The sequence below is a fragment of the Gossypium arboreum genome, chromosome 8 (assembly GCF_025698485.1).
Source record: "Gossypium arboreum isolate Shixiya-1 chromosome 8, ASM2569848v2, whole genome shotgun sequence".
NCBI classification, from domain to species: Eukaryota; Viridiplantae; Streptophyta; class Magnoliopsida; order Malvales; family Malvaceae; genus Gossypium; species Gossypium arboreum.
In genome coordinates, this window is record NC_069077.1 from 105248056 (window position 1) to 105320144 (window position 72089).

At 37.4% G+C, this 72089-nt stretch overlaps 3 protein-coding genes across 5 annotated transcripts in view; all 3 read right to left on the minus strand.

Moving 5' to 3' along the window:
- Positions 1-25698: 25698 nt before the first annotated feature.
- Positions 25699-27059, minus strand: LOC108464809 (uncharacterized). The gene is made up of 2 exons (XM_017765081.1): positions 26280-27059; positions 25699-25752 (listed from the first exon to the last, which is right to left on the minus strand). The coding sequence occupies exons 1-2, from the start codon at positions 27057-27059 to the stop codon at positions 25699-25701; spliced, it is 834 nt and encodes a 277-aa protein (XP_017620570.1).
- Positions 27060-27079: 20 nt separating this feature from the next.
- Positions 27080-31522, minus strand: LOC108464810 (uncharacterized). Its single transcript, XM_017765083.2, has 3 exons — positions 30889-31522; positions 30683-30804; positions 27080-27487 (listed from the first exon to the last, which is right to left on the minus strand). The coding sequence occupies exons 1-3, from the start codon at positions 31520-31522 to the stop codon at positions 27080-27082; spliced, it is 1164 nt and encodes a 387-aa protein (XP_017620572.2).
- A 39263-nt stretch (positions 31523-70785) lies between these two features.
- LOC108464816 (lipid droplet phospholipase 1-like) overlaps positions 70786-72089 on the minus strand; it is a 17952-nt gene continuing 16648 nt past the window's right edge. For 2 of the 3 annotated variants that reach the window (XM_017765089.2, XM_017765092.2), the window contains exons 9-10: positions 71905-72002; positions 70786-71138 (exon numbers count right to left, since the gene is read on the minus strand). In XM_017765089.2, the coding sequence (XP_017620578.1) occupies positions 71067-71138; positions 71905-72002 (170 nt within the window). In that variant the 3' untranslated portion in view covers positions 70786-71066. The remainder of the gene's footprint in view (positions 71139-71904; positions 72003-72089) is intronic. The other variant, XR_008287048.1, reaches the window with a different exon arrangement.

Consider the following 72089-nt stretch of genomic DNA (forward strand, 5'->3'; position numbering starts at 1 on the left):
ATCTTAAGTGTAAATCAATATTCATAAGGTTATCGATATTTCTCAAGCGTAACTTACTCGAATACATTCTTATCGAATGTTCATCACACACCGAGCTCTTTACTCATGAGTTGTTGTTTATACCTGTACCATCTCGTAACATATTTATACCTTTTTTATCTCATCATTGATGTACTCATTGAAGCACTCGGAATACTAAAGGATACTTAGAAATTCTTGTTCATATGTACCTCATATGTAATGAAAGCTACCTCATATCTCATAACACATGAAGGCTCATTCTCGAGCTACTCACGGATCTGCTCACATAAGCTGTCGGTTAGCACGTAACTACCCAGGCTGCTCACACAAGCTGTTAGGTATCCGCAACACATGCTGGACTACCCAGCCACCAATAGGACGTACAAGACTAGCACCCAAAACCACATAAACATATATCACATATATCATGAGCTCATAAATCACAGGGTTCCTAGTGACAGGTCACTCATATCCTATTCTATTCCTAAAGTTTAAACGAGATTTTTCACACTTATCGGAACTTGTCAATTGCATCCATAGAATTAATGATTCATTCCATACATTAACAAAGCATTTAAAATATTTAAAATACAAACATAATAATGCATAATTCACATATGAACTTACCTCAATACCAAAATGGCAAAAAGGGACCTACTCGTCAATTTCTCATTTTTCCCCCATTCTAGGTCCAAACCTCATTTTCTTTGATCTATAATATCATATTTAGTCTATTTATTAGTCCCATTATTCAATGTGATCCAAAAATCACATTATGAAAAAATTATGTTTTTACCGCTAAAGTTTCACATATTTACATTTTAGTCCCTAGGATCGTAAAATGAAATGTGTTCAATTTCTTTACTACCCATGCATAGCTGAATCATTTTCATGCTTATAGTAGCCCCAATTTTTCATTAAATCAGATTTTTAACACATATTTCATAACTTTTACAAATAGGTCATTTTATGCATTTTCACTGAAAATCTCTTGGTAAAAGTTGTTTCTCTAGCCATAAACATGCATTTTCTACCATTAAACATCAAAATACACATATATTCATCATGGGTCAAAACCCTAGAATTTAACCATATCTCAAATTATAGAAATAGATAGATCTTGTTACGAGGATTTTAAAAACCTAAAAATCATTAAAAACAGGGCTAGAACGGACTTACAATCGAGCTTGGAAGCTTGAAAAACCCTAGCCATGGTTTCTCCATGAAATTTTTGGCCAAGGGTTTGAAGATGGACAAAAATTGGCTTTTAATTTTGTTTTTAATTCATTTTAATAACTAAATCACCAAAATGCCCTTAATGAAAAACTTTGGAAACATGCCTAACCATGTCCATTTTTGTCCACCAACTTAAACAATGGTCTAACTACCATATAAGGACCTCCAATGTAAAATTTTAAAACAATTGGACACCTCTAACATGTAGAACTCAACCTTTGCACTTTTTATAATTTAGTCCTTTTGACTAATTTGAGTGCCCAAACGTCAAAGTTTTTGAACGAAATTTTCACGAAATCATTCCGTGAAATTGTAGACCATTAAAATATAATAAAAATAAAGTTTTCCTCGTCTGGTTTGTGGTCCCGAAACCATTATTCCAACTAGGCCCAAAATCGGGCTGTTACAATCCTTCAGCTCGTTTTGGTATAAAAAATAAATTTTATTTTGATTATAATGGCATGTATAGATAAATTAGCCAAGTTGGCACACTAATGTTTTGGTTCTAACCAGCCATTGGAATGGCTAGTATTTGGTACATTTTGATGTAATTATATAAGGTATTAACATGTTTGATATGTGTATTATAATGGATTAATGATGGGCATTATACAAGTATGTTTAAGAATGCATGATTTGGTCAAATATATATATGTTAATATGGCCAAATAAGTAAATTGGATAAATGCATTTAAGAAGTGATATATTGTGCATAAGATTGAATTTGGGCTAGGTTATAATGTCTTAGATTGGTTGGTAAAAATGTTTAAAGATTGTTGTAGGTTGAAGGCAAAATTAGGTGAGAAAAGCGACCTTGAAATTGGCCTATTTTCGTCCACACAGGTAGACACACGGGCGTGTGTCTCAACCGTGTATGACACACGGCCATGCGCATAGACGTGTTGTTTGGCTGTATGTCCTCTGCATCCTAAAAATTTAGAAATAGAATGCTTCGAATTGTTCGCACGGGTAGAGATATGGGTGTGTGTCTCAACCGTGTGTGACACATGGTCTAGCATAGAGGCGTGTGTCTTGGCCGTGTGAATCCTGCACCTAGTTTTTGAAAATTAAATTGTCCACATAACCTGGCACACGGGTGTGTGGTTGGCCGTGTGACACAAGTCAGAGAGTTACATGGGTATGAACATGGGCTGACACACGACCGTATGCCTCAAACTAAATGCCCACATGGCCTGAGACATGGACGTGTCACTTGGCCGTGTCAACCACATGGCCTACCCACACGAGCGTATACCCCTGCACCTAGGAAAATTTTTGAAATTTTACGAACAATTCTCTAATTTTTCAGTTTAGTCCTGACTTGTTTCTAATGTATAAATAGGACTTTGAGGGTCCATTTAAGGGACAACATGATTGAGATTTGTTTTGAATATAAATAGTAAAAGACATGAATTAATTGTAATTCATCTTTAAAAATTGGTAATGCTCTGTAACCCTATTTCGGTGACGGATACGAGTTAGGGGTGTTATAGAACCTATTTCAGAGATGAAGGTAAGGGAGTCAATAGCAAGCCACAACTTTAGATGGGAAAGTAGTATAGTTAAGTAAGCTTTTGTTTGACCCTGTCATATGTCCATTTGCACCGGAATCAATAATCCAAGAGTCAGAAATAGATGGAGTAGTTAAAACAGTACCTGAGTTTTCATGATTAGACTTGGCAATCGAGCTAAAGTCTAATTGAGACAAGAAGCGTCGAAGATGTTGAATCTTGTTCGAGGTAAAACTTCAAACAGAAGTGGACCTATTCTTTATTGTCACAAAATCTGACAAATTTGCCTGAGGCCGAGAATTACCCTTCGTTTTCCATGATGATCACAAGTGGAACGACCATGCAACTTCTAACATGAATCTTTAGTGTGTCGAGGCTTACCACAATATTTACACGTCAAGTGATCCTTGGTAGACTTACCACCCGATAGACCATCCTGGTTAGTAATGAGGCCAGCTTTCTCTAAAGGTGGATTATAGAACATAACACCATGATGACTCTCCTCCTGTTGTACATAAGAGTATTCCATATGAAGAAAAAGGAACAGAACCTTGCCAAGAACTTGAACCCTAATCTAATCATACCCAATATTCAACCCAGTCAAGAAAACAAACAAACGCTTCTTTTTCACCATCTTCTGAAATTTTTCTGCATCCTTGGCACAATTCGCTTGAAAATCTTGATAGTAATTAGATTCCTACCACAACCCACTTAATTTAACGAAATATTAAGAAATCGTTAACTCCCCTTATTTTTTACCATAGACTTATTATGAATCTCAAAAATTTGCGCATCATTCTCAACATGTGAGTAGGTGAGAGCAGTAGCATTCCAAATCTTTTTCGTAGTATCAAATAGCAAATAGGTTTTGGAAATATGGGGTTGCATAGTGTTGATAAGTCATGCCATAATAAGAAAGTTCGTTGAAACCACTAACTAAAGGTTGAACCAATGAGTTCAGATTTTGACGATTTACCGATGGGGTACCCTACAAGCCACGAACCTTGATAAACAACAAATAGGACCTTGACCAAGTAAGGTAATTATGTCCATCAAGCTTCACAGGGCTAATTTGCAACAATAGATCATTGGTTGGAAGCAAAGCTTTGTAACACCCCGTTCCCGATACCGTCGCCGGAGTCGGACACGAGGGGTTCTCAGACCAACTCTCATGTGTCACACAGACTATTTTTAACATTTCCAGACAAGCTGGCAAACTGCATCACTGTCACCTTAAAAATCATATCTCGAGTTCCAGAACTCGAAAACCCGTTCTGTAAATTTTCCCTGAATTTAAACTCATATATCCATCCGTGGATTTATTTCTAGAATTTTTGGTTGGGTCAATTGGTACAGTTTATTAGTTAAAGTCACCCCTGTTTCAGGGTTCGACTACACTGACCTTTTCGCATTACGACCTGGATATCTTCTCGTACAGAGCTTCAATGCTCATGTCGTTTGTTTCTAATGAAACTAGACTCAAAGGGGAATCTATACATATAATGCATGACTTCTAATTGTTTCTGGATAATTTATGGTAAATTTTCAAAGTCGGAAAAGGGAGTCCAGAAACCGTTCTGGCCCAGTTTCACGAATACCTAAATATCTCTTATGATACAACTCATTTGACCGTTTCGTTTCTTCCATATGAAAGTAGATTCATCGAGGCTCATTTACATAATTTATTCACTATTTAATTGCATTCCTGATATTTTTAGTGATTTTTCACATCCACACCACTGCTGCTGTCAGCACCTGTTACTAAAACAAACTATGCCTATTTTATGACTTTTCCTTGATTTAACTAATAATTCATCATGCATGTCCCAAATTATAACCATGACTTGTGTCCAAACATCACAAAACCAATTCCAACCGAACATTTACGCCATTTTCGCATGGCTAAAAGTTTACATACCAATTTCAACAAAGCATAATAGCCTATACATGCCGAAATGTACTCCTAGACCAACTACGAAGAAAATACCAAAAGTTGTTAGCCGGTGTGATGACTTTGATGACGGTCCCGAATACGCAAAAAGTCGAGTCCAAGAAACCTAAAATAGGTGACAAGGAAACACCGAATGAGTATATAACTCAGTAAGTCATAAGCAATGCACTACCAACCATTAATAACATTATCACAAGAGGAAACAAAATGGAACAAGGCTAATTACTCCATTCAAACCGAACTATACCATAGTTCCTTAGACCTTTCGATTCAATCTCATACCAAGTTACACATTCACATTCCATATACAAATCAATAGGATATTTGAGGCATTTTTATACACCATTTTGTTTTCGTTACAATCATACATCTACATGACCTTTCACTTATTCCACGATAATTCTCATGTACGTGACTTCAATTTGAAATGTCACATAGGTTCAAAACTTACCAAGCTCAACTCCCAATATAAACATAGCGCCTATTAGCCATGAACTCAAGGTACTTACCCGATCCGCTGTCCGTGATCAACTCAATAATGTCGCACACTCAGTGTCAATAGTGATTCAAAAGCATATAGTGAATCCGCACACTTAGTGCTATATAATCAACTCGCACAATTAGTGCTATATAATCAAACTCGCACACTTAGTGCTGTACAAATTTTAAACCCGCACACTTAGTGCTAATCTCATGATCATAAATGTTTATACCCGCACACTTAGTGCCGAAATCAACAACTCAATACATCTCACCTCTTTTCTTTTCGTTCACTACTTTCATCACCACATACATACATGTATATAAATTTATCATTCCATTCGGCATAATTACATAGACATCATGTCTATTTAAATCGATACAAAATATACGCTTAGTGACTTACCTTGTGTGGTGTAAAATAATTCCAAGTCGGCTACTCGATGACCTTCGATTTCCCCTTGTTGGACGCCTCTCCTTTAGGATCTTGAGCTTAAACAAATAAATTAACTCATTCAACCGCTTTGCTACACATATTGATATTCACATTTTAATGATTTTATGACATACGGAACGGCATGGTAAAATTTTTATCTTGCTACCTCATGCTCTTAGCTATTCGGCTCATAACCATATGCTATAGCCCTACTATCAATAATCCAATCACACATGCATATATATATATATATGGCCGAATGTACAAAGCATAGACTCATCATCACCTATGCTCTTACTTTGATGGCCGAATATGCATACATGAATATACACTATTAATCAATCACTAACATTGCACTCCACCTTAATAGCTAGCTTAGCAAATCTCGATTTAACACATAGTTGTTCATAACACAACTTAAGCATACTCTCCATTCCATCAATTCCAAAACTTAATGTCTTACTCAAAAATGCTAAAAAGAAAATCCAAGAGTCATCAATCCACCATCACATGTAACCTTAACAAGCTTCATATTTAACATGCAATGGCATTAACACAAAATCTACCTTGGCGAATATCATCCCCATGATATAGCAAAGTTTTGAACCATGGACTAATTAGAACTCAAGCTAGCAACTAAGAACATGCATGAATCTCATGGCACAACCTCAAACATACCTTAATCTAGATGCAAGTATGGCCAAATCTCCTCCTAATCCTCTTCCAAACCAAACATGAAGCAAAGACTCCTTCTTCCTTCCTTAGAGAATTTCGGCCAAAAGATGTTCAAGGTTGAACACACACATTTCTTTTTCTTCTTTGTATTTTCTTCCTAGTTTTGGCTCAAAGAAAGGATGAACAAATTTTTTTTCTTTCTTTCCCTTCAACTCACGGCAAAGGGGGGGAACACTTACCATCTTCTTTATTTTTTTTTGTTCCCTTTCATTATTAAATTTCCATGCTCATTATTTTATTTTTTTCTTACATACACCATTGTCCCAACATGTTTTTACCCATAATCCCTTGTCATGGCCGGCCACTAGCTATTACGGGGGGAAATTTGACATGCAAGTCCCCCCCTTTTGATTACATGCACTATTAGGTCCTTATAGATTAGCCTATCACATTTCAAAAGTGTCACACAAGTCCTAATAACTGAATTCACATGCAATCGACTAAATCGAAACTTGAAATTTTCACACATTCATAAATACATATTCTAGACAATAAATATTACGTTCAAACATTTCGGTGACTCGGTTTAGCGGTCCCAAAACCACTTCCCGACTAGGGTCAATTTTGGGCTGTCACAAGCTTCTTGCTAGTATACATAATGTTGAAAAAAAAAACTAAACCCCCCAAAAAAAATCTACTTGCACAATTAGAACAAAAATACCCCAAAAAAGAACACCAAACATATCCCAAACAAAAAAAACTTAACCAAAACCACACCCACCACTTAGAGGAGAATGACCAAAAGAGAACAGAGAGCACAAGGATGGCGTCAAAAAACACATGGCGATAACAGGTGGAGTTCACGCGTGGCATGTGAAACGGAGCAGTAGAAACTTCCAATAGCACGTGGGGCCCACACGCAGGTCTTTTGGTCACCAGAGGCTAGGGTTTTGCCGAAGAGTGAATTCCAACTCCAATGGTAGGGGCAGTGAGAAGAAAAAATAAGACTAGGCTAGAAAATATCAAATTTGTGTTTCTAGGCTTGTTGTACAAAAAATTTAAATCGAAAATCGGATCAAAACTATGACACCATGATGAAATTAGAGATGAATACTCTAACGTATTAAGGAAAAATGTTAAAATCGTGAAACCAATATATTTTGAGATATATTGAGTAGTTATTTAGGTAGATAAATCTTAGAATAAATCATTTGAGATATTCTAAAAATATTTTATTTAATCTTTTAGTAGTTTATTAAAATAAGGAAATTATTTTTCCAATTAGGTTATGACTTTTTTCTCTATTTAAATTCAATTCTTCAGTTAATAAAGTATAGAACAATTTTATTAAATATTCTCTTAAAAATTTTTATGGTATTAGAGCTAGGTTATATCTCTATTAACATCATGATTAAAACAACCTTCACTGGAGATAAGAGATCCAACAATCAAACAGAAGTATAAAGTTTTGTCGTTGAAAAAACTACCGAGAGTGTAATGACTCAAGGGGCAGAGGTGTCTTACCTCTCTTTTTAGTTGACATCTCACAAGCTAAATGACAAGAATTATCTCGAATAGTCGCAGTCCGTAAAGTTGGCAATCGATAGGAGCGACAAGCTAGGTCATTTAACTGGAGAAGTCAAGCAACCGACAGGTGGACGATCCAAAGATGAGCAAGTAAAGGTCAAAAAATTCTATGATAATTGCGTGGCTTATTAATTTCATGGAAACATCTATAGGTAAACATTTTCTTTTTCTCTCGACTGTTAAAGATGTTTGGGATGCTATGAAAGACACTTATTCAAATTTAGAAAACGCTTTACAGATCTTTGAGTTAAAAATAAAACTCTGGAAAGCTAGACAAGGGAAAAAGTAAGTTACTTTTTATTATAACGAGATGATGTCTCTTTGAAAAGAACTAGATCAGTGTTATAATGATGAATGGGAGTGTCCTAGAGATGGTGTAAAAGCTATGAAAAAAGAAGAAAATGAACGAGCTTATTTATTTCTGGTTTGGTTTAAATAAAAAATTGATGAAGTGAGATCTCGGATCTTAGAAAAAAAACCACTTCCAAGACTCGTGAGATTTTTTCTAAGGTTAGAAGAGAGATGATGATAATTTAGCTCTTGTAACTATTAAAGATAATGATAATAGTGAAAAAAAAAAAACCTTGGTACGATCACTGCAAAAAATATTGGCACACTCGAGAAACATGTTGGGAGCTCCATAAATAACCATCAAATGGGAAAAAAATAGCAATGGTCGTGGTTCACAATCAGGGGATAGCAGAACTTTCCAAATGACTTGTGACAGCCCAAAATTGACCCTAGTCGGGATGTGGTTTCGGGACCACAAAACCAAGGCATAAAAATAATTTAAAATTTATTTTGATGCCTATGATATGTGTTAATTTGTGTGTGACATTTTTGATGTTTCGATTTAGTGTTATAAATGCGAATTTCACTAGAAAGGACCTAGTAGTGAACTTTGAAAGTATGATGGGGAAATGTGTGATGACTAGTTGCTCATGCATGCAAAAATAAGGGATTTGCATGTCAAATTCCCCCAACATGAAGTGGCCGGCCATGGCAAGAGAGGATGGGCAAAACATGTCATGAAACATGTTTTGTTGGTGCATTAGGGAGAAATAATAAACAAAGGTGTATGGGTAAGAAAAGAATGAAAAAAAATGTGTGTGAGTGTGGTATTCCCCCCATTGCCGTGAGTTGTAGAGAAAGAAAGAAAAATTTGTTCATCCTTTCTTTGAGCCAAAACTAAGGAAGAAGGAGGATTTTTGCTTCATGCTTGGTTTGGAAGAGATCTAGAAGGAGATTTGGCTAAGTTTGCATCAAGATTAAGGTATGTATGAGGTTGTGTTAGGAGTTTCATGCATGTTTTGGTTGCTAACTTGATGTGCATGATAGCCATGGCTCAAATCTTTGTTATGCCATGGAAATGGTATTTGGCCAAAGTTGTTATGGTGATAAAGCCATTGCATGCTAAGTGTGAAGCTTGATGATGATGCATGCAATGATGGATTGTCTACTTTTGAGTAAGATTTTGAGTTTTCTTTTGTTTAATCATGATTGAAGTTGAAAAGGGCATGATTGTCATATTCGGCCATGATGCATTCATGAGCATGGTTCATGCTTCTTGCATGTTAGTTAAAATTTGTGTTTTGGATGGCTATGGACACCTTGAAATTCGCCATGCTCATATATGTATATATATGTTTGCACATGATGTTTTGGTTATGAACTAAGTGATGAATATGGTTGTTTAAAGAAGAAGATGTTGAAGAATGATTGTGAAATTGCAAGCACATTGACCTAGCACACATATGAGTGCTTGATGCTATATTATAAGTTTTGAGCTACAATATGCAAAGCATTAACTAGTAAAATGCATGCTGTTTTTGTGAGGTATTAAGTGCATAATTGGCCTCAACATGTACATGAATATTCGGCCTTGGGTAGCCTATTGAAGGCCTTAGCTTTTCCTTGATGCTCGAATAAATTGTATTGAATTGCTTGATGTAGTATAAAATGTGCATGACCATTGTGTATTCAAGCTAAAGAGTGGCCATATGACCATTTAAACTCCTTGTCATATTCGGCCATAAGCTAGCACAATGAGGTTTTAATAAATTGAATTTGTTTGAATTAGCTCAAGAGCTAAGAGGGCCACAATTGGACAAGGGGAAGGAAAAAGTGATCGAATAGCCGTAAAAGCCGTTCGACAACATCCAAGGTAAGTCCTCAAGAAGTGACCTTACTTGAATTATGTGGAATGAAATATGGATGTATTGATTATTGATTTATGTGTGTATGAGTATTGAATAATACCGGGCTAAGTCCGAAGGCGATTGTGCTAGTGATTAAAATTGTGTTTGAGCCTTAGTAACTGAAAATGAAATATGTATGTCCAATGATTATTGATGTATGTGTGCATGAGAAATTGAATGATATCCGGGCTAAGCCCCGAAGACAATTATGCTGGAAATTATAACCGGGTTAAGACCCGAAGGCAATTGTGCTAGTAGCTATATCCGGGCTAAGACCCGAAGGCATTCGTGCAAGTTGTTAAATCCGGGCTAAGACCCGAAGGCATTTGTGCAAATCGTGATATCCGGGTTAAGTCCGTAGGCCTTGGTGCGGGTTACCATAACCGGGCTATGTCCCAAGGCGATTGAGCAGTAGCGACATCCGGTTAAACTCGAAGGTATGTGATTTGAAAATTATAAGCTTGCTGGAAAATTTCAGCTAATGCACTTGTGAAATTTCCCAATGACAAGGTAAGTGCGGTGTGTGCTTATGCGCTAGGAGTAAGAGCGTATGAATATCCGCTCCTATGATGGAACGAGTTATCGGCCTTAATGAAGCCGTTATTTGTGTATGAACATAAGAGTTGGGATGGTGAAGTAAGTATGATTATGTGAATGTGCATTAATGAAATGATGCATTTGGTTATGTGAATGTATTGCTTTAATTAAAGCTGATTATATTCCTTGAGACTTACTAAGCATAAAAATGCTTACCCCGTTGCTTTGGCTCTCTGTTTTATAGATTTCGCTCGATAGCAATCGGATTCGGGATCAATAAAGTCGAAGTCATCCACACTATCAACGCCTCTATTTTGGTATAAATTTTGGTTGAACTTTGAAATGGCATGTATAGGACTACCCTTGTTGGTTTAAAAATGTGGCGATGTATATGTATACGGCCATGCGAAAATGGCTCGTAAAAGGAAGCATGAACTTAGACTATTTGTGGTTTGAATGTATATATATGGTGTCATGATGTGATTATGGATTGGAAATGGGAGTGTTGGTCACATGATCAGCCATTGGTATGGTTAAAATGATCATATGTGAACCTATGTATGGCAAGACTAGTTGGTTGATGGAGACTACAAAAATAGATAAGACCTACCTTAAAACAGATGCTGCCAGCTGCAGTGACGTGAATGTGAAAAATCACCAAAAATTTTAGGAATGGTATTAAATAGTGAATAAGCTATGTAAATGAACCTTGATGAGTCTATTTTCATATGGAAGAAGCGAAATGGTCATAGGAGTTACATGTTAAGAGATATTGAAGCTATTGTGAAACAGGGCCAGAACGGTTTCTGGGTCCCCTGTCGCAACTTTAAAATTTACTATAAATTATCCAGAAAGAATTAGGAGACATACCTTATATGTACAGATTCCATTTTGAGTCTAGTTTCATTAGAAACAAACGGCACCAGCATTAAAGCCCTGTACAGAGAGATATTCAAGTTATACCGCGCGAAGGTCAGAGCAGTCGATCCCTGTAACATGGGTGACTTTAACTAATAAACTGTACCAATTGGCCCGACCAAAATTCTAGAAATAAATCCATGGATGGATATATGAGTCTAAATTCAGGAAAATTTACGAAACCAGTTTCGAGTTTTGAAACTCGAGATATGATTTTAAGGCGACGGTGACGCAGTCTTCCAGCCTGACTGGAAATGTCAAATTGGTGGGCAAAACATGTGAACTTGGCTTGTTAACCCTCGTGTCCGACACGGCGATGGTCTCGGGTTCGGGTGTTACAATTTTATTGGTATCGAGCCACGGTTTAGTCGATTCTAGGACTACCGTGATGTGTTTGGGGTCTAGCTATACATGCCATTAAATGATGACTCGATAGTGTGGTGATTTACGACAATTTGACTTTGTGTTTGTTTATAGCAATGGATCCCGATCCCAACCGAGCGATAGCTGATGATGTGGAGAGTGTGGCGCTTGCTCGCGCAAGGGACAGCGTGGCGGACTCTCAACCTATGGCCAGCAATCCGAATGACGAGGCTAGGCAAGCCTTTTATAGTGTGATGAGCGAATGGTTTAATCAATACATTCGAACTAACACTACTGTTCCACAACCTCCATTCCCGACAAATGCAACCCCGCACCTACAATACCTCCGTGACTGACCAAATAAGGTCAAGTAAGCCCCATCGATAGGATTGAAAACATGGGGCCACTGAATTTAAGGCTACGGATGATGATGATGCCGAAGCGAGCTGAATTTTGGTTGGATAACACTATCCGGTGCTCGATGAGCTATCCTGTACACCGATGAGTGCTTAAAGTGTACCATCTCCTTGCTACGTGAGTCCGCCTACTATTGGTGGAGTACTCGACTTCGTGGTACCTAGAGAGCGAGTGACTTGGGAATTCTTTCAAACCGAGTTCGAAAAAAGTATATCGATCGAGATTCATCGACCAAAAGCGAAGGAATTCCTTGACCTTAAGCAAGGTTCTATGTCGATTCTGACTACGAATGAAAATTTGTGAGGCTTAGCGATGCGCGAGAATGCATTTCGTCAAAGCCATTATGTGTAAACGCCGAGGATGGGCTGAATGATGATATAAGGATGTTCGTTGGCATTCTCGAGATCGAGAGTTCGTAGTACTTGTTGAGCGAGCTTGTAAAGTCGAAGAGCTTAGAAAGGAGAAACAAAAAGCTGATGTGGGAACTGGAGAATTCGAAAGAGGTCCTCGGAAAGTCTCTTCAACAAGCATCAAAGAGATTTCGAGATGATGCGAGCCGGTCTAGAGCGTTTGGGCTTTTCTAGACGAGGACGCGATCGACCCCTGTGACCACACGAGTCACTTCAATCGCCATGGTGGAAATGATCGCCGAGAGAGGCGGAGTGTCCACATTGTGGCAAATGGCATTTGGGAGCTGTTGGTTTCGTGATCGCTCTCGCTATAAGTGTGGGTCGGCCGACCACTTTATGAAGGATTGCCCGAGGATGCATGAGCAGAATGTAAGTCGAGTGGAAACCGGGTGCTACCACTTTGCTCGAGGTAGGCCACCTAGAAATATGGGCAATGTCGTTGGCGGTCGAGAGGATCTAGAGATGCTACCATCGATCCGAGGCTCGTGCTCTGCTAGGACTTATGCCATACGCGCACGCCGAGGATCTGCCTCTCCGGATGTCATTACGGTACTTTCACTCTTTTCAATACAAATGTGATTGCTTTGATTGACCCTGGTTCTACTCATTCATATATGTGAAACCTTAGCATCCGATAAGACTTTGCCTATTGAGTCTCTTGAGTTTGTAATTCGGTGTCAAACCCTTGGGTCATTACGTGCTTGTCAACAAAGTGTGCAAGAAAAGTCCCCTAGTGTTCGAGGTTCTTGTTTTCGGCGGACTTGATGCTTTTTCCGTTCGATGAGTTCGACGTTATTCTTGGGTTGGATTGGTTGACCATGCACGATGCGGTTGTAAATTGCAAGAGCAAGACTATCGATTTTAGGAGCACGAATAACAAGATAATTCGGGTTGAGTCTACGGACTTAAAGGGTTGCCGGTGTAATATCGCGATGTTGGCCCGAAATATGTAAGAAAAGGGTGCGGCGTACCTTGCGTCGTGCTTTCGATGACAAGGAATCGGAAAAGAAACCCGAATCTGTGCCGTGGTTTGTGAATACCGGATGTTTTCCCGAAGAATTGCGGGTTTACCACTGTTCGGAAATAGAATTTGGCATCGAATTGGTACCGGTACCACTCAATTTCGATAGCTCCGTATCGTATGGCACCAACGGAATTAAAGGAGTTGAAAGCTCGGTTGCAAGAATTGGTGGATAGAGGTTTTGCTCGCCCGAGTTGTTCGCCTTGGGGTGCGCCAGTGTTGTTTGTGAAAAAAAAAAGGATGGAACCATGCGGCTGTGCATCGACTATCGTCAGCTTAATAAAGCGACGATAAAGAACAAATATCCGTTACCACGTATCGATAACTTGTTCGATCAACTGAAGAACCTCGGTGTTCTCGAAAATAGATTTGAGATCGGGCTATTATCAATTGCGAATCCGAGATTCGGACGTACCCAAGACGCCTTGAGAACAAGATATGGTCACTATGAGTTCCTAGTGATGCCGTTTGGGCTCACTAATGCCCTACGGTATTTATGGATTTAATGAATCGGATCTTGGACCATATTTGGATCGATTCGTAGTCATGTTCATTGATGACATCTTGGTCTATTCAAGAAATGAGACCGAACATCTTGAACACTGCGGTTAGTCTTTGCAAATCTTACGGGATAAGCAATTATATGCTAAGTTCAAAGAAGTGTGAGTTCGGTTAAGAGAGGTTAGCTTCTTGGGTCATGTGGTATCTGCGATCGGTATTCGAGTCGACCGAATAAAATTTCAGCCATACTTAATTGGAAGCCTCAGAAATATTCTTGAGGTTCGAGACTTTTTGGGGCTTCGGTTATTACCGACGATTTGTAAAGGCTTCTCAACGATAGCCACGCCGATGATGGCTTACTCCAAAAGGATGTTAAGTTCGAATGGACGGAGAAATGCCAAAAAGTTTCGATCAATGAAAACTTATTTGATGAAGCCCCAATTCTAGTGCAACCCGAGTCGGCAAAGAGTTTGTCATCTATAGCGACGCCTCCCTACTTGGATTAGGTTGTGTATTGATGCAAGAAGGTCGAGTTGTGGCCTATCGTCGAGGCAATTAAAGCCACACGAGAAAAATTATCCGACCCATGATCTTGAATTGGCCGCCATCGTATTCGCCTTAAAGATTTGGCGACATTACTTATTTGGTGAAAGGTGCCATGTGTACTCGGATCACAAAAGTCTCAAATATTTGATGACCCAAAGAGACTTAAATATGCGACAAAGACGTTGGCTCGAGTCATTAAAGGATTATGAGCTGGTCATTGACTATCACCGGGAAAGGCGAATGTGGTTGCGGATGCCTTGAGTCGTAAATCATTATTCGCTTACGAGCGATGAACATGCACTTGTCATTCGATCCGATAGTGTGTTAGTAGCTGAATTGAAAGCCAAACCACTATTGATACATCAAATTCGAGAAGCTCGAGAAAGTCGACGACGAGTTGGTCGCAAAAGGCCGAGTGTGTTCGAACAAGGACTCGAATTTCAAATCGACGATGACGATTGTTTGAGGTTCAAAAGTCGTCTGTGTTCCAAAGAATTGAACTCATTTCGATAATTCGAATGAAGCCCATTGTAGCCGAATGGCAATCCACCCGGAGTACGAAGATGTACAATGATTTGAAACGTCGGTTTTGGTGGCATGGTATGAAGCGAGACATCTCCGACTTTGTTTGAGATGTTTAATATGTCAACAAGTGAAAGCGGAACATCGGTGCCTTGAGATTACTTCACCAATCACGATACCCGAGTGGAAATGGGATCGAGTCACAATGGACTTTGTATCCGGACCGCCATTGTCGACAAGTAAGAAGGATGCGTTTGGGTCGTGGTAGATAGATTGACTAAGTCGGCCCACTTTGTCCCGTCGACGCACGGATTTTTCAATGGACAAATTAGCGAATTATACGTTTCTCAGTTGTGAGATTACACAGGTGCCTATTTCCATCGTGTCGGATAGAGATCCGAGATTTACCTCCGATTTTGGAAAAAGTTGCAAGAAGCTTTGGGTACCAAGTTGCATTTCAAGACCGCCTTTCACCCCAAAGCGATGGTCAATCCGGCGGATAATTCAGATACTTGACGATATGTTAAGATGTTGCGTCCTCGAGTTTAGTGGTTCATGGGAGCGGTATTTGCCGTTGGTTGAATTCGCTTACAACAACGACTTTCAATCAAGTATTAAGATGGCACCCTACGAGGCCTTGTACGGTCGTAAATGCCGTACACCATTGTTTTGGACCGAGCTCGGTGAAAGCAAGATTTTCGGGTGGATTTGATTAGAGATCTGAAGCAGAAAGTGAAAGTAATCCGTGAAAGTCGAAGATAGCCTCCGATCGTCGAAGTCGTCGCGGATCTGAAGCGTAAGGATATCGAGTATCGGTGGGTGATAAAGTGTTTCTCAAGGTATCGCCTTGGAAAAAGATACTCGATTCGGCCGTAAGGGCAAGTGAGCTGAGGTTCATTGGGCCATATGAGATATCCGAGTGAGTCGGTCCAGTGGCATATCGTTTGATTTTGCCCCGAACTCAAAAGGTTCACGATGTCTTTCACGTTTCGATGCTTGACGCTATAGATCCGATCCATCGCATGCGTGATTAGTCCATCGAAATTGAAATTCAAGCTAATATGAGTTATGAGGAAGAACCGATTCGTATCCTATCACGAAGTGAAAGAGTTGCGAAACAAGCGGGTTCCATTGGTGAAAGTGTTATGGCTCAAGCACGGGATAGAAGAAACTACTTGGGAGACCGAGAACTCTATGAAAGAGCGATATCCAAACCTATTTACGGTAAGATTTTTGGGACGAAAATTTCTTAAGTGGGGAGAGTTGTGTGACCCAAAATTGACCCTAGTCGGGATGTGGTTTCGGGACCACAAAACCGAGGCATAAAAATAATTTAAAATTTATTTTGATGCCTATGATATGTGTTAATTTGTGTGTGACATTTTGATGTTTCGATTTAGTGTTATAAATGCGAATTTCACTAGAAAGGACCTAGTAGTGAACTTTGAAAGTATGATGGGAAATGTGTGATGACTAGTTGCTCATGCATGCAAAAATAAGGGATTTGCATGTCAAATTCCCCCCAACATGAAGTGGCGGCCATGGCAAGAGAGGATGGGCAAAACATGTCATGAAACATGTTTTGTTGGTGCATTAGGGAGAAATAATAAACAAAGGTGTATGGGTAAGAAAAGAATGAAAAAAATGTGTGTGAGTGTGGTATTCCCCCCATTGCCGTGAGTTGTAGAGAAAGAAAGAAAAATTTGTTCATCCTTTCTTTGAGCCAAAACTAAGGAAGAAGGAGGAGTTTTGCTTCATGCTTGGTTTGGAAGAGATCTAGAAGGAGATTTGGCTAAGTTTGCATCAAGATTAAGGTATGTATGAGGTTGTGTTAGGAGTTTCATGCATGTTTTGGTTGCTAACTTGATGTGCATGATAGCCATGGCTCAAATCTTTGTTATGCCATGGAAATGGTATTTGGCCAAAGTTGTTATGGTGATAAAGCCATTGCATGCTAAGTGTGAAGCTTGATGATGATGCATGCAATGATGGATTGTCTACTTTTGAGTAAGATTTTGAGTTTTCTTTTGTTTAATCATGATTGAAGTTGAAAAGGGCATGATTGTCATATTCGCCATGATGCATTCATGAGCATGGTTCATGCTTCTTGCATGTTAGTTAAAATTTGTGTTTTGGATGGCTATGGACACCTTGAAATTGGCCATGCTCATATATGTATATATATGTTTGCACATGATGTTTTGGTTATGAACTAAGTGATGAATATGGTTGTTTAAAGAAGAAGATGTTGAAGAATGATTGTGAAATTGCAAGCACATTCGGCCTAGCACACATATGAGTGCTTGATGCTATATTATAAGTTTTGAGCTACAATATGCAAAGCATTAACTAGTAAAATGCATGCTGTTTTGTGAGGTATTAAGTGCATAATTGGCCTCAACATGTACATGAATATTCGCCTTGGGTAGCCTATTGAAGGCCTTAGCTTTTCCTTGATGCTCGAATAAATTGTATTGAATTGCTTGATGTAGTATAAAATGTGCATGACCATTGTGTATTCAAGCTAAAGAGTGGCCATATGACCATTTAAACTCCTTGTCATATTCGACCATAAGCTAGCACAATGAGGTTTTAATAAATTGAATTTGTTTGAATTAGCTCAAGAGCTAAGAGGGCCACAATTGGACAAGGGAAGGAAAAGTGATCGAATAGCCGTAAAAGCCATTCGACAACATCCGAGGTAAGTCCTCAAGAAGTGACCTTACTTGAATTATGTGGAATGAAATATGGATGTATTGATTATTGATTTATGTGTGTATGAGTATTGAATAATACGGGCTAAGTCCAAGGCGATTATGCTAGTGATTAAAATTGTGTTTGAGCCTTAGTAACTGAAAATGAAATATGTATGTCCAATGATTATTGATGTATGTGTGCATGAGAAATTGAATGATATCGGGCTAAGCCCGAAGACAATTATGCTGGAAATTATAACGGGTTAAGACCGAAGGCAATTGTGCTAGTAGCTATATCCGGGCTAAGACCAAGGCATTCGTGCAAGTTGTTAAATCCGGGCTAAGACCGAAGGCATTTGTGCAAATCGTGATATCGGGTTAAGTCCCGTAGGCCTTGGTGCGGGTTACCATAACCGGGCTATATCCGAAGGCGATTGAACGAGTAGCGACATCCGGTTAAACTCGAAGGTATGTGATTTGAAAATTATAAGCTTGCTGGAAAATTTCAGCTAATGCACTTGTGAAATTTCCCAATGACAAGGTAAGTGCGGTGTGTGCTTTTGCGCTAGGAGTAAGAGCGTATGAATATCCGCTCCTATGATGGAACGAGTTATCGGCCTTAATGAAGCCGTTATTTGTGTATGAACATAAGAGTTGGGATGGTGAAGTAAGTATGATTATGTGAATGTGCATTAATGAAATGATGCATTTGGTTATGTGAATGTATTGCTTTAATTAAAGCTGATTATATTCCTTGAGACTTACTAAGCATAAAAATGCTTACCCGTTGCTTTGGCTCTGTTTTATAGATTTCGCTCGATAGCAATCGGATTCGGGATCAATAAAGTCGAAGTCATCCACACTATCAACGCCTCTATTTTGGTATAAATTTTGGTTGAACTTTGAAATGGCATGTATAGGACTACCCTTGTTGGTTTAAAAATGTGGCGATGTATATGTATACTGCCATGAAAATGGCTCGTAAAAGGAAGCATGAACTTAGACTATTTGTGGTTTGAATGTATATATATGGTGTCATGATGTGATTATGGATTGGAAATGGGAGTGTTGGTCACATGATCAGCCATTGGTATGGTTAAAATGATCATATGTGAACCTATGTATGGCAAGACTAGTTGGTTGATGGAGACTACAAAAATAGATAAGACCTACCTTAAAACAGATGCTGCCAGCTGCAGTGATGTGAATGTGAAAAATCACCAAAAATTGTAGGAATGGTATTAAATAGTGAATAAGCTGTGTAAATGAACCTTGATGAGTCTATTTTCATATGGAAGAAGCGAAATGGTCATAGGAGTTACATGTTAAGAGATATTGAAGCTATTGTGAAACAGGGCCAGAACGGTTTCTGGGTCCCCTGTCGCAAGTTTAAAAATTTACTATAAATTATCCAGAAAGAATTAGGAGACATACCTTATATGTACAGATTCCATTTTGAGTCTAGTTTCATTAGAAACAAACGGCACCAGCATTAAAGCCCTGTACAGAGAGATATTCAAGTTATACCGCGCGAAGGTCAGAGCAGTCGATCCCTGTAACATGGGTGACTTTAACTAATAAACTGTACCAATTGGTCGACCAAAAATTCTAGAAATAAATCCATGGATGGATATATGAGTCTAAATTCAGGAAAAATTTACAAAACCAGTTTCCGAGTTTTGAAACTCGAGATATGATTTTTAAGGCGACGGTGACGCAGTCTTCCAGCCTGACTGGAAATGTCAAATTGGTGGGCAAAACATGTGAACTTGGCTTGTTAACCCCTCGTGTCCGACACCGGCGATGGTCTCGGGTTCGGGGTGTTACATGACTAATGAAAATTATGATGGCCAAAGTTCTCCGAAAGGGTCTCTATTCACTAAGGAACAATTAGAACATCTACACAAGCTTTTTCAATCACCACAATTTCAGATGAATTCTTTTGTTCCTGACTCATCCAATAATCCTTCTTCCTTCTTTACCCAATTAAGTATTCATTTTTCTATTTTTTTCAATATCAAGCTTTGAAAAACAAACACGTGGATCATTTATTCTGGAGTTAGTGATCACATGACTAGTAGTCATTTTATTTTCTCAACTTACATAGCTTGTGCAGGAAACAAAAAAATTAGATGGGTTGTTCTCAGCAACAGCCGGGAGAGGCACAATTAAAATTTACCTTCCTTGGTTTTATATGATGTTTCACATGTGTCAAATCTAGCTTGTAATCTCAAATCTGTCAGTAACTTATCCCAGCCCTTGAATTGTCATGTTATATTTGACTCCTCTATGTGTAAATTTCAGGACATGGTCTCCGGGAAGATAATTGGCACTACTAAAGAATCTGGTGAAATTTGCTTCCTTGACAATGACCATATAGGACAACTAACAACTACTTAGAGTTTAAATTTTGTTTCTAGTTTTGATAAGGTTATGATTTGATATTATAGGCTTAGAAATCCTAATTTCTATTATTTAAGATATTTGTTACCTGATCTATTTAAAAATATAAGTCCTTCATATCACTGTGAATTTTGTGAATTGGCTAAACATCATATCATTCTTTTCACCTCAAAAATATAAAGCTTCCAAACCTTTTCCATTAACTCATCGCAATGTTTGAGGACCTTTAAGAGTCTCAAATTTTTCAAGAAAACGTTGATTTGTCACATTTATTGATGATCATACTTATATTTGTTAGGTGTTTTTATTAAAAGATAAGTCTGAAGTTAAAAATGTGTTTCAGTATTTTTATGCCATGTTGAAAACACAATTTGGTGTGTAAATAGAAATATTTCTAAGTGACAATGGTGAAAAAAATTTTAATGACCAATTAGTTGTTTTCTTAACCAAACATGGAATAATCCACAAAAGTTCTTGTATAAATACACCACAACAGAATAAGATTGCAGAAAGAAAAAACTGACATCTTTTAGAAGTAACTAGAGCCTTGATGTTCACTAGTCAAGTACTATGTTATCTTTGAGGCAAAGCCTTGTTAACAGCTACATATCTTATTAATAAAATCTCTAGTAAAACTCTAAACTATAAAATTCCTTTCAATCTCTTTAAAGATAACTTTCCTAACTCTAAATTGATCACAGATTTATCCTTCCAAATTTTTGGGTGTAATGTTTTTGCTCAACTTCACAACCAAGGTAAACTAGATTCTAGAGCAAAAAAAATGTGTCTTTATTGGCTATGCTTCTAATAAAAAGGGTTACAAATGTTATGATTCGTGTATCGTTGAAAGCACAAGAAATAACATTTCCCTAAAAAATAACGAAGAGAATAGTATAAGAGAAGTAGGGTCAAATCCTCAGAGACTAGATCGCTTAAGTTTCTTGTTCCTCAAAATCTTGGGCACAGTTGTGCCTAAGAAAAATGTCTAACTTGGGGAAAAAATAAAAATAGAACTAAAAATATAGACGAGTTAAAATTGAGTAAATTGAAATTGCAATTGTTAAAAGAAAGAGAGTTAAGAGAAGGGGTTTTTCGATTCGAAGGATTCCAACCTTCGGCTATCTCGATCCTCCTTTGGTTCAATTATAAACTTTTCAGTGATCCTTCTCATGACCGAATAAGCTCATTACAGTAAAATAAAAAACCTACGACCACCAACTCTACTTATTTTATAGTCTTCTGATCTAAAGAAACCTTACTCTAGCTAACCGTCACTTTTGTGGGACTATCTTATACTAGATCATCATTTTTTAATGAAAAATACCATGCCATTTCATCTCTTGGACTCGACTACCTCTGACGTAGTAAGTTATTAAACCAACTGTACAACCTTCCCAAAACATACAAGATGAAAAGAATACTTTTGAAAGGATATGGATGGAAGCTTCAATCTCGTAATGCAGAGAAATGATGAATACTCGTTAAAAAGGGTTAAGTGTGGGTTCTAAGCCTCATGAACTCTTTTTTAAGGAATTTTGATAACCTTTGACTAGATGAATTTAGTTACTCATGCTTTTTGGGAATAAAAACACAAGTTTAACGAAACGAAATTTTATTGGAAAGGAAAACAAACAAATGGCTAAGAGCCTTAAGGGGAAGGAGTTTTTTACAAAAGTGATCCCTTATTTATAGTACATAAAAAACCCAGTTTGTTTCTATTTAAACTCTAAATAATAATGTTTAAAAGATATACTTTGAAATTAAATCTAAACAATATAATAATCCTAACAATAATTTAAAAATAAAATTCAAATTTAAACAAAGCCTTATGTTCATAAATCTCTTATTTGATTTTTTGCCCTAAATCTTCCACACTTTGTATTTTCAGCACCCTTTCTTCTCTATTTCACATGGTGGCCTGTTTTATCTTTAGATTTACGCTTTTTCCCCCCAATTTTTTTTACCTTCAATTTAATCCCTAAAAGATAAAAAATCATAAACAACCCAAATTAGTAGGATTCTACTCAAAATGTATGTGCACTTAGCGCATAAAAGTATGTCATTTTAGAGTATTATCAATGATCCAATTGATAGAAAGATTATTGTTACCATGGATATCATATTTATTGAGACACAATGTTACTTTGATTCTAATCTTCAAGGAGGGAATTATAGTAAGGAAGATCCTATAATTGATCAAGAAAATACTAGGAATATACAATATAAGGGTTGTAATAATAGGAAACACGAATTTATGAACATAGAAATTAATGATGTTAATTTTGTTAATAAAAAGAAGTATGAAGGTGTAGAGTCTGATCATGAGAATAACTGACAAACAAAAGATTTAATTATTTACTCAAGAAAAAGTGAAATCAAGAAAGCAGAATCCACCAGATTCATCACCAAGAATCTGACCCTCAAGATCTTCTCAAAGGTCTAGATAAAACTCATAATTCAACCAATGAATTTTCTAATCTAGATATTCCAATTACTAAAATAAAAAAATGTTAGAAATGTTGTCAAATATCTCATGTCTAACTTATGTCCTATAAAGCATTGTCTTCAACATTCTCAACCTTTGTTTCGTGTCTTGATACTAGGAAAATACCTAAAAATATGAAAGATGTTGTACAAGTTCCTAAGTGGAAAGACGCTATTTTAGAGGAGATGCGTGCTTTTGAAAAAACGGTTACATGGAAAACAGTGGAATTACCTATCGAGAAAAAACAGTAGGTTGTAAATGGGTATTCACAACCAAATTCAAACCGGATGAATCTTTAGATAGATACAAAGCCCTGCTAGTGACTAAAGGGCACACTCAAACATACGGGATAAACCATCTTGAATTCCTCTAATAGCCAACTTAAATTATGTTAAATTTCTTTTATCAATTGTTGTTAATATTGATTGGTCTTTATAGTTGCTAATTTTCGTAAATGGGAACTAGAAGAAGTTTACATGGATCCTCCTCCAGGTTTTGAAGAAAAATTCGGAACTCGAGTATGTAAGCTCAGAAAATCTTCTTATGGTCTAAAGCAGTCTCCTTGAGCTTGATTCTAACTGTTCACTCAAGTTGTTAAAAAACAAGATTACTCACAAGAGCGAGCTGATCACACAATGTTCTATCAACACTCACAAAAAGGTAAAATAGTAGTTATTATAGATTATATCGATGATATCATTCTTACAAAAAATGATATGGATGAAATAAGGAGTATCAAGGAGCATCTAGCATTGGAGTTTGTGATTAAAGACTTGGGTCTTTTGAAATACTTTCTTGGAATAGAAGTTGCTCAATCAAAGAAGGGTTTTGTGGTCTCTTAAAAAAATATGTGATTGATCTTTTAAAAGAGGATGGGATGAATGGTTGCCACCCAGCTGACACACCAATTGATCCAAATGTAAAATTCAAAAATAAAGGACAATTAGTTGATAAAAGGCATTACCAAAGATTAGTTGATAAGTTAATTTCCTTATCACATACAAAACCAGAAATAGCTTTTACAATAAGCTTAGTGAGTCAATTTATGCACTCCCTAATGGAGGAACATAAGAAACAATATTTCAGATTTTGAGATACTTGAAAAGTTCACTTAAAAAGGGCTTATTCTTCAAGAAATTCGAAAAAAGAAGAATTGAAGCTTATACAAATACAGACTGTGCAGACTCAATAGCAGATAGAAGATCTACATCATATGATACTGTACATTTGTTTGAGGAAACCTTGTGACTTGGCGAAGCAAAGAACAAAATGTTGTAATAGTGCAGAGGCTGAGTTTAGATCAATGGCTCAAGGAATTTGTGAAATGATATGGTTAAAAAAAACTATGGAAGAGCTAAGGAAACCAATAACTTCACCAATGAAGTTGTACTCTAATAGCAAAGCTACCATTTGTATTGCTTACAACCCAGTCCAACATGACAGGACTAAACATGTTGAGATTGATACACTTTATCAATGGAAAAATTGAAGAAGGCCAAGTTTGCATGCGGTTTGTTCCTTCGAAACAATAGATTACTGATATACTCACCAAAAGGTTCTCTAAGACAAGATTTGATTTGCTTGTAAGCAAGTTGGGCATAATTTTCATATATGCACCAACTTGAGGGAAGGTGTTGAAGTACTTAAAACCATATATTTTGGGGATATATTTTAAAGTTATTTAGGTAGGTAAATCTTAGAATAAATCATTTGAGATATTCTAGGAATATTTTATTTTATCTTTTAGTAGTTTATTAAAATAAAGAAATTACTTTCGCAATTTGGTTAGGACTTTTTCTTTATTTAAATTCAGTTCTTGATTAATAAAATATAGAACAATTTTATTAAATATTCTCTTGAAAATTTTCAAAAAACTCTCAAATTATACATTTCTTAGAAATATGTACAATTATATATACACGTAGAATTTAACTAGGAAATAATATTTTTAATTAGAATCTCTAAAATGTAAGTTGTAATCTCTTAAATATACTATTTAATAATATCAAATAATTAAAGATTCTGAAACACATAATCTTCTTTCACTCTTCTATCTAAATTCCTAAGGGTAGAACTGAATTTTTTTCTCATTTGATCATTACTTGAACTGACAAGAGTCTTGAACCACGTCGCTAGCTCTCCACCCTCCTAGATTCCCTGTTCCCCTCCAACTTTCCTTTCCCTTCTTAAAAATCTATTTTCTCTCTGAATCACTGATTTATATCTCCCATTACAGACTCAGTTCAATAACAATGATTGACCAGGCTCTTTGACATACCAAATTGAATGTCAATTACTATATACATTCAAACAACAGCTGAGTTGTCTACACCATGAAACCTATGGTACGATGAATGTTTACAAAACCCATGAGAGCTGACGTGAAGAAAAGAAATTCAATAAAGTTGATCTAATGCGACCATAACATAAATGATTCAGTCTCTACTATGGTTGGAGTTGTTTCATCAATGCTTTTATCTGAACTTGCAAAATTCGGGCCTACAGCCACTTGTTCAATTGACTGGTAAAACATGATCAGTTTGATGAGGCCTAGCTATGTATGAGGTGTCTTAAATACTACACCTAGTCATTTGTAAGTAACTTGTGCACAGTGCAATGCAGTAAAAATTAAATAGCCAATATTTTATGCAAAATAGAGCTTGTCAGAAAACAGCTAAACTACCAAAAAACTTATAAACAAAAATAAAGGTGATGTGATTAATTTGTCTTAACTTCTTTCTTTTAGAACTAATATCACCTGATACTGTTGGTGTTAGACACACTTTAACTGGATGAAGTAAGAACTTCAATCTGGACTTTAACAGCAACGTATTTTACCTGGATAAAGAATGAAGGAAAAATGCTTGGAGTTCAAGCTTTGAGCTACTGCCAGGAATGAAGAACAGAATTTTGAAGGCAAAGAAAATGGAGCATATGGAAAGAAAATCTGATGATTTCATTCAAAAGAAACTTTGGCTCAAAAGCCATTACATATACCAATCATTGGCTGGTCAAAAGATCAACAAATTCATCACCTAAACACTATCTAACTCCACTTATTACATTGGAACTAGGTGATATTACTTGCACACTTAAACAAAGTTGGTAACCAGCTCTTTGACCATCAAGTTACATCAACTTGTCATCCAAACATAATTCAAAATGAACTAAATTACAAAAACATTGTTAAAAGGTAACAAAATGAAACTGAGATGAAGCAGTAGCATAACATCTTCAGTTGCACATACTTTACCCGGGAAACTTATGTGCATGGATTCTTGTACATACTTTACCCAGACAACTTATGTGCATGAATTCTTGTGTGAGCTGCATGGAGGCCAACTTTTCTGGTTTAAGATGCATACTTTACCCGGCAATAATACAACATTTTGATCTCTTTTCTTCACAGCTGCATGCATGGCTCCGGCTGCTTCTTGACATGTTGGAAATTCACATGCTGCATGCAGGCCAATTTCCAACACTCCTCCTTGGCTTGCATGTTGCAAACTCTTGTTCTTTAAGCATTCTCTGATGATTTTATTCACTAAATCATTTTTCTCATCTCCTTTTGCTTCCAAATCTCTTTGAAGGTCCTCGACCATTTGCTTCAACTTTGATTTTTGATTCTCCATTTTATTCAATCTTTCAGATGACTTTTGTTTCTTTCTCTCAAACTGCAATTCCAGTTTTGCCTTCTGGATATGAAGAGATTCCAGCTGTTGCTGTAATGTATTTGCCTCATCCATTAACCTCTGTACTTGATTTGATGCTTCATCACCTTCAAATGTAAAATTTTCTTTCAACAGAGCCTTCTCAGCTTGCAACGTCTCCTTCTCTAATAGCAGATTATTTTTCTGAGCAGTCAAGTTCTTCACACCAGACAATGATTCACTGCTATTATCCTCAAGTTTCTTCGTGAGAATAAAAATTTCTTTTTCTCTCTTTTCTAGCATTATTTTGAGTTCTGAAATACGGGATTGGAGTCTTAAATTTTGTTCTCCCAGTTTTTCTGCTTCACTTGCTTTGTTCTCTAATTGCTCCGCCATATCTCTGTTAGTTGCTTGCAATGATTTCAACTCAAGCTTCAAGCTAGTTACATGTGCCTCTAATTCTTTTATCTGAGCAGATGATTGGTTCCTATGCATATCATGCACCTCTTTGAGTGTCAAAAGTTTCCTTTCTTTCTCAACTGAATTAGTAAATTTTCAACCAAATCTTCTTTGGTTAGCTGAGCCATTGACATGTAGTTGGCATGGCTAAGCTTCTTGTGACCTGACTTGGATTTATCTGCGGTAATTTGCAGGGCACTATCTGGACTCTTATTCCAGTCAACAATAAAACTTTTTTCTGTCATAGCTACTGTCATGAGCTTGGATCCACTAGGATCACTAATCAGACATTCTTTGCCTTTGAATACAACTGAATAGCCCTTCTCAAGCAGTTGAGCAATGCTAAGCAAATTTCTATCAATTTCAGGCACTAACAAGACATTTGTAACAAGTTTGGTACCTATAGGAGTGTTTATCAGCACATCTCCTTTGCCTTCAACTTTGATGAAGTGTCCATTTTCGACCTTCACATTTGTTTTGAAGCTTCTGTCAATTGACTTAAAATTTGTAACACCCCAAACCCGAGACCATCGCCGGTGTCGGACCCGAGGGTTAACAAACCAAGTTCACATGTTTTTGCCCACCAATTTGACATTTCCAGTCAGGCTGGAAAACTGCGTCACTGTCGCCTTAAAATCATATCTCGAGTTTCAAAACTCGGAAACTGGTTTCGTAAATTTTCCTGAATTTAGACTCATATATCCATCCATGGATTTATTTCTAGGATTTTGGTCGGGCCAATTGGTACAGTTTATTAGTTAAAGTTACCCTGTTACAGGGATCGACTGCTCTGACCTTCGCGCGGTATAACTTGAATATCTCTCTGTACAGGGCTTTAATGCTGGTGTCGTTTGTTTCTAATGAAACTAGACTCAAAATGGAATCTGTAAATATAAGGTATATCTCCTAATTATTTTTGGATAATTTATAGTGAATTTTTAAAGTAGCGACAGGGAACCCAGAAACCATTCTGGCCCTGTCTCACAATAGCTTTAATATCTCTTAACCTGTAACTCCTATGACCGTTTCGTTTCTTCCATATGAAAATAGACTCATAAAGGTTAATTTACATAGCTTATTCATTATGTAATTCAATTCCTATGAATTTTGGTGATTTTTCGAGCCATTTTCGCACGGCCGTACATACTTACATTACAACATATTTAACAAACAAGGGGTAGTCCTATACATGCCATATCAAGTTCAACCAAAATTTATACCAAAATGGAGGCTTGATAGTGTGGATGACTTCGACTTCAACGATCCCAAATCCGATTGCCTCGGCGAAATCTAGAAAACTAAGAGCCAAAGCAACGGGTAAGCATTTTTATGCTTAGTAAGTCTCAAGGAATATAATGAACTATAATTTACAGCAATACATTCACATAGCCAAATGCATCATTTCATTAATACACATTCTTACTTCATACTTCATCATTATATAAGTTCGCAAAGCATCAATCAATTCAATAACTTAAATTCATTAGTCGATTGAGCGAATGTTGCTCAAACACGTCGACTTTCCAATGCACATATAACGTACCTTATCCTTTGGGCTTTCCGAGTGTACTAATTAAATTCATTTCGCAACCAACACTCACCTCCAGCCCAAGATTCTTGAATATAACTGGATTTAATCACGTGCACAAATGCCTTGGTCTTAGCCGGATAGAATAACTTCATACGAATGCCTTGAGCCTTAGCCGGATATAGCCACTAGCACAAGCGCCTTGGTCTTAACCGGATATAATTTCAACATAGTTGTCTTGGGCTTAGCCGGATATCATTCAATTTCTCATGCACACATACATCAATAATCATTGGACATACATATTTCATTTTCGTTACTAAGGCTCAAACACAATTATAATCATTAGCATATTCGCTTCGGGACTTAGCCGGGTGGAATTCAAATACTCATACACACATAATCAATAATCATACACATCCATATTTCATCTCACATAATTCAAGTAAGGTCACTTCTTGAGGACTTACCTCGGATGTTGTCGAGCGGCTTTTTCGGCTATTCGATCACCTTTTCCTTCCCTTGTCCAATTGTGGCCCTCTTAGCTCTTGAGCTAATTCAAACAAATTCAATTTATTAAAACCTCATTGTGCTTGCTTATGGCGAATATGACAAGGATTTTAAATGGTCATATGGCCACTCTTTAGCTTGAATACACAATGGTCATGCACATTTTATACTACATCAAGCAATTCAAAACAATTTATTTGAGCATCAAGGAAATGCTAAGGCCTTCAATAGGCTACCCAAGGCGAATATTCATGTACATGTTGAGGTCAATTTTGCACTTAATACCTCACAAAAACAGCATGCAATCTACTAATTAATGCTTTGCACATTGTGGCCCAAAACTTATAATATAGCATCAAGCACTTATATGTGTGCTAGGCAGAATTGTGCTTGCAATTTCACAAGCATTCTTCCACATTTTCTTCTTTAAATCAATACATTCATCACTTAGTTCATAACCAAACATAATGTGCAATCATATATATGCATATATGAGCATGGCGAATTTTCAAGGTGTCCATAGCCATCCAAAACACAAATTTTAACTAACATGCAAGAAGCATGAATCATGCTCAAGAATGCATCATGGCGAATATGACAATCATGCTCCTTTTCAACTTTAACCATGATAAAACAAAGAAAACTCAAAATCTTACTCATGAATAGAAAATCCATCATTGCATGCATCATCATCAAGCTTCACACTTAGCATGCAATGGCTTTATCACCATAACAACTTTGCCCAAATACCATTTCCATGGCATAACAAAGATTTGAGCCATGGCTAACATGCACATCAAGTTAGTAACCAAGTCATGCATGAAACTCCAAACACAACCTCATACATACCTTAATCTTGGTACAAGTATGGCCAAATCTCCTTCTAGTTCTCTTCTAAACCAAAAAATGGAGCAAAAATCCCTTTCTTCCTCCTTATGATTTTCGGCCAAAAAGATGAGAAAGGATGAACAAATTTTTTTTGTTTTCTCTTCTTGGTTGCACGGCAATGGGGGGAATGCTACTCTCTCACACACATTTTTTTTTCATTCTTTTCTTACCCATGCTTATTTGTTTATGATTTCTCCCTAATGCCCAACAAAACATGTTTCATGACATGTTTAGCCCATATCACTTTGTCATGGCCGGCCATCACTTGTAAAAAAGGGAAATTTGACATGCAAGTCCATTATTTTGCATGCATGCTTTAATTAGTCATCACATATTTCCCTATCGTACTTTCAAAGTTCACTACTAAGTCCTTTCTTATAAATTAGCACCTAATTAATAAAAATCGAGACACGAAATATTTACGCATACCAATTCCACATACAATAAGCACGGAATATAACACTTAATTATTCTTGTGACTCGGTTTCGTGGTCCCGAAACCACTCTCCGACTAGGGTCACATTCGGGGTGTCACAAAATTGTTAGCATCAGGGGTCATGTGGTTTGTGCAACCACTACCTATCAACCATCCATTTGTGGCTTTTCCTTTTGCAGCTGAATAAGAAACTGCAAAAACTTGTTCTTCTTAGTCATTGTCTTCTTCTACTACTTGAGCTTCAGTTCTTGGCTACTGAGGTTGGTTGTATCTTTGTCTGCCCTTGTTTTTGCAAACCTTTTCTACATGACCCATCTTCTTGCAGAATCTGTACTGCACATCAGGCCTAAACCAATATACTTTACCCGGATGACTTACCCTTTTGCAGTTTGGGCAGGGTGGATAGCTTCCTGCACCATCTGCTTTAGGCTCGTTTGACCAGGTATTCTTACCTTTGTAGGTAGAGGTGCTCAAGGCAGACTTGGCTTAGGCTTGAAAGGCACCTTCTTGGTGCTCCTCCGATCTGCTGGCCCTCCTTTGCTGTTGTGCATATAGAGCATTGATCAGCTCTGTTAAAGAGATGCTGGTGAGGTCCCTTGAGTCTTCAAGAGATGAGATTTTTGCCTCATACCTTTCTGGTAAGGTAGAGAGCACTTTCTCCACAATCCTTGCCTCATCAAATTGCTCACCAATGAGCCTTATGCTGTTAACTACAACCATGATTCTGTCAGAATACTTCTTGACAGATTCTTCTTCCTTCATTTTCAAGTTCTCGAACTCCTTTCTCAAATTCAACAACTGCTGCTGCCTTGTCCTCTCTGTGCCTTGGAACTCCTCCTTAAGTTTGTCCCAGGCTTGTTTTGGTATTTTACAAGCCATGATTCTAGTAAAAATTGCATCGGAAAAACAATTCTGAATGCATGACATGGCCTTGTGCTTTTTACTTTTTTCTTCAGAGTACTGCTTCATTTGAGCCACTGTTGGATTTGCTCTCAATGGTTCTGGTTCAACATCTGAGTTAACTACCTCCCATAGATCAAATGCTTGGAGGTAGGTTCTCATCTTGACTACCCAAATGTGATATCCTTCTCCATTGAAAACTGGAGGTGCAGCTGGTGAGAAGCTTGATGAAGTCATCTTGTTTTATATTGTATATGAAACAGGTCCTCTAAGAAATGAGCTCTTGATACCAATTTTTGGTGTTAGACACACTTTAACCGGATGAAGTAAGAACTTCAATCTGGACTTTAACAGCAACGTATTTTACCCAGATAAAGAATGAAGGAAAAATGCTTGGAGTTCAAGCTTTGAGCTACTGCCAGGAATGAAGAACAGAATTTTGAAGGCAAAGAAAATGGAGCATATGGAAAGAAAATCTGATGATTTCATTCAACAGAAACTTTGGCTCAAAAGCCATTACATATACCAGTCATTGGCTGGTCAAAAGATCAACAAATTCATCACCTAAACACTACCTAACTCCACTTATTACATTGGAACTAGGTGATATTACTTGCACACTTAAACAAAGTTGGTAACCAGCTCTTTGACCATCAAGTTACATCATCAACTTGTCATCCAAACATAATTCAAAATGAACTAAATTACAAAAACATTGTTAAAAGGTAACAAAATGAAACTGAGATGAAGCAGTAGCATAACATCTTCAGTTGCATGTACTTTACCCTGGAAACTTATGTGCATGGATTCTTGTACATACTTTACCCAGACAACTTATGTGCATGAATTCTTGTGTGAGCTGCATGGAGGCCAACTTTTCTGGTTCAAGATGCATACTTCACCCGGCAATAATACAACAGTTTGATCTCTTTTCTTCACAGCTGCATACATGGCTCCGGCTGCTTCTTGACATGTTGGAAATTCACATGCTGCATGCAGGCCAATTTCCAACAGATACATATATTTTAAACAGCATCACGAATGCTCTATTAAGAAGCTATTTAAATTTAAATCCCAGATTTGATAGGAATGTTCAATTTTGATCTTTAGTGTAGCATAAAATTAAAACGTATTGCTGACATCTTATCTTGTACCTTAGCTCTTAACAGACACTATTTGGTGCAACAGAAAAAAGGCATTCCCCGTTGAAATCTTCCAGAACCATAATTAGTATCCTACTTTCCAGCAAGGTCGGGCATCTGATTGGTAAAATTGAAGCATTCTTAGTGGTATAACATAGGATTCTGCAGTCATAAAGAAAAATAGTCTATAGACAACTGAAAGGAATGTTTCAATAATTCTGTCATATGATGACATGCAATTGCTTATGTCTGACCAGCTTAAAGGATACAGTTAATTGGGTTAAGGTCAGGAATGACAAACTAATTATTCAGGTTAATTGCAAACATTTTTCCTTTGTCTGTCATAGGACAGAATAATAAATAAAGTATCAGTCCTGGACAACTGTAGCTCAGAGGGAGAAAAAAAAATAAATTTGATCACTAACATTAACATGTTCACAAGAACATATACACAGAACTAAACATCCAAAAACAAAATAAAAGATAGGAAAAGATAGGCATACAGGTCATGACAACCGGGAAAACCACAAGGAGATCACAACTTTCAATAAACAAAGAGAAGACAAGCTGCATAGAGCTTTCCTTGAAAGGTTAAATCCTCTACAATCTCATCAAGTTATAAACAATTTCCTTGGTTTTGGCTACCATATATCTCTTTCACCAAAAACTTTAGACCACAGAAGTTTTTTAGATCATTTTTAAGGTTATAATATCCTTCAACAAAGTGGATCATCAATACAGTTGCAACTTACTTCTCAAGGATTTGTGTAACACCCCCACGCCTAAAACCGTCACCGGAGTCAAGCTTGAGGTGTTACTAAACTTATCTTACCTTTTAAACAACTCTAAACCACTTATTTTAATTTTCAGAATAAACTATTTTTCTGCATCATGGTTGCTTAAAAATTCATTTCTCGAGTTTCAAAAATTAAAATTAATATCCGTAAATTTTTCCTGAAACTAGACTTATATATCTATCTACTAATTTTTTTCTAGAATTTTTGACTAATCCAATTAGTACAGTTTATTAGTTAAAGTTACCCCTATTTCAGAATTTGACTGCACTGGCCTCTACTTACTACGAACCACTTTTCTCTCTGTAAAAAAATCATATGACTATAATGTTTGTTTCTATTAAAACTAGATTCAATAAGGATTCTAACCATATAAATTACACCACCTAATTATTTTTTTAAAATTTATGCTGAATTTCTAAATTTGGAACAAGGGATCCAGAAATCGCTCTGGCCCTATTTCACCAAAACTCAGATACCCTATAAAATACAAAACTTTTACCTGTTTTGCTTATTCCATATGAAAATAGACACAACGAGCTTTAATTTCATATATTATTCACCATCAACCCATGTCTCTACAATTTCTTGTGATTTTTCAAAATCCCATTATTTCTGATACTTGAATCTATTTTTAAGTTACTTTCACATTTTTCTTAGTTTTCATGTGATAGTTACTACTTAATCATACATACTATTAAACATGTATATCATCAGCCACTCTATTAGCTAATCACTAGCAAGTATTTACACATCATTCATTGATCATATCATATCAAAACAAACCAAGTTCCTATACATGCCATACACAAAACGAAACGTCTAACTATACCAATGTGATTTCTTCAATAGTGTGATCGGGTCTCCGACGTTTCCTTCGATCCCCGAGTGGCTTGATAAAAACTATAAGAAAAAGAAAAAGAAAATAAATAGAGTAAGCACTAGGCTTAGTAAGCTTACAAGCAAATAAATTACAACATTCAACATAATGAATAATTATACATAATGTCACCTAGCCTCATAAACTTTCTTTACTTCTCATTTTCTACCTTCTTCTTTACACACTTACCTTCTTTCTTACCTGACCTTTCACTATTCATAAATATAATCTACCTTCCCTTTTGCAATAATTCACTGTAATTTAACGTGTACAATGACCCGTTGAACAACTCGGAATACTAAGGATACTAGGGTCGTTCCTATCTATCAATATCCTGCCAATGCCATGTCTTCGACATAGACTTAACATGAATTATTCCTGTCTCCAATGCCATATATATATCTAATATGGGCTTACATGGCTCATTCCTGTCTCCAAAGCCATATATCTGATATGGACTTACATGGCTCATTTCTGTCCTGTCCTGTCCTGTCAACCCCAATATCTTAACATTCCTAATGTTCAAACGGGGCTTCCTAATGCTTTTTCTCTGTCACTTTGCCTTTAATTCGACTTTAAATATTCTCAAAAAAATAAGTATATAAATGCTGGAAATTGACAATAATAATGTAAAATAAAAGAATATTGCATTTATTTACTGTAAACTTACCTCGATACAAAATGTGACTAAACTTTACAATTTAGTCCTTTACTTTTTCTTTTCCCCAATCTACTCCTGAATTTCGCTCTTCTTGATCTATAATAGAAAATTTAACTTATTTAATATTCACATTTATCAAAACAGTCCTTGACCCAAACTTTGGAAAAATTACATTTTTGCCCCTAAACTTTCACATATTTGCACTTTTTCCCCAAGGCTCGTAATTTAAACTTCATCCTATTTTCTTATGTTTTATGACATGCTGATCATTTTTCCCTTCTATGACAACATCAAATTCACACTCTAACATGTACTTATGACTATTAGGTATTTTTACCGATTAAGCCCTTTTACTCGTTTTCACTTAAAACCGAGTAGCACAAGTTGTCTAACATAATTTAAAACCTCATATTCTATCATAAAACATCAAAATAAACACTTTTCACCTATGGGTATTTTTCCAAATATGAACCCTAACTTAAATTATTGCTAGCATAAGCTTTATCGAGCTACCGGGACTCCGAAAATGTAAAGAACATTAAAAACGGGGCTTGGAATCACTTACTATGGAGCTTGAAAGCTTGAAAAGAACCCTAGATATGGAGAACCCTTGAAATTTCGTGCTAATGAAGAAGATGATGAATTTTGTGTTATTTTTCCCTTTTTATTTCATTTAATATCCAAATGACCAAAATGCCCTTCCTTATTAAACTTTCAAAAATTCCATCCATGTCCTATTTTGTCCATGAACTTAGAAATTGGTCAAATTGTTATTTAAACCCTCCTAATTAATATTCCAAAGCAATTTCATACTAAAAACTTCTAGAATGCAAGTTTTGCAAATTATTCGATTTAGTCCCTAATCTCAACTTAAGCACTTTATGCATAGAATTTCATCACGAAATTTTCACACAATCATGCAATCATATCATGAACCTTAAAATAATAATAAAATAAATTATTCTACCTCGTATTTGTGGTTTCGCAACCACTATTCCGTTTAGGCCCTATTTCGGGATGTTACAATTTGTTCCAGCAGATACTTCACTGTCATTGGAACTACCAGTTCTGTGTGTATCTATCAACCAGGATAAAGCTCATTCCTTACCTATGCAGCTTGCTACCCTTTCCATTCTTCTGATCTCAGAGAAAAGCTGTCCTAATTAACCACCTTTTGCAAAAGCAACTGCCATGTTGGGCATGTATATTGTGCACTAGTTCAATATGGATATTAAAATTGCAAAAGCTAAAGTACTTTCGAAGAAACTATCAGCAAGAAAAACTGAGAAAAAAGATGTTCTTAGAAATCAAGCACCCCCAAATCCTCATGTGTTCATTAGCTCTTTATAGGCACAAAGTGATAAGTATATACAAGTTTAGATAGACAAAAACTAGAAGATATTAAGATAAATACATAATAAATTAGAATAATAAAAAATACAATGATTTAATCTAATCAACTGAATTATCATTTTCAACACTCCCCCTAAAGCTAGTCTAAGAACATCCTCCATTGTCAGCTTGCTAATCAACCTCTCAAATTGTTTCTTATGTAGTCCATTTGTAAGTAAGCCTACAACTTGATCAATAGTTGAAATATCAGGCATAGAAATCAGTCATTTGTCTAGCTTCTATTTGATAAAGTGTTTGTCAACTTCAACATGCTTTATCATGAAGAGTAAGATTAAGAGCAACAGAAATGGCTACTTTCTTATCACATTATAACTTCATAGGCAATTAAATAGAGATCTTTATATCTTCAAGTCTCAATCCATAATACCACACATTCCATGAGGAGGAATGAATCTAAAATTTATTTTGCACTATTTCTTGCCACCACATTTTGCATTTTATTACGCCAAGCAACCAAGTTGCCTCCATCAAAAGTGTAATAGCATGATATTGATCTATTATCTATTATGCTCCCAGCCCAATCAGCATCAATGAATACTTCAACTTTTAGTTTCTTATTATTAGCAGCTACATATCTTTGAAATGTCAAAGATATTGGTGTCAGAAAATTTGTCACCAAAAATCAAAGCATTTAAGGCACCAAAATTTAGTTTGAAATTTGGCATGGGATAATTGCAATTTTGGTCCCTAATTGAATAGGGACTTTCAAGTTGATCCCTTAACCTCAACTATAAATAGGCCTAACTATTTCTCATTTTCTTCATCCCAAATTTGTTATTCTCTACTTAAAGCATTGTTCTCTCTCCCTATTTGTAAATTTCACTTGTATTTTTGGAGTGAAATATATTTGGTAGTGCCCGAGGACGTAGGTAAAATTTGCTGAACCTCATTAAAATTCTGGTGTTCTTTATTATTTATTTTTGAATATTTTGTGAGTGTGATTGTAGTGATTTATTGTGCTATTAAATTACGATAGAGGGATATTCTGGCTAGGAAAGACCTGGTACTTAAGTGATCCTCGTGATCCACCTCTCTTTCCTGGGAATTGAACTTAGTGTGATTTTTCAGTATAATAATTTTACTCTTTTACACGATTCCGCGCAACAATTGGTATCAGAGTTAGATTCGTACTTAGGGAATATGACCGTTTATGGCACTACTCATGTATACGGCATTGTTCAAGTATACAGTAGTTGGGATTGAGGAGAAAAATGGCAGAGGCATCGTCATCAGCAAGGACTACTGTGACCAATGCAAAATTTGAAGTAGAGAAATTTGACGGTACCAATAATTTTGGTATGTGGCAATGTGAGATCCTGGATGTCTTATGTCAGCAAGAGCTAGATATAGCCCTTGAAGAAAAACCTGACAAGATGGATGACAAGGAGTGGGCCAAGATCAATAGGCAGGCATGTGGTACAATCCGCCTATGTTTGGCCAAAGAGCAGAAGTACTCTATCATGAGGGAGACATCAACGAAGAAATTATGGGATACACTGGAAGAAAAGTTTCTAACAAAAAGTCTTGAAAATAGGCTTTTTATGAAAAAGAAACTTTTTCGATTCACTTATGCTCCCAGTATGTCGATGAATGACCATGTGAACTCATTCAATAAAATTTTAGCAGACTTACTAAATTTGGATGAGAAATTTGAAGATGAAGACAAGGCATTATTGTTGTTGAATTCCCTTCTTGATGAATATGATCATCTTACCACCATATTGCTTCATGGGAAGGACACGATCACATTTGATGCAGTCTGTAGTGTGTTGTATAGATCTGAGACTCGAAAGAAAGATAAAAGAGATTATAGAGATACAACTGCATAAGTCTTAACAGTAAGAGGTCGTTCGCACAGCAGCAAATCTAGTAGAAGGGGAAAGTCCAAAGGGAGACCCGCCAAAGATGAATGTGCCTTTTGTCGTGAGAAAGGGCATTGGAAAAAGAATTGTCCTAAGCTACAAGAGGGCAAGGCTATTTCTAATGCATGTGTAGCGGAGCATGATGAGGAATCAGACTTTAGCTTGGTTGGCACGGCAATGGCATGTCAAACGGATGAGTGGATTTTGGATTCAGGATGTACTTACCATATGTGTCCTAATAATTACTGGTTTTCAAGTCTTAAAGAGCTAGAAGGTGGAGTTGTTCTTATGGGCAATGATAGTGCTTGTAAGACAATGGGAGTAGGTATAGTCCAATTGAAGAATCACGACGGCTCAATCCAAGTCTTGACAGATGTTCGCTACGTACCTAGCTTGAAGAAAAATCTTATCTCATTAGGGGCCCTAGAATCTAAAGGGCTCACAATCACTTTGAGAGATGGATTATTAAAGGTAGTAGCCCAGGAATTGACGGTGATGAAAGGCACAAGAAGAAATAACTTGTACTTTTTAAATGGAAGTACAGTTATTGGATCAACATCAACAGTTTCTACGAAAGATGTAGATTCAGAGGCTACCAGATTATGGCATATGCGATTGGGACATCCTGGTGAAAAAGCTTTGCAGACTTTGGCGAAGCAAGGTTTGTTGAAAGGTGCAAATTCTTGCAAATTGGAATTCTGTGATCATTGTGTTCTGGGCAAGCAGACTAGGGTAAAATTTGGTCCAGCAATTCATAATACGAAAGGAATTCTGGACTACGTTCACAGTGATGTGTAGGGACCTACCAAAGTGGCTTCTTTGGGAGGTATGCACTATTTTGTTACTTTTGTTGATGATTATTCAAGAAAAGTATGGGTGTATCTAATGAAAAGAAAAAATGAAGTTTTGGATACATTTTTGAAATGGAATAAGATGGTAGAGACTCAGACTGGTCGAAAGGTCAAACGACTTCGATCAGATAATGGTACTGAGTACAAAAATGATCCATTTCTACAAGTATGTCAAGATGAGGGCATTATGCGACACTTCATTGTTCGAGATACACCACAGCAGAATGGGGTGGCAGAACGCATGAATCGGACTATACTGGAGAAAGTTCGGTGTATGTTGTCCAATGTTGGATTGGGCAAGGAATTTTGGGCTGAGGCAATCACATATGCGTGCCATCTAATTAACCGTTTGCCATCAGCTGCAACAAATGGAAAAACTCCTATGGAGATGTGGAACGGTAAATCTGCTACTGATTATGATTCTTTACATGTATTTCGTTTCACTGTCTATTATCATGTAAAAGAATCTAAGTTAGACCCAAGAGCAAAGAAAGCATTATTCTTGGGTATAACTGATGGAGTAAAAGGATACCGTCTCTGGTGTCCTGATACAAGGAAGATTGTTTTCAGTAGAAATATGACTTTTGATGAATCAACCATGTTAAAGTACAAGGATTCACAAAAGGATGACAAAACCAGTAGTACTTTGCAGTAGGTGGAGCTTGAAAAGGTTAACGATGATCCAACTAATATTGGAGGGACAAATAATGAAGAAGTTCCGACTGAAGAACCTCTACAGTAACAAGATTCAATTGCATATAGGAGGCCAAGAAGAGAGATTTGTAAGCCTGCTCGTTCTAATGATATAGTGGCCTATGCACTTTCAATTGCAGATGATGATGTTCCTTCTACTTACACAGAAGCAATAAGTAACCCTGATGATGTAAAATGGAAGCAAGCCATGAATGAAGAAATGCAGTCTCTTCATAAAAATAGGATCTGGGAGTTGGTGACATTGCCCAAGGGAAAGAAGGCAATTGGATGCAAATGGGTATATGCAAAGAAGGAAGGATTTCCTGATAAAAATGAAATTCAATACAAGGCTAGATTGGTAGCAAAGGGTTACGCTCAGAAAGAAGGAATAGACTATAATGAAGTGTTTTCTCCAGTTGTGAAGCATTCGTCTATTCGGATTTTGCTAGCCTTGGTTGCGCAATATGATCTTGAACTAGTTCAGCTTGATGTGAAGACCGCGTTTTTACATGGTGATTTGGAAAAGGAAATCTATATGACTCAGCCAGATGGATTCAAGGTTGCTGGAAAAGAAAATTGGGTTTGCAAACTGACAAAGTCACTTTATAGATTAAAGCAGTCTCTGAGGCAGTGGTACAAGCGATTTGATCAGTTCATGAAAGGGCAAAGGTATACAAGAAGTAAATTTGATCATTGCGTGTATTTTCAAAAGCTACAAGAAGGAACTTTCATATACTTGCTCTTATATGTTGATGATATGCTAATAGCATCTAATAGCAAAGTTGAGATTGAAAGATTGAAGACTCAACTCAATCTCGAGTTTGAGATGAAAGATCTAGCTGAAGCTAAAAAGATTCTCGGCATGGAAATATGGAGAGATAGAGCTCATGATAGAGTTAACTTGTCTCAGAAGTAGTATTTGAAGAAGGTACTACAGCAGTTTGGCATGAACGAGCAGACAAAACCTGTAAGTACCCCGTTGGCTTCTCATTCAAGCTTTCTGCACAACTATCTCCTTCGACGAATACAGAACGAGAATACATGTTGCAAGTTCCGTATTCTAATGCAGTGGGTAGCTTGATGTATGCAATGGTGTGTATAAGACCCGACATTTCACAGGCAGTTAGTATAGTGAGCAGGTATATGCATAATCCTGGAAAAAGACATTGGCAAGCTGTGAAATGGATTCTACGGTATATTCAGAAGACCGTGGATGTTGGATTACTGTTCAAGCAGAATAATACACTTGGTAAAGGTGTTATTGGGTACGTTGATTTTGACTATGCCGGTGATTTAGACAAATGAAGATCAACCACCGGTTGTGTGTTTACACTTGCTGGAGGACCAATAAGTTAGAAGTCTACACTACAGTCTACAGTTGCATTGTCAACCACAGAAGCCGAATACAAGGCTGTAACAGAGGCTGTAAAGGAAGCTATTTGGCTACAAGGTATGGTTAAAACATTGGGATCGATTCAGGAGCATATTAACGTGTACTGTGATAGTCAAAGTGCTATTCATTTAGCAAAGAATCAAGTCTATCATGCACGTACAAAGCATATCGACGTACAATTCCATTTTGTGAGGGAAATTATTGATGAGGGGTAAATTTGTCTTCAGAAGATCAAGACTGCAGATAATCCCACAGATATGATGGCCAATGTGGTAACAGCAACCAAGTTCGAACATTGTTTGAACTTGATCAATATCCTGCAAGTTTAACAATTGAAGAAGGCACTATCAATGTGACAGCCCAAAATTGACCCTAGTCGGGATGTGGTTTCGGGACCACAAAACCGAGGCATAAAAATAATTTAAAAATTTATTTTGATGCCTATGATATGTGTTAATTTTTGTATGACATTTTGATGTTTCAATTTAGAATTATAAATGTGAATTTCACTAGAAAGGACCTAGTAGTAAACTTTGAAAGTATGATGGGGAAATGTGTGATGACTAGTTGATCATGCATGCAAAAATAAGGATTTGCATGTCAAATTTCCCCAAAGATGGTATAGTGGCCGGCCATGACAAGGGAATATGGGCAAGGAAAACATGTTATGACATGTTTTGTTAATGCATGATGTGATAAATGATAAAAAATTAAGCATGTAGGAAGAGAAACAAAAAATCAAAATTTGCTCATCCTTTCCCCCTTTTTGCCGTGAGTGAAAGAGAAGCAAAGAAAAAATTTTGTTCATCCATTTTCTCTTCTTTGGCTGAAAATACTAAGGAAAAAGGAAGGATTTTTGCTTCATGCTTGGTTTAGAAGAGAACTAGAAGGAGATTCGGCTATAATTGCATCAAGATTAAGGTATGTTTGAGGTTGTGTCATGAGGTTCATGCTTGTTTTGGTTGCTAACTTGATGTGCATGTTAGCCATGGTTCAAATCCTTGTTATGCCATGAAAATGGTATTTGGCCAAGGTTGATATTGTGTTAAAGCCATTACATGCTAAATGTGAAGCTTGTTGATGATGCATGTAATGATGGATTGACTACTCTTGAAATTTCTTTTAGTATTCTTGAGTAGGACATTGAATTCTTTGTTTAACCATGACCAAAGTTAAAAGGGTATGGTTGTGATGTATTCGCCATGGTGCATTCATGAGCATGATTTATGCTTGTTACTTGATTGGTAAAATTTGTGTTGGGATGGGTATGAACCCTTGAGATTCGACCATGCACCTATATATATATATATATGTTTGCACATGATGTGTTGGAATGACATATATACTACCTCAAAGTATGTATTTTCATGTGATTGTGTTTTGATTATGAAGCAAATGATAGATGTGTATTGAGCTACAATATGTAAAGCATTAGCTAGTAAAATGTGTGCCATGCATGTGTGGTATTAAACATGTAATTGGCCTCAACATCAACATGCATAATCGGCCCATGAATGAGTACCTAAGAGGTTGTGTTGTTCGCCATGAGTAAGCATGTTGAAGGCTTTGTGTGTTGAGTCGATTCATGAATTCGTACTTATGTGACTTTAATGTCTAGTGAATATATGTGGGCTAAGTGCCTTGAGTTCCTCTTTTGATACTCAAATGATTGAATCAATTTATTTGCTAAATTAAGCTCAAGAGCAAAGAGGACCAAATCCGATAAAGGGAAGGAAAAAGTAGTCGAATAGCCAACGGAATCATTCGACAACATCCGAGGTAAGTTTTCGAATATCGAAACTTAGATTTTGATTCGATTGAATGAAGTAATAAGCAATCGAAATTCGCCTTGTATATGGCCATTGAGCCGAAATGATATTTTGTTAAGTGAATTGTGCATAAAAGTTTTGTTGTGAAAATGAAACAAAGATGTGTATGAATGTTCGAGTGATATCCGGGCTAAGCCCGAAGGCAATTGTGCGAGCTATGATACCCGGGCTAAGCCCGAAGGCAATTGTGCGAGCTATGATACCCGGGCTAAGCCCGAAGGCAATTGTGCGAGTTGTGATATCCGGGTTAAGTCCCGAAGGCATTTGTGCGGGTTACCATAACCGAGCTATGTCCGAAGGTGTTTTGAACAGTAGCTATATCCGGATAAACTCGAAGGTATGTGAATTGAAATTTATAAGCTGCTGGAAAATTTTCAGTTATTGCACATGTGAAATTCCCAACAACAAGGTATGTTTTGTGTGTGCTTTGCACACTATGAGTAAATGCGTACGAATATTCGCTCTAATGATAAATGAACTATCGGCATTAACTAGGCCGTTATTTGCGTATGAATATAAGAGTTGGGATTGTGAAGTAAGCATGTCTTTGAGAAATTGTGCATATGAATTATTGTTTAGCTACTTGAATGCTATGCTTTGGTTGTGTGTATATTATGGCTCGAAACTTACTAAGCATAAATTGCTTACTCCGTTTCTTTGTTTCTCTGTTTATAGATTTTGCTCGTTAGCGATCGGATTCGAGATCATAGAAGTTGAAGTCAACCACACTATCAAAGCCCTTTTTGGTACTCCTTTAGTTGAGTTTTGGATATGGCATGTATAGGACTACCCTCGGTTATTTTTAAGTACTTGTGATGTATATGTGTACGGCCATGCGAAAATGGTTCGTAATAGTGGAGTATGGAATTTGACCATATGTGGTTTGTAATTATATTTGGTTTCATGATGTGATTATGGTTTGGAATGAGAGAGTTGGTCACATGATCAGCCATTGGAATGGTTAAATATGATCATATGTGGACCTAAGTATGACTAGACTATAGTTGGTCCATGGGAACTACAATATAGGTAAAGCCTACCTTAAAACAGAGGCTGCCAGCTGCAGTGACGTGGATGTGAAAAATCACCAAAATTTGTAGGAATGGTGTTAAATAGTGAATAAATTATGTGATCGAACCTTGACGAGTCTATTTTCATATGAAAGTAACGAAACGATCATATGATCAGTATACCGAGAGATATTAAAGTTCTCGTGAGACAGGGCCAGAACGGTTTCTGGGTCCCCTGTCGCGACTTTGAAAATTTTCCATAAATTATCCAGAATGAATTAGAAGTCATTCCTTATAATTTCAGATTCCTTTTTGAGTCTAGTTTCATTGGAAACAAACGGTATCAGTATTGAAACCCTGTACAGAGAGATATTCAAGTTGTAACGCGCGAAGGTCAGTGTAGTCGACCCTGTAACATGGGCGACTTTAACTAATAAACTGTACTAATTGGCCCAACCAAAATTCTAGAAATAAATCCATGGATGGATATATGAGTCTAAATTCTGGTAAAATTTACGGAATCAGTTTCGAGTTGTGAAACTCGAGATATACTTTTAAGGTGACAGCGACGCAGTTTTCCAGCTTGCCTGGGAATGTCAAATTGGTCGGTGCCATAAGTGGTTTTGGCTTGTTAACCCTCGTGTCCGATAACCGCAACGGTCTCGGGTTCGGGTGTTACAATTTTATTGGTATCGAGCTACGGTTTAGTCGATCCTAGGACTACCGTGATATGTTTGGGGTCTAGCTATACATGCCATTAAGTGATAAATTGATAGTGTGGTGATTTCGACAATCAATTTGTGTTTGTTTATAGCAATGGATCCCGATCCCAACCGAGCAATAGTGATGATGTAGAGAGTGCGGCGCTTGCTCCCGCGCAAGGGACAGCCGGCGGACTCTCAACCTATTGCCAACAATCCGAATGATGAGGCTAAGCAAGCCTTTTATAGTGCGATGAATGATTGGTTTAACCAATACATTCGAACTAACACTACTGCTCCACAACCTCCATTCCCGACTAATGCAACCCAAGACCTACAATACCTCCCAGAATCGACCAAGTAAGGTCAAGTAAGCCCCAATGATGAATTTGAAAACATGGGGCTACTGAATTTAAAGCTACGGATAGCGACGATGCCGAGCAAGCTGAATTTTGGTTGGACAACACTATCCGGGTGCTCGATGAGTTATCATGTACACCCGATGAATGCTTAAAGTGTACTATCTCCTTGCTACGCGATTCCGCCTACTATTGGTGGAGTACTCTGACTTCTGTGGTGTCTAGAGAGCAAGTAACTTGGGAGTTCTTCCAAACTGAATTCCGAAAGAAGTATATCAGTCAGAGATTTATGGACCAAAAATGAAAGGAATTCCTTGATCTTAAGCAAGGTTCCATGTCGGTTACCGACTACGAACGAAAATTTGTGAGGCTTAGCTGGTATGCGCGCGAATGCATTTCTTCAGAAGCTGTGATGTGTAAATGCTTCAAGATAGACCGAACGATGATATAAGTCTGTATGTTGGCATTTTGGAACCGAGAGTTTGTGGCTCTTGTCGAGCGAGCGTGCAAAGCCGAGGAGCTCAGTATGGAGAAAAGAAAAGCTGAAGTAGGAGTTTCGTAAGAGGTCTTCGGGGAAGCCCTTCCCACAGTCATCAAAGAAATTTAGAGATGGCTTAGGCCGGTCTAGAGACATTTCGGGCTTTTCTAGACGAGACCGCGATCGACCCCCCCTATGGGCACGCGAGTCACTTCGATCGCCAGTGTTGGCAATGATCGTCGAGACAGAACGGAGTGCCAATATTGTGGCAAGTGGCATTCTAGGAGTTGTAGATTCCGTGACCACTCCTGTTACAAGTGCGGATCAGTCGATCATTTCATTAAGGATTGCCCGAGTTTATCTGAACAAAACGTAAATCAAAGTGGGAACCCGGTGCTACCACAACTCGAGGTAGGCCGTCTAGAAACACGGCAATGCTAGTGGCGGTCGAGAGGATCTAGAGATGCCACCATCAGATCTGAGGCTCGTGCTCCTGCTAGGACTTATGCCATACGCGCACGCGAGGATGCTGCCTCACCAGATGTTATTACCGGTATCCTCACTCTTTTCGATACTAATGTGATTGCTTTGATTGACCCTGGTTCTACTCATTCTTATATATGCGAAACCTTAGCATCCAAAGAAGACTTTGCCCATTGAGTCTATCGAGTTTGTAATTCGGTGTCAAACCCTTGGGTCATTACGTGCTCGTCAACAAAGTGTGTAAGAAAAGTCCCCTAGTATTTTGAGGTTCTTGTTTTCCGGCGGACTTGATGCTTTTGCCATTCGACGAATTCGACGTTATTCTTGGTTTGGATTGGTTGACCATGCACGATGCGGTTGTAAATTGCAAAAGCAAGACTATTGATCTGAGGTGCACGAATAACGAGATAATTCGGGTTGAGTCTACGGACTTAAAGGGATTGCCAGCTGTAATATCAGCAATGTTGGCTCAGAAATACGTAAGAAAGGGGTGTGAAGCATACCTTGCGTATGTTCTAGATGACAAGGAGTTAGAAAAGAAACCCGAATCTATTCCAGTGGTTTGTGAATACCCGGATGTTTTCCCTGAAGAATTGCCGGGTTTACCACCTGTTCGGGAAATAGAGTTTGGCATCGAATTGGTACCTGGTACCATTCCAATTTCGATAGCTCCGTATCGCATGGCACCAATGGAATTAAAGGAGTTGAAAGCTCAGTTGCAAGAATTGGTGGATAGAGGTTTTGCTCGCCCGAGTTTTCGCCTTGGGGTGCGCCGGTGTTGTTTGTGAAAAGAAGGATGGAACCATGAGGTTGCAGATCGACTATCGTCGACTTAATAAAGCGACGATAAAGAACAAATATCCGCTATCGCTGCATCGACGATTTGTAAAAGGTTTCTCAACAATAGCCACGCCAATGACGGCTACTCCAAAAGGATGTTAAGTTCGAATGGATGGAGAAATGTCGAAAAGTTTCGATCAATGAAAACTTATTTGATGAAGCCCCAATTCTAGTGCAACCCGAATCGGCAAAGAGTTTTTCATCTATAGTGACGCCTCCCTACTTGGGTTAGGTTGCGTATTGATGCAAGAAGGTCGAGTTGTGGCCTGCGCGTCGAGGCAATTAAAGGCACATGAGAAAATTATCCGACCCATGGTCTCGAATTGGTCGCCATCGTATTCACCTTAAAGATATGGCGACATTACTTATTTGGTGAGAAGTGCCATGTGTATTCGGATCATAAAAGTCTCAAATATTTGATGACTCAAAGAGACTTAAATCTGCGATAAAGACGTTGGCTCGAGTGTTAAAGGATTATGAGTGGTCTTTGACTATCACCGGGAAAGGCGAATGTGGTTGCGGATGCCTTGAGTCGTAAATCATTATTAGCTTTACGAGCGATGAACGTGCACTTGTCCGCTCGATCCGACAATGTGTTAGTAGCTGAATTAAAAGCCAAACCATTATTGATACATCAAATTCATGAAGCTCGTGAAGTCGACGATGAGTTGGCGCAAAAGCAAAGTGAGTGTGTTCGAACAAGGAATCGGAGTTTCAAATCGATGATGACGATTGTCCGAGGTTGAGAATCGTCCTGTGTTCCAAAGAATTGAACATATTTCGATAATTCTAAAAGAAGCCCATTGTAGCCGAATGGCAATCCACCCGGGGAGTACGGAAATGTACAATGATTTGAAACATCGGTTTTGGTGGCATGGTATGAAACGAGACATCTCCGACGTCGTTTCGAGGTGTTTAATATGTCAACAAGTGAAAGCGGAACATCAAGTGCCTTGAGATTACTTCGACGATCACGATACCGAGTGGAAATGGGATCGAGTCACAATGGACTTTGTATCCGAATCGCCTTTGTCACGAGTAAGAAAGATGCGATTTGGGTCGTTGTAGATAGATTGACTAAGTCGGCTCACTTTGTCCCCGTACGTACGGATTTTTCAATGGACAAACTAGCCGAATTGTACGTTTCTCGGATTGTGAGATTACACGGGGCGCCTATTTCCATCGTGTCGGATAGAGATCCGAGATTTACCTCGCGATTTTGGAAGAAGTTGCGAGAGGCTCTGGGTACGAAGTTGCATTTCAGCACCGCCTTTCACCCCCAAACCGATGGTCAATCCGAGCGGATGATTCAGATACTTGAGGATATGTTAAGATGTTGCATCCTCGAGTTCAGTGGTTCATGGGAACGGTATTTGCCTTTGATTGAATTCGCTTACAACAATAGTTTTCAATCAAGTATTAAGATGGCACCTTACGAGGCCTTGTACGGGCGTAAATGCCGTACACCATTGTGTTGGACTAAGCTCGGTGAAAGCAAAATTTTCGGGTGGACATGATTAAAGATCTGAACAAAAGTGATAGTGATCCGTGAAAATCAAGATAGCCTCCGATCGTCGAGAAGTCGACGCGGATCTGAAGCGAAAAGACATCGAGCATCGTGGGAGATAAAGTGTTTCTCAAGGTTTCGCCTTTGGAAAAGATACTCGATTCTACCGTAAGGGCAAGTTGAGCCCGAGGTTCATTGGGCCATATGAGATATCCGAGCGAGTCGGTCCGATTGCATATCATTTGATTTTGCCCTTGAACTCAAAAAGATTCACGATGTCTTTCATGTTTCGATGCTTCGACTCTATAGATCCGATCCATCGCACGTAATTAGTCCATCGAGGTTGAAATTCAAGCCGATATGAGTTATGAAGAAAAACCGATTCGTATCCTAGCTCGTGAAGTGAAGGAGTTGCGAAACAAAGGGTTCCGTTAGTAAAAGTGTTATGGCTCAAACACGGATGGTAGAAGCTACTTAGGAACCCGAGAGCTCTATGAAAGAGCGTTACCCAAACCTATTTACCGGTAAGATTTTCGGGGACGAAAATTTCTTAAGTGGGGGAGAGTTGTGACAGCCCAAAATTGACCCTAGTCGGGATGTGGTTTCGGGACCACAAAACCGAGGCATAAAAATAATTTAAAATTTATTTTGATGCCTATGATATGTGTTAATTTTGTATGACATTTTGATGTTTCAATTTAGAATTATAAATGTGAATTTCACTAGAAAGGACCTAGTAGTAAACTTTGAAAGTATGATGGGGAAATGTGTGATGACTAGTTGAGCATGCATGCAAAAATAAGGGATTTGCATGTCAAATTTCCCCAAAGATGGTATAGTGGCCGGCCATGACAAGGGAATATGGGCAAGGAAAACATGTTATGACATGTTTTGTTAATGCATGATGTGATAAATGATAAAAAAATTAAGCATGTAGGAAGAGAAACAAAAAAATCAAAAATTTGCTCATCCTTTCCCCCTTTTTGCCGTGAGTGAAAGAGAAGCAAAGAAAAAATTTTGTTCATCCATTTTTCTCTTCTTTGGCTGAAAATACTAAGGAAAAAGGAAGGATTTTTGCTTCATGCTTGGTTTAGAAGAGAACTAGAAGGAGATTCGGCTATAATTGCATCAAGATTAAGGTATGTTTGAGGTTGTGTCATGAGGTTCATGCTTGTTTTGGTTGCTAACTTGATGTGCATGTTAGCCATGGTTCAAATCCTTGTTATGCCATGAAAATGGTATTTGGCCAAGGTTGATATTGTGTTAAAGCCATTACATGCTAAATGTGAAGCTTGTTGATGATGCATGTAATGATGGATTGACTACTCTTGAAATTTCTTTTAGTATTCTTGAGTAGGACATTGAATTCTTTGTTTAACCATGACCAAAGTTAAAAGGGTATGGTTGTGATGTATTCGCCATGGTGCATTCATGAGCATGATTTATGCTTGTTACTTGATTGGTAAAATTTGTGTTTGGATGGGTATGAACCCTTGAGATTCGCCATGCACCTATATATATATATATGTTTGCACATGATGTGTTGGAATGACATATATACTACCTCAAAGTATGTATTTTCATGTGATTGTGTTTTGATTATGAAGCAAATGATAGATGTGTATTGAGCTACAATATGTAAAGCATTAGCTAGTAAAATGTGTGCCATGCATGTGTGGTATTAAACATGTAATTGGCCTCAACATCAACATGCATAATCGGCCCATGAATGAGTACCTAAGAGGTTGTGTTGTTCGCCATGAGTAAGCATGTTGAAGGCTTTGTGTGTTGAGTCGATTCATGAATTCGTACTTATGTGACTTTAATGTCTAGTGAATATATGTGGGCTAAGTGCCTTGAGTTCCTCTTTTTGATACTCAAATGATTGAATCAATTTATTTGCTAAATTAAGCTCAAGAGCAAAGAGGGACCAAATCCGATAAAGGGAAGGAAAAAGTAGTCGAATAGCCAACGGAATCATTCGACAACATCCGAGGTAAGTTTTGAATATCGAAACTTAGATTTTGATTCGATTGAATGAAGTAATAAGCAATCGAAATTCGCCTTGTATATGGCCATTGAGCCGAAATGATATTTTTGTTAAGTGAATTGTGCATAAAAGTTTTGTTGTGAAAATGAAACAAAGATGTGTATGAATGTTCGAGTGATATCGGGCTAAGCCAAGGCAATTGTGCGAGCTATGATACCCGGGCTAAGCCCGAAGGCAATTGTGCGAGCTATGATACCCGGGCTAAGCCCGAAGGCAATTGTGCGAGTTGTGATATCCGGGTTAAGTCCCGAAGGCATTTGTGCGGGTTACCATAACGGGCTATGTCCGAAGGTGTTTTGAATGAGTAGCTATATCCGGATAAACTCAAGGTATGTGAATTGAAATTTATAAGCTGCTGGAAAATTTTCAGTTATTGCACATGTGAAATTCCCAACAACAAGGTATGTTTTGTGTGTGCTTTGCACACTATGAGTAAATGCGTACGAATATTCGCTCTAATGATAAATGAACTATCGGCATTAACTAGGCCGTTATTTGCGTATGAATATAAGAGTTGGGATTGTGAAGTAAGCATGTCTTTGAGAAATTGTGCATATGAATTATTGTTTAGCTACTTGAATGCTATGCTTTGGTTGTGTGTATATTATGGCATAAACTTACTAAGCATAAATTGCTTACTCCGTTTCTTTGTTTCTCTGTTTATAGATTTTGCTCGTTAGCGATCGGATTCGAGATCATAGAAGTTGAAGTCAACCACACTATCAAAGCCCTTTTTGGTACTCCTTTAGTTGAGTTTTGGATATGGCATGTATAGGACTACCCTCGGTTATTTTTAAGTACTTGTGATGTATATGTGTACGGCCATGCGAAAATGGTTCGTAATAGTGGAGTATGGAATTTGACCATATGTGGTTTGTAATTATATTTGGTTTCATGATGTGATTATGGTTTGGAATGAGAGAGTTGGTCACATGATCAGCCATTGGAATGGTTAAATATGATCATATGTGGACCTAAGTATGACTAGACTATAGTTGGTCCATGGGAACTACAATATAGGTAAAGCCTACCTTAAAAACAGAGGCTGCCAGCTGCAGTGATGTGGATGTGAAAAATCACCAAAATTTGTAGGAATGGTGTTAAATAGTGAATAAATTATGTGATCGAACCTTGACGAGTCTATTTTCATATGAAAGTAACGAAACGATCATATGATCAGTATACCGAGAGATATTAAAGTTCTCGTGAGACAGGGCCAGAACGGTTTCTGGGTCCCCTGTCGCGACTTTGAAAATTTTCCATAAATTATCCAGAATGAATTAGAAGTCATTCCTTATATTTTCAGATTCCTTTTTGAGTCTAGTTTCATTGGAAACAAACGGTATCAGTATTGAAACCCTGTACAGAGTGATATTCAAGTTGTAACGCGCGAAGGTCAGTGTAGTCGACCCCTGTAACATAGGCGACTTTAACTAATAAACTGTACTAATTGGACCAACCAAAAATTCTAGAAATAAATCCATGGATGGATATATGAGTCTAAATTCTGGTGAAATTTACGGAATCAGTTTCCGAGTTGTGAAACTCGAGATATACTTTTTACGGTGACAGCGACGCAGTTTTCCAGCTTGCCTGGGAATGTCAAATTGGTCGGTGCCATAAGTGGTTTTGGCTTGTTAACCCTCGTGTCCGATAAACGCAACGGTCTCGGGTTCGGGTGTTACAATTTTATTGGTATCGAGCTACGGTTTAGTCGATCCTAGGACTACCGTGATATGTTTGGGGTCTAGCTATACATGCCATTAAGTGATAAATTGATAGTGTGGTGATTTCGACAATCAATTTGTGTTTGTTTATAGCAATGGATCCCGATCCCAACCGAGCAATAGCTGATGATGTAGAGAGAGCGGCGCTGCTGCCGCGCAAGGGACAGCGCGGCGGACTCTCAACCTATTGCCAACAATCCGAATGATGAGGCTAAGCAAGCCTTTTATAGTGCGATGAATGATTGGTTTAACCAATACATTCGAACTAACACTACTGTTCCACAACCTCCATTCCCGACTAATGCAACCCAAGACCTACAATACCTCCCAGAATCGACCAAGTAAGGTCAAGTAAGCCCCAATCGACGAATTTGAAAACATGGGGCTCTGAATTTAAAGCTACGGATAGCGACGATGCCGAGCAAGCTGAATTTTGGTTGGACAACACTATCCGGTGCTCGATGAGTTATCATGTACACCGATGAATGCTTAAAGTGTACTATCTCCTTGCTACGCGATTCCGCCTACTATTGGTGGAGTACTCGACTTCGTGGTGTCTAGAGAGCAAGTAACTTGGGAGTTCTTCCAAACTGAATTCAAAGAAGTATATCATCGAGATTTATGGACCAAAAATGAAAGGAATTCCTTGATCTTAAGCAAGGTTCCATGTCGCCATCGACTACGAACGAAAATTTGTGAGGCTTATGGTATGCTGCGAATGCATTTCTTCGAAGGCGTGATGTGTAAACGCTCAAGATAGATGAACGATGATATAAGTGTATGTTGGCATTTTGGAAACCGAGAGTTTGTGGCTCTTGTCGAGCGGCGTGCAAAGCCGAGGAGCTCGATATGGAGAAAAGAAAAGTGAAGTAGGAGTTTCAGAAGAGGTCTTGGGAAGCCCTTCCCACATCATCAAAGAAATTTAGAGATGGCTTAGGCGGTCTAGAGACATTTCGGCTTTTCTAGACGAGACCGCGATCGACCCCCTATGGGCACGCGAGTCACTTGATCGCCGGTGTTGGCAATGATCGTCGAGACGAGCGGAGTGCCAATATTGTGGCAAGTGGCATTCTAGGAGTTGTAGATTCGTGTGACCGCTCTGTTACAAGTGCGGATCATCGATCATTTCATTAAGGATTGCCCGAGTTTATCCGAACAAAACGTAAATCAAAGTGGGAACCCGGTGCTACCACAACTCGAGGTAGGCCGTCTAGAAACACGGGCAATGCTAGTGGCGGTCGAGAGGATCTAGAGATGCCACCATCGATCCGAGGCTCGTGCTCTGCTAGGACTTATGCCATACGTGCACGCGAGGATCTTTGCCTCACCGGATGTTATTACCGGTATCCTCACTCTTTTCGATACTAATGTGATTGCTTTGATTGACCCCGGTTCTACTCATTCTTATATATGCGAAACCTTAGCATCCAAAGAAGACTTTGCCCATTGAGTCTCTCGAGTTTGTAATTCGGGTGTCAAACCCCTTGGGTCATTACGTGCTCGTCAACAAAGTGTGTAAGAAAAGTCCCCTAGTATTTTGAGGTTCTTGTTTTCCGGCGGACTTGATGCTTTTGCCATTCGATGAATTCGACGTTATTCTTGGTTTGGATTGGTTGACCATGCACGATGCGGTTGTAAATTGCAAAAGCAAGACTATTGATCTGAGGTGCACGAATAACGAGATAATTCGGGTTGAGTCTACGGACTTAAAGGGATTGCCACTATAATATCAAGCAATGTTGGCTCGTAAATACGTAAGAAAGGGTGTGAAGCATACCTTGCGTATGTTCTAGATGACAAGGAGTTAGAAAAGAAACCCGAATCTGTGCGGTGGTTTGTGAATACCGGATGTTTTCCTCGAAGAATTGACGGGTTTACCACTGTTCGGAAATAGAGTTTGGCATCGAATTGGTACTGGTACCATTCCAATTTCGATAGCTCCGTATCGCATGGCACCAATGGAATTAAAGGAGTTGAAAGCTCGGTTGCAAGAATTGGTGGATAGAGGTTTTGCTCGAGTTTTCGCCTTGGGTGCGCCGGTGTTGTTTGTGAAAAGAAGGATGGAACCATGAGGTTGTAGATCGACTATCGTCAGCTTAATAAAGCGACGATAAAGAACAAATATCCGTTACCGCGTACCGACGATTTGTAAAAAGGTTTCTCAACAATAGCCACGCCAATGACGAAGCTACTCCAAAAGGATGTTAAGTTCGAATGGATGGAGAAATGTCAGAAAAGTTTCGATCAACTGAAAACTTATTTGACTGAAGCCCCAATTCTAGTGCAACCCGAATCTGGCAAAGAGTTTTTCATCTATAGTGACGCCTCCCTACTTGGGTTAGGTTGCGTATTGATGCAAGAAGGTCGAGTTGTGGCCTATGCGTCGAGGCAATTAAAGGCACATGAGAAAAATTATCCGACCCATGGTCTCGAATTGGCTGCCATCGTATTCGCCTTAAAGATATGGCGACATTACTTATTTGGTGAGAAGTGCCATGTGTATTCGGATCATAAAAGTCTCAAATATTTGATGACTCAAAGAGACTTAAATCTGCGATAAAGACGTTGGCTCGAGCTGTTAAAGGATTATGAGCTGGTCTTTGACTATCACCCGGGAAAGGCGAATGTGGTTGCGGATGCCTTGAGTCGTAAATCATTATTAGCTTTCTGAGCGATGAGCGTGCACTTGTCCGTTCGATCCGACAATGTGTTAGTAGCTGAATTAAAAGCCAAACCATTATTGATACATCAAATTCGTGAAGCTCAGGAAGTCGACGATGAGTTGGCTGCAAAACAGGCTGAGTGTGTTCCGAACAAGGAATCGGAGTTTCAAATCGATGATGACGATTGTCTGAGGTTGAGAAATCGTCTGTGTGTTCCAAAGAATTCGGAACATATTTCGATAATTCTGAAAGAAGCCCATTGTAGCCGAATGGCAATCCACCCGGGGAGTACGGAAATGTACAATGATTTGAAACGTCGGTTTTGGTGGCATGGTATGAAACGAGACATCTCCGACGTCATTTCGAGGTGTTTAATATGTCAACAAGTGAAAGCGGAACATCAAGTGCCTTCAGGATTACTTCAGACGATCACGATACCCGAGTGGAAATGGGATCGAGTCACAATGGACTTTGTATCCGAACTGCCTTTGTCAGCGAGTAAGAAAGATGCGATTTGGGTCGTTGTAGATAGATTGACTAAGTCGGCTCACTTTGTCCCCGTACGTACGGATTTTTCAATGGACAAACTAGCCGAATTGTACGTTTCTCGGATTGTGAGATTACACGGGGCGCCTATTTCCATCGTGTCGGATAGAGATCCGAGATTTACCTTGCGATTTTGGAAGAAGTTGCGAGAGGCTGGGTACCAAGTTGCATTTCAGCACCGCCTTTCACCCCAAACCGATGGTCAATCCGGCGGATGATTTAGATACTTGAGGATATGTTAAGATGTTGCATCCTCGAGTTCGAGTGGTTCATGGGAACGGTATTTGCCTTTGATTGAATTAAACACAACAATAGTTTTCAATCAAGTATTAAGATGGCACCCTACGAGGCTTTATGCGGGCGTAAATGCCGTACACCATTGTGTTGGACGGAGCTCGGTGAAAGCAAAATTTTCGGGTGGACTTGATTAAAGATCTTTGAGCAGAAGTGATAGTGATCCGTGAAAATCTAAAGATAGCCTCCGATCGTCGAAGTCGTGACGCGGATCCGAAGCGTAAAGACATCGAGCATCGGTGGGAGATAAAGTGTTTCTCAAGGTTTCGCCTTGGAAAAAGATACTCGATTCTACCGTAAGGGCAAGTTGAGCCCGAGGTTCATTGGGCCATATGAGATATCCGAAGCGAGTCGGTCCGATTGCATATCGTTTGATTTTGCCCCGAACTCGAAAAGATTCACGATGTCTTTCATGTTTCGATGCTTGACGCTATAGATCTGATCCATCGCACGTAATTAGTCCATCAGAGGTTGAAATTCAATCCGATATGAGTTATGAAGAAAAACCGATTCGTATCCTAGCTCGTGAAGTGAAGGAGTTGCGAAACAAAAGGGTTCCATTAGTAAAAGTGTTATGGCTCAAACACGGGATGGTAGAAGCTACTTAGGAACCCGAGAGCTCTATGAAAGAGCGTTACCCAAACCTATTTACCGGTAAGATTTTCGGGGACGAAAATTTCTTAAGTGGGGGAGAGTTGTGACAGCCCAAAATTGACCCTAGTCGGGATGTGGTTTCGGGACCACAAAACCGAGGCATAAAAATAATTTAAAATTTTATTTTGATGCCTATGATATGTGTTAATTTTTGTATGACATTTTGATGTTTCAATTTAGAATTATAAATGTGAATTTCACTAGAAAGGACCTAGTAGTAAACTTTGAAAGTATGATGGGGAAATGTGTGATGACTAGTTGATCATGCATGCAAAAATAAAGGATTTGCATGTCAAATTTCCCCAAAGATGGTATAGTGGCCGGCCATGACAAGGAATATGGGCAAGGAAAACATGTTATGACATGTTTTGTTAATGCATGATGTGATAAATGATAAAAAATTAAGCATGTAGGAAGAGAAACAAAAAATCAAAATTTGCTCATCCTTTCCCCCTTTTTGCCGTGAGTGAAAGAGAAGCAAAGAAAAAATTTTGTTCATCCATTTTCTCTTCTTTGGCTGAAAATACTAAGGAAAAAGGAAGGATTTTTGCTTCATGCTTGGTTTAGAAGAGAACTAGAAGGAGATTCGGCTATAATTGCATCAAGATTAAGGTATGTTTGAGGTTGTGTCATGAGGTTCATGCTTGTTTTGGTTGCTAACTTGATGTGCATGTTAGCCATGGTTCAAATCCTTGTTATGCCATGAAAATGGTATTTGGCCAAGGTTGATATTGTGTTAAAGCCATTACATGCTAAATGTGAAGCTTGTTGATGATGCATGTAATGATGGATTGACTACTCTTGAAATTTCTTTTAGTATTCTTGAGTAGGACATTGAATTCTTTGTTTAACCATGACCAAAGTTAAAAGGGTATGGTTGTGATGTATTTGACCATGGTGCATTCATGAGCATGATTTATGCTTGTTACTTGATTGGTAAAAATTTGTGTTTGGATGGGTATGAACCCCTTGAGATTCGGTCATGCACCTATATATATATATATGTTTGCACATGATGTGTTGGAATGACATATATACTACCTCAAAGTATGTATTTTCATGTGATTGTGTTTTGATTATGAAGCAAATGATAGATGTGTATTGAGCTACAATATGTAAAGCATTAGCTAGTAAAATGTGTGCCATGCATGTGTGGTATTAAACATGTAATTGGCCTCAACATCAACATGCATAATCGGCCCATGAATGAGTACCTAAGAGGTTGTGTTGTTCGGCCATGAGTAAGCATGTTGAAGGCTTTGTGTGTTGAGTCGATTCATGAATTCCGTACTTATGTGACTTTAATGTCTAGTGAATATATGTGGGTTAAGTGCCTTGAGTTCCTCTTTTTGATACTCAAATGATTGAATCAATTTATTTGCTAAATTAAGCTCAAGAGCAAAGAGGGACCAAATCCGATAAAGGGAAGGAAAAAGTAGTCGAATAGCCATCGGAATCATTCGACAACATCCGAGGTAAGTTTTCGAGTATCGAAACTTAGATTTTGATTCGATTGAATGAAGTAATAAGCAATCGAAATTCGCCCTTGTATATGGCCATTGAGCCGAAATGATATTTTTGTTAAGTGAATTGTGCATAAAAGTTTTGTTGTGAAAATGAAACAAAGATGTGTATGAATGTTCGAGTGATATCCGGGCTAAGCCCGAAGGCAATTGTGCGAGCTATGATATCCGAGCTAAGCCCGAAGGCAATTGTGCGAGCTATGATACCGGGCTAAGCCGAAGGCAATTGTGGGAGTTGTGATATCCGGGTTAAGTCGAAGGCATTTGTGCGGGTTACCATAACCGGGCTATGTCCCGAAGGTGTTTTGAACGAGTAGCTATATCCGGATAAACTCGAAGGTATGTGAATTGAAATTTATAAGCTGCTGGAAAATTTTCAGTTATTGCACATGTGAAATTCCCAACAACAAGGTATGTTTTGTGTGTGCTTTGCACACTATGAGTAAATGCGTACGAATATTCGCTCTAATGATAAATGAACTATCGGCATTAACTAGGCCGTTATTTGCGTATGAATATAAGAGTTGGGATTGTGAAGTAAGCATGTCTTTGAGAAATTGTGCATATGAATTATTGTTTAGCTACTTGAATGCTATGCTTTGGTTGTGTGTATATTATGGCTCAAACTTACTAAGCATAAATTGCTTACTCCGTTTCTTTGTTTCTCTGTTTATAGATTTTGCTCGTTAGCGATCGGATTCGGGATCATAGAAGTTGAAGTCAACCACACTATCAAAGCCCTTTTTGGTACTCCTTTAGTTGAGTTTTGGATATGGCATGTATAGGACTACCCTCGGTTATTTTTAAGTACTTGTGATGTATATGTGTACGGCCATGCGAAAATGGTTCGTAATAGTGGAGTATGGAATTTGACCATATGTGGTTTGTAATTATATTTGGTTTCATGATGTGATTATGGTTTGGAATGAGAGAGTTGGTCACATGATCAGCCATTGGAATGGTTAAATATGATCATATGTGGACCTAAGTATGACTAGACTATAGTTGGTCCATGGGAACTACAATATAGGTAAAGCCTACCTTAAAAACAGAGGCTGCCAGCTGCAGTGACGTGGATGTGAAAAATCACCAAAATTTGTAGGAATGGTGTTAAATAATGAATAAATTATGTGATCGAACCTTGACGAGTATATTTTCATATGAAAGTAATGAAACGATCATATGATCAGTATACCGAGAGATATTAAAGTTCTCGTGAGACAGGGCCAGAACGGTTTCTGGGTCCCCTGTCGCGACTTTGAAAATTTTCCATAAATTATCCAGAATGAATTAGAAGTCATGCCTTATATTTTTAGATTCCTTTTTGAGTCTAGTTTCATTGGAAACAAACAGTATCAGTATTGAAACCCTGTACAGAGAGATATTCAAGTTGTAACGCGCGAAGGTCAGTGTAGTCGACCCCTGTAACATGGGCGACTTTAACTAATAAACTGTACCAATTGGCCTAACCAAAAATTCTAGAAATAAATCCATGGATGGATATATGAGTCTAAATTCTGGTAAAATTTACGGAATCAGTTTCCGAGTTGTGAAACTCGAGATATACTTTTTAAGGCGACAGTGACGCAGTTTTCCAGCTTGCCTGGGAATGTCAAATTGGTCGGTGCCATAAGTGGTTTTGGCTTGTTAACCCCTCGTGTCCGACACCGGCAACGGTCTCGGGTTCGGGGTGTTACAATCAAGTATTGTTGTCAAAGGCAGAAAGAATTGTGTGAAGATAAGATTATCCTAATCAAATCTTCAAGGTGGAGATTATTAGCAGCTACATATCTTTGAGAAGTCAAAGATATTGGTGTCAAAAAATTTGGCACCAAAAATCAAAGCATTTAAGGCACCGAAATTTATTTTGAAATTTGGCATGGGATAATTGCAATTTTGGTCCCTAATTGTATAGGGACTTTGCAAGTTGATCTCTTAACCTCAACTATAAATAGGCCTAACCATTTCTCATTTTCTTCATCCCAAATTTGTTATTCTCTAATTAAAGTATTGTTCTCTCTCCCTATTTGTAAATTTCACTTGTATTTTTGGAGTGAAATATATTTGGTAGTGCCCGAGGACGTAGGCAAAATTTGTTGAACCTCGTTAAAATTCTGGTGTTCTTTATTATTTATTTTTGAATATTTTATGAGTGTGATTGTAGTGATTTATTGTGCTATTAAATTATGATAGAGGGATATTCTGGCTAGGAAAGACCTGGTACTTAAGTGATCCTCGTGATCCACCTTTCTTTCCTGAGAATTGAACTTAGTGTGATTTTTTAGTACAATAATTTTACTCTTTTACATGCTTCCGCGCAACACTTATGATTATCTCTGAATTCTATAACCAACATCAAAGTGTTCGGGTCCTGATGAATGCATAAATTGAAATATCATACTAACTGCAAAGGCTATATCTGGGCATGTCTGTGATAAATAAATCAGCCTATCAAGCAGCCTTTGAAAGTGATCCCTGTTCACAATTACATTATAGGTTTGGCAGGTTGCAACCTTTAGGTTCAATGGGAGTCTTGGCAACCTTACACCCAAGCAAACCAGTTTCATTAAGTAGATATATTTACGTTGGGGCACAAATAACATTCCAAGGAAATACTAACTTGGTTATTTCACAAATATCGTTCTTAGATCTAGTGAACTCCATTCCAAGGAAATACTTTAATGCACCAAAATCATTGATATCAAGTTCATAAACAATCACTGTTTTAAGTTTCTCAAGTTCTAAAGAATTATATTCAGTCAAAATAATACCATCCACATAAACAATCAAAATAGCAAATTTTCCATCATCAGAATGTTAAAAATATCATCCTATTGATTAATTACTAGGCTATTAAAGTAGCTTCTCCATAAATATTTTGAAACATTTATTGAAAACATTATAGTTCAACCTAGCAAATGATAATTTTTATTCTTTCAACAATACCATTTTGTTGAGGTGTATCACGACGTGTGGATTGATGTTGAATGCCTTTCGATTAAAAAATTGCCTAAATATTGGTTGAAATATTATGCGCCATTTTCAGAATGTATGCTAGCTTTTGTTCAAAACTGACTTCAACCATATCGTAGAAATTCTTGAATAATTTTTCTACTCGGACTTTTCACTAATTGAGTAAGGTCATTTATGAAAGTCACAAACCATTGTTTTCTAGATAAAGTATCAATACTAATCAAATAACAAGGTTTGAAGAACGATAGGATGTTGAAACATAAGAATCTCGATAGTCCTTTGATAAATGACAACTTTCCCACTATAAAGAAAAACAACTGTATTTTTTAAATAAAGCAGGAAATAAATGTTTTAGATAATGAGAATTAAGATGTCCTAATCTATGATGACAAAGCATAATCTGTTCATTAATAGAAAGTGAACTGGTACAACTATTCAATTGTTGAGCTTGTTGATTAAAGACCCTCTCTATCATTCTAACATTACCAATAATCGTCCCCAAGCTCCATCCTGAAATACAGAATGGGAATCAGAAAAAGTAACAAGGGAGTTAGAATCTTTGGGTAGTTTACTCACTGACAAAAGATTATAAGACAGATTAGAAACATGAAGAATGAATCTCAAATCAATTTTTCAGAGATTTTTATCAAACTTTCTCTAATAATATGTGATAAACTACTGTCCACAATCCTAATTTCTAAATTTCCACGACAAGACGGATAATGTTTTGTTAAATCAGAAAAAATGAGCAGCAAAAGAGTGGGAGAAAAATTACTTCATTTCTTATACATCAATTGTTAAAAAATACAAAGAATTTATACACATAAACCAAGAAGAGAAAAGGAAACTAATAATTCTATGATTCCTAAAAATCAGTATTTAGAATCATAATTTCTAAGAATCTGTCAACACTCCCCTCAAGTTGGTGCACAGATATTACACATGCCCAACTTGCAGACCAAATTAGGATACATTTTGTTGTTGAGTCCTTTGACGAAGACATCAGTTAACTGTCCATCAGATGTCGCATGGATTAGTTGCTAAGCTCCAGTAGTCAATTTTTTTTTTGATAAAGTGTCTATCAATATCGATATTTTTTGGTCGATCATGTTGAACCAGATTTTGAGCAATACTGATGGCAGCTTTACTATCACAATACAAGGATAATTTGTTTTCTTCTAATAGCTTTAATTCCTCCAGTAATTTCCTTAAGCACAAAAGCTCACAAGCACCCTGAGTCATGCCTCTATATTCTACCTCTACACTCAATTGAGCAACCATACTTTGCTTCTTGCCCCTCCAAGTCAATAGGTTTCCTCCAACAAGGGTGCAATACCTAGACGTAGACGACCTATCATCTAGAGAACCTGCCCAATTTGCATTTGTAAAGGCTTCTATCCGAAGATGACCACGTTTTAGAGAAAATGAGATATTTCCCTAGTGAAAACTTTAGATAGCGCAAAATGCAAAGAATACCTTGCATATGGGATTCTTAAGGATCATGCATGAACTGGCTTACCAAGCTAATTGCATAAGTTATACCTAGTCTAGTGTGTGAGAGATATATTAGCCTTCTAACCAGTCAATGATATCTCTCCTTATCCACTTACTCTCCAAACCCTACTTGCAACTTATGATTGCTCATCATAGGTGACTCTACTAGTTTACATCCCATCATACCAGTTTCCGTCAAGAGATTCAGAATATACTTCCTTTGAGAAATGACGATACTATTTTTTATTCTGGAAACACAATTCCCAGAGAAAGTATTTCAACTTTCCAAGATCTTTTATTTCAAACTCCCAAGCCAACAATTTCTTAAGTCGAGTCAAGCCATTTCTTCTCTGTCATCAGCAGTCATTACAATGTCATCAACATAAACTATAAGTGATTTTACCATTGTAATGTTTTATGTAGAGGGTATGATCAACATTGCTTTGTTGATAGCCAAAAGAGATCATGACTTTGTTAAACCTATCAAACCAAGCTTTAGGAGACTGTTCCAAACCGTACAAGGCTTTCTTTAATTTACTAACTCTTCCATGTGTTTTATTATCCTCAAATTCAAGAGGAATCTCCATGTATACTGCTTCTAAGTCCTCATGTAAAAAAGCATTTCTAACATCAAATTGTTAGAGATCCCAATCAAGGTTGGTTGCACAAGATAACAGAATTATGATAGCATTCATTTTAGCAACAGAGGAAAATGTCTCTTGATAGTCCACTCCGTAAGTCTGCTTGAACCCTTTGGCTTTGAACCTTTCAATTGAACCAACAGTCTTGTGTTTGTTAGAAAGTGGCCTGGCATACAGCATATGCACCAGCAAGCAGACCAAGAAGATCAGGCCAAGACCAGAAGCTGTCGAGCCAAGTGCTGCTACTGTTTCATTTTTGTTCCATTTTGTCATTTTAGTTAATGTAATGCATTCTAGTTCATTTGAAACTATGTTTGTTTGTTGATTGATGTAATTAGGTGGTGATTGAGCTGAAAATCAGCTTTATTTTGATGTATAAGTTAATTTACCAAGTTTCAATGTGTTTTAGTGGAGTTAGGTAAATGTTTAGGTGAATTTGGCTTGTAATGACCAAATTATGTTTGGTATATGTTATGGATATATGCCAATGTTTTCTTTTTGAATGAAAATCATTAGATTTCTTTCCATATGCTCCATTACATTTCTTTCTTTCAATTCTGTTCTTGTTGTATACTTAGCAGATTACTGCTTGTTTCTTCCACAAGCATCGAGGCTTGCTTCCCAAGCTACTACTGAAACTTGCTTGTTCTTTCAACCAACATCAACAGTGTTTCACAGTGAACACCCATTTGCATCCAACCAGCTTCTTTCCTAGTGGTGGAATGACTAATTCCTACATTTCATTTTTGTCAAAGCCTTCATCTCTCATCATGGCTTCCTTCCACCTTGGATCAATCAAAGCTTCTTGCCTGTCCTGTGGAATAGACACAGAGGACAAAGACAAGGCAACAACTCTAAAGGCAGGAGACAATGAGTCATAGAATGTTTAGTACAAGACTTGGCTCCTTTCTTTTGAGCTATAGGTAGATCTAAATCACCACTAGAATTAGAATTTATAGATTGCTCACTGAAAGAGGAAGACAAGAAAGATTTTGCTGTTGAGCAAGATGCAAGATGACTACTTCTACTTTATTCTTCCTTGAGTAAGTTTTCAAATCTGGCCTATCCAAACGCCTTATAGTCTCCCTCTAAACAAGTTGTTGGGGTTTTTTGCACAGGAAGAAACTCAGAACTTAAGTAACCCGGATGAAATATGAAGTTCTATGTGAAAATAGAGCAACAACGTAATGAATCTGGATAAATTATATGTTAAGTTTCAACCAAAATGATCAATGAAACAAAGCAAACAAATTTTGTATTTGAAAGCTCAAAAACAGAAGCAGAATTCAGAGGTTGAAGGAGAAAAAACTTAAGTTGACTTCTTCTCATTCATATAATTGTTTAAAGATAAAATGTACATATATTAAACTATTACATTGAAAGAGCAATAAATTTTCTGAAAAGTAACTTGCACAAAAAAGTTCAATAGTAGCCTGCTGACTGTCTAAAGCTGCTTAGGTTGACTAACTTTATCCAGGCAAAAAAATTGTCAGATTAGATACAGGTCACCTGTCACACACAAAAAAAAAGTACTTCACCCGGATAACATATGGTACTTTTGCATATTGCTGTATTTCATCCGGGTAACTTACATAAGTTGTTTGTTGCCACCTTTAACACAAGTTCTTATCGTTGAAAAAAAACTTCTAAATTAAAAAAACTAGGCAAAACCATCATCTCTTCTTTTCTATTCTCCCCCTGAAAAGGTGATTGTTTTATGCCAACATAAGATTCATCTTCTCGGAAAGTAATGTCCATGGTGACGAAATACCTTCAGGATGGAGAATGATAGCACTTATTGCCTTTGTGTAGAAGAATATCCAACACATACACATTTAAAAGCTTGCGATCCAACTTTCCAACATTTCGAGTGTGAACAAACCATATCCAAACACCTTCGAAGGAAAAAACTTCCAAGAGACTCTTAAAATCAAGCGTTTTAAACGGCATTCTATTGATCAGATACGTAGCTGCTAGAATTGCATCTCCCCAATAAAGTTTTGGAACATTCATGGTGAACATCAATTACCGTGCAACTTCCAGTAGATGTTGATTCTTCCTTCCAGCCACACCATTCTACTGTAGCAGGTAGGACAAGGGATTTCGGTGGCAGGACAAGTGTTTTGGGTGGCTAATTTCATAGGACTGCAAATAAGCATCAAAGTTGTATTCTGTGCCATTATCAGTCCTCAAATTTTCACCTTAGCATCGAAATGAATACTGATCATCTTACGAAAAGATTGAAAACAAGAGAAAACATTACTTTTTTATTTTAGTAGATACACCCATGTCATCCAAATGCAAAATCAATAAAATTGATAAACCATTGATTACCCGTCAATGAGACAATATGGCTAGGTCCCAAAACATCAAAGTGAATTGTTATAAAAGTTTACTTCTATTTTTCCTTAAAGGGTAAGAGTTTCTAGTGTGCTTAGCATACTCACGCATCACAGACTAATAAATCAAATTGAATCTTGGAAAATAAACTAGGAAAGATTTTTTCTAGAACATAAAAGGATGAATGCTCTAACTGTCTATGCCACAGTACTATTTCGTGTTTGACATCCTTATTCCTACTAAAAAGAGCTTGACATTGACTAGGGTCTTAGTTTTCCTCCAACATGTATAAGCCGTTATGCACTCTACCATTGTCAATCCTCTTGCCCGTTTAAAGGTCCTAAAAAACAGAATGGTTAGGGAAGAATTCAACTTTACAATTTAGAGATTTAGTAATGGTGTTAATGGGTAAAAGGTTGACAGAAAATTTAGAAACATAAAGAACGGAAGATAGTAAAATATCGGAGGTACGATTAACAGAACCTAATCCAGATATGGAAGTAAAAGAACCATCTGTTAATCGAACACTATCTTTTGTATAGCATGGGAGTAGTTAAAGAGATTTTGCAAAGACCCTGTCATGTGTCTATTCACTCCAGAATAGATAATACAATATTTAGTATTAAAATAAGCATCAAAGGCAGTACTTGACTTTACAAAATTAGATGTATTGAGGAAGAGCCAAATTGGGACAAGAGACACCTAAGATGCTATACTTCATTTGAAGAAAATGTTTCAGTGGAAGCAATATCTTTGGATGATTCTGTAGTCTCGGACAAATTTTCTTGAGCTCGAGTTGGATTAGCTCGTTTTCCTCCCCTTCCCCTTGTGGGTCGGCCATGAAGTTTCCAACAAGTTTCTTTTGTATTCTTCAGTTTTCCACGAGACTCATACTGCATGTGGTCTTTGTAAGGATTCTTAGATTTTGGGAGCTATCAACAATCAATTTCGCATTTTCAATAGGTGTTGAGTAGGGCATAGCACTCCTATAGCCCTCTTCCCACAAAACATGAGAAAAGGTCTCCTCAAGTGAGGGAAAGGTGTCTTGCCAAGTACTTGAACCCTTACCTGATCATACTCATTATTCAGTCCAGCAAGAAAATAATAAACTTGTTCCTTTGCAATCGATTTTTTTGAATTTGACTTCATTTCCAGTACAATCCGCCCGAAAGTCTTGATATTAATCGAGTCTCGCCACAAAGCACTCAATTTAAAAAAGTATTTGAGAAATGGTCATCTCACCTTTCTTGGTATAGAGAACCTTATTCCATATTTCAAAGAACTGAGCATAATTCCAACCTTCAAGTAAGAGCAAGTGCCTCCCATATCGTTGTTGCAATGTCAAGTAGTAGGTAGGTCTTTTGAAATATGTGGCTCCATGGCATTAATAAACCAAGACCAAACAAGTGAATTCTCCGAGTCCCACTAGTCAAAAGCGAAATCACTTTCTGTGGGTTTTTTAGTCATTCCAATAACATATCCCTGCAAGCTTCTAGCTTTGATGAAAGCCAAACACGAGCTTGACCATGCAAGATAATTATTAGCATCAAGCTTTTTGAGACTAATCTGAAGAAAGATTATTCGAACTAGCAGCCTTATTGCCTCCCAATTAAGAATAGCAATGAATTACGGCAACAACGAAGAGGCAAAACTCCAATGGGATGTGCATCACGCGCAGGCTTATGAGGAAAACTCCCGAAACTGTTGAGGGCGCATGAATCTCCGAAGTTGAAGGTTACGCCGACAAAGAGGTGGCGATCCTTCTGGTGTGGGTGGTCAAAAAAAAAAAGGGCTTAAGGGAGTGAGTACCAAAAGAAATTTCTAGAGTTTTGGGATTTTGAAAAAAAATTGAGAAAAAATTCCTCTCAAATCTAGAATTTTAGCTTGACACCATGTTAAATCAAAGAAAATGAGCAACAAAAGAATGGGAGAAGAATTTCTTATTTTCTCATATATCAATTGTGAAAAAATACAAAGAATTTGTACACATAAACTAAGAAAAGGAAACTAATAATTCTGTAATCCCTAAAAATCAGTAATTACATAATTTCTAAAATCTGCCGTACACTATCAATTAGAATCAATCAATCAACATGTGTAAATAAATGCGAAAGACTAGTCAAATGATCAGATGCACCAGAACCAATTAACCCCTGGTGTAGAAGATAGACAGCTAGGAAAAGCGCTGAAAATTCTACCTCCTTGAGATAGGGAACTACCAGGATCACTAGATACAGAATTGGACTTTAGCAATTCGAGAAGATGATCCACCTGTTCCTTACTAACTGGGATTGTCTTGACCTCATTAGCAAAGGTTGAAGTTTGTGGGTTTTCCACGAATTTTCAAAGAGATTCACAAGTATGATGCTGTATGTTACAAGTGTCACACCAGACCCAAGATTTTCCTTTCATACTCCGTTGGCTGGTAGTAGTATCAAAAGAGACTAGAGCTGAATTCTCAACGAAACTGGTGGAATCTTTTTTACCCAACATAAGAACTATCGACTTTCCTTTCCTAACTTCCGAGAACAATAACTGAGGGAAGTGGTTGTCAGTCGATTATCCGTCCTCTCAAATTTATATTAAGGCCAGCAAGGAACTTGAAGATCTGATCGCTCTTCACGTTTCTCTTGTAATAAATACAGCAATCAGAGCTCTTATCATAATCATTAAACATATCTAAACCCTCTTCCAGGATAAGAAAATACTTACTAATACTGTTTTCTCCCTAATGAAGCTCACTAAATTGCAATCGTAATTCATAAACTTGAGATTTGTTGCCGAGATCAGAGTACATTAGACTTAAATTGTCCCGGGTATCATACACTGGATCTTCCTTTCCTCCAGTCAAAAATATCCTATCTTTCCACTGCCCCAAAAATACATCAAACAGATAGTGACCAATGTAAAACTTTTCTCCATTTTTAAATGAACAATAATATTTGGATCAGATGAGAATCAAAATGGTAAACTTGATTTCACTGTGATTTGGATTCAATTGAAATATCGAACATGATTCACGGGAAGATGAAATAATCATGGATAAATATTTCTGATAGTCAAAGGTTGACAATGATTAGATAGAATCAAGGAACAAGGAACAAGACCAAGAAAAACTGCAGCAATAAAGGCTTGCAATGAGTACACTGTTTTGACTTGAAAAAAGAACAAAGTAAAATGAGATTCTAATCAAACTCAACCTAGTTCTGATGCCATATAAGAAAAAGTAATAAGAATGATGTTCTTAGAAATCAAGCACACTGAATTCTCCAATATTCATTAGCTATATATATAGGTACAAAATGATAAGTATACCCGAGTTTAGATAGACTAAAACTAGAAGATAATTACAGGATAAATATTTAGATAGGTTAAAACAAGAAGATAATAAGATGATATACGTGATAAATACAAAGTAAATTAAAATTAAAAAAATGATAAAAATTCAATCAAATCAAATCAATTAAACTATCTTCGGCTTTGTGGCCTTAGCTAAGCAACAAGTTACACATAATTACTACTACATGAAAGATCTCTTCCCTTCTTTCACAATCAAGTTCTCAGTAATTACTCAATATACATACACAAAACAAAGCAAGAAAAAGAAAATTAAAAAACCAAAACTTCAATATATTACTTCTAATTGCTATCGCAAAAGAGGCTGAATATAAAATATTAGGGCTAAGAAAAAGTTGGTTGAAACCGACTTAATCCCTTTTCTTTTTAGACGGAGACTTAACCAATTTAATCGATAGTATGTGCCCAAGTCGATTTGGTCAAGCCGGCTAGGTAGGTAAAATCAATTTTACCGTTGGATGTAGTAGATTAAGTCGATCAGTTATCAATTAACAAAATACATAACCAAACCAACCGACTTATAATAAATATAAAAATAATTAGCCAATTCCAAAACCAAGCCAACCTATCTATCCATTACACAAACTAACCCAACAGATTTTTATTTTTTCGGCTTAACCGACAGAACCAACGACTTTAAGGAGGTTCAGTTAGGTCAATTATAACCATAGTCGTTAGCTAGTCTGTTTTCAGTTTTTCTTTAACTAAACCAAATGACTGCTCTCCCTTATAAAATATGACAAAAATTATGAGAAGTAAACATGTTCATAGAACTCCAAATCTAACATACGAGAAACTATTTTTTGTTACAAGTTGAGAGGAGATGAAAATAGAGAATAAACTAACTGCAACGAGAAACAGGACGGGCAAAAAAAAAAAAAAAGAACTAAGGATTTCTTACCTTGCCGATGTTTTGGGTTTAAGAATTTCTTACCTTGCTGAAGTTGAGGTTTGTCATGTAACCTTGATGAGAAAAGAAAACCCACCTCAAAAACTTGTAGAAACTCTTGTTAGATGAATTACAAAACTTCCATATATAGAGAAAGATCACTAAGAGCCCACTAAGACAAGAAACACATCCTTAACTACAGGTTTAGCTGAATAATGTCACTCATAACATAGTTTGTATGAAAACTAACATCTTAACTTTTTACTGGGACAATCTTCACATAAGTACCACTTCATTTTCAAGGTGATCATTTTGTTATGAAAAGATGGACTTTCTTATCTTATGTGACAAGTAGCTTCATGGTTGCATATTAATGCTTGGAGAACCTATAAATAATGTAAAAAAGTATACGACGGAATTGTTTTATTAAACATCCCAATATTTCATTTTATGATTTCCACCTTCAAGATTACCAATATAAGAGGTGGGAGGGATGGGGGGTAATTATTTTTTAACCAACCAGAAAATATTGAACAATATATCACAATGACATACCAAGTAGAAGTAAAATGCAAGAGAACATGGAACATTTCAAAAGTCTAATACCAAAAGAATAAGTTCAAACAAAGACAAAATCAAGGAAACACATGTCATAATCATTTCATTTAGCAACCACACATTGAAACGTGAGACTGCTACCCATTTCTCAAATCACCTCATTGAGGCAGACTCATAACTCAAATGCTCAATCCAATGTTTGATCAAATTGAGTTCTCCTTTTTCATCTTTTAGGAAGCTACTCTCCTAGCTTCTTAATGAAATTTATAAGAACTTGTGGAAACCTATTTCTAGTCAATGAAGAGAAAAAAAATTGACAGATTCAATATATTTACTGCATCAGGAAAGATGGTCAATACCATGCAACGGCCATAGATGTCTAAACGTAACAAATTATCTAATTTTAAAACTATGTAGACATGCAGTCCGAAACAATAAGCATCATCTGGAGGAATTCTCAAGCCCCTAATACTTTTTCCATACACAAATCTTATAGCTTTGCAAAACATACAGATAAAATACTTTTGTATAAACAATCATTTGTACGGGCTTGAGGCTATGACAATCTGGTCTGAAATGAATTTTGAAAGTCTTGTGCCATACTTCAAACAAGTCATAATCTGTGCCTCAACATATATTAGCGCATACTATATATCACAAATTAACATTAAAAAACCACATGTTGTCAAACAGAAAAATTAGCTAATAAATGATAAAGTTATGAATATAAATCAGTATGCAATTGTAGGTACTGAATAAAATCCGTACATAAAAGCACTAGCAAGAACAGTCTGCAATTGGGCACTCTCGACTCCTTGTGCAGAAATGAATCATTCTAACTCAAAAAGCAACAGCAAAGCAGTCAAAATACATCTATCATGTGAACAATGACATATTTAGAAGGGAAACAATTTTCATTTTCTAAATAGAAAGTATACTAGAAGTATCATAACAAAAGTAAGATAGTTTATATATCTGTATATATACGAGATATATGAATAAGTAAACCTCTTTTGACTAAGTCATAACAATTTTGCAATATCCTTAACATTTCCATATTAACATAAAAAATACACCGAATATTCTCATTTTGGACAATGTGCATATTACATCAAAAAATAAGTGACCTAACCGATTGCTGAATCACCAATAGACGGACACCAAACTTTTCCAGGACTAGAGAAGGAAATTGTCGATCATGTGGAAAACTACATCTGTTCCATCGGAGTTCAACCAGTAGCTCTTTACCTAAAGAAGGTAAAAAAATATATAAAAAAAACGATAGAAGTACAGTGAAGAGAAAATATTGTCAGTGCATGGCAACTAGCAAGAGAACATAATTCTATACACAACAAGCTTCCAAAAAAGATAAGAAAGAAATCTATTAGTATTACTTACTAAAGAAGGATCAACACATGACCATCAAGCAACTAATTTTCATAATATAATTGTCTTTCAAATTAAAAACTCGAGCCTTAAACATGTCTAGACCATGTTTTATAAGTCCCTATCCTTTTTTTTACATGTCCGCATGTACTTGATGCGTATGGCTCACATTGGAAACTAATAAAGGGCATTTCCAGGAAAGAAGAGCTCCACCACACCATGCCACTAAAGAAAAATAAGAGCACTAAAATTGTCTCTTCATATTGGTAGATTACAGAAACGAGATTCTTGAATAAATGATTATAATAAAGTTTTGTATACTCAGAGGAAGGGACTGACTAGATTTAATCACACCATTATTATTTTTAAAATACTGGACCATTGGGACATGGCCTCCTTAAAAAGTGGAGGTCAGATGTATGGATTTATCCTTCCAAGGACCCCATGATGCCTTTGTACATTTGGATACCTTGTGGATTATCAGCACACGAGGGAGATGTATGGGCCATATGGCCAACTTGAAACAATGTGTCACAACTTAAGCATAGAGAATGCTACAATTTTCAGTTTTGTATCAAAGAAATGAAACAGTCGAAGTGAAAAAAATCCATTACACTATTGAACTTGCCTGAATTGTATTATGAGCAACATATCTCTGTTTACTTTTTTGAAAGCTTACATCAACGCGTTCCCAAGATACTTGATTGAGACCTTGAATCATCACCTCTACAAATTAATATGAAATACTAAAAGTAAGACAGAAGTTTAAACACATTACAAATCCAATAATCACATACTGTAATTTTAGAACAA

Excerpts from the sequence above, each read along its gene's own strand:
- LOC108464809 (XM_017765081.1), bottom strand. The coding sequence starts at position 27,059 with ATGCATAGGAACCAATCATCTGCTCAGATAAAAGAATTAGAGGCACAT. Across the intron at positions 25,753-26,279 it reads TTGTATTATTGCCGGGTAAA|GTAAAATACGTTGCTGTTAA; the intron begins GTATGCATCTTA and ends TTCTTTATCCAG.
- LOC108464810 (XM_017765083.2), bottom strand. The coding sequence starts at position 31,522 with ATGACTTCATCAAGCTTCTCACCAGCTGCACCTCCAGTTTTCAATGGA. Across the intron at positions 30,805-30,888 it reads ATCGGAGGAGCACCAAGAAG|ATGGTGCAGGAAGCTATCCA; the intron begins GTGCCTTTCAAG and ends AGCCTAAAGCAG. Across the intron at positions 27,488-30,682 it reads AGATGGGTCATGTAGAAAAG|GTCGAAAATGGACACTTCAT; the intron begins GTTTGCAAAAAC and ends ACAAATGTGAAG.